This window comes from Lolium perenne, chromosome 6, assembly GCF_019359855.2.
Source record: "Lolium perenne isolate Kyuss_39 chromosome 6, Kyuss_2.0, whole genome shotgun sequence".
Taxonomy (NCBI): domain Eukaryota; kingdom Viridiplantae; phylum Streptophyta; class Magnoliopsida; order Poales; family Poaceae; genus Lolium; species Lolium perenne.
This window is the reverse complement of record NC_067249.2, coordinates 260,460,242-260,532,330: the sequence shown is the minus strand read 5'-3', so window position 1 is coordinate 260,532,330 and position 72,089 is coordinate 260,460,242. Positions and strand designations below refer to the sequence as shown.

Below are 72,089 nucleotides of genomic sequence, written 5' to 3'. Positions count from 1 at the left end.
GCGCTGCACGGGTGCCCCGAGCCACCACGCCAAGATGGCGTTAGGCTCAGCTCAACCCGGCCAGAGCAGGAGCACCCTGCGCTCGGAGCCGAGGAGGACGGGCAAGGAGTGGGTGGGTGACCGCACCCAGGCGCCGGTGGCCAGAACGGTCGGGGGCCGCCTTCCCTGGATCGGGCCCGAACGGCCCAGATCTGGGCTCGCAGACCCACGCCGCCACGGCGCCAACTCGGATCGCCCAGCACCGTCGTCGTCAGCTCCGCGCCGTCGCCGTCATCATCAGTGCCGTCACCGCCTTCCCTTGCGCCGTCGCCGTCGCTGGGCAGCCATGGAGCTCCTGCCGCCGCCGTCGGGTTTACCTGCGCCCCTACAGGCATGCGGTTGGTGGAGATGCCCGCCGCCGGCGGCACCGCGCGGACTTTGCCTGGCGGCTCCCGCCGCCGCCGGCGGAGGAGGGAGGAAGGGGTCTGGGACGGGGGAGTGGGTTAGGGTTTCACCCTGACTCGCCCGCGGGGACGAGCCAAGAGCGGGGGGGTCTTTTCAAAAAAACCCCAACCATTGCACTATTTCGAGTACTGGCACGCTGAGATTTGATTAACCATTTTATCTTTTGGTTTCAAACCAGTTTAACCATTTTATGTAAGATTAAGGATAATATAGGTTAACCATTAGCTTACCATGGTAGAAATGGTTAACCATTAATGGGTATATATTAAGGTTTGAACCACTTTTGACATTGTGCAACACTGCAACAGTAAATAACACAAATCGTTAGTAGATGAGAATATATATTATAGTACCGAGTTTTAATCGGCTCGCTACCTTGAAACCTCAATGGAAAAATACGCACAACTTCCAGTTCATTGTAAGACGTCTTACTATTTTTAGTTTTAACGCAGCAGCACCTAGCTCGCTATGCCAGATTGCTAGCACACGAATGCCTCCCAGCCCAGCTTTTCTAGCCACACACACACTAGCTAGCAGCAGCAGCGACAACAACGTATCAGCCGGCGAGCGCGGGGAACGGCGAGCTGGCCGAACGGGACATACACAGCGAGCCCCGCAAGCTGTTGATGCTGCCAAACATCTTGAGGCGGCGAGCTACACCTCCCAGCCTAGGTTTTGCAGCCACCCACAAGCAATTAGCAGCGACGCAACATTCCGCGAGGGCCTGCCGGCGAGCACAGCGACCTGCTGCTGCCTATATTTGGCGGCCGCAAGCAGGTAGGTGTAATCGAGCGGGCGAACGTGCAGGCGCAAATAGCTGGATTACAGTTGGGTTATAGCGGACTATTCTATTTAGTCTTTTTTCAAAAATTTGAAATATTTTTGTCATATCTTACCAAAAGAAGAGGAAAACTATAACTTAAATATGTTTCGTGATACAACTTATTTAACTATTTAAGGGAAACAAGTATTCAGATATTCAACTCACAAGTTTTATCTAATTATACTGAATGCAAATTCGGAAAACAAGAAATAAAAAATAAAAGAGAAGATAAATTCAAAATACAGGAGGTTTAGCGGCTAAATTAGAGACTAAACTGGGGCTAAATTAGGCTATAGCCGGCTATTAGCGATTTTTTCTCATTTAACCTACAAAGGGTATAGCCGCAGCGGCAGGTCTCCTGAAAGGCCATAGCCGGGCTATAGCCAGGCTATAGCCGGCTATTTAAAACCATGCGGTGGACACATGGTCCGGGGGTACAACTTTGGCTGCAACGACGGTAGAGAGTAGAGACGAGCTTGTTCCTGCGGCGACGGCTTGTCTTTTTCTTTTACAATCAAGGTTTAAAATAGCATGCTATTTCTCCGCTAATAGCGCACTATTGCATATCTAAAGGGTTCACGCTAAATTTTAGTAATTTTTCTCGTTGTGACGCTATGTATGTATGATTCAGTAACTTTTGGACTATATATCCATTCGTTTATCGAACTTTTTTAAAAATAATACACTAATTATTATTAAATCCAGGAATAATACTCGTTTTTCATCTTTTCTAGGAATAATACACCGTCGGGGTGGTAGAACCCGAATCGAAAAAATCGGGGCAGAGGAACCCGAAACGAGGGGAATCTATCCCTGCCACACCGTTGATACGTCTCCAACGTATCTATAATCTCTTATGTTTCATGCTAGTTTTATGACAATACCTACATGTTTTATTCACACTTTATAATGTTTTTATGCATTTTCTGGGACTAACCTATTAACAAGATGCCACAGTGCCAGTTCCTGTTTTCTGCTGTTTTTGATTTCAGAAAAGTTGGTTTACAAATATTCTCGGAATTGGACGAAACAAAAGCCCACGGCCCTAATTTCCACGGAGTGTTCCAGAAGACCGTAGAAGAGTCAAGGAAGGCCAGCAGGGGGCCCGCACCATAGGGTGGCGCGGCAGTGGGGCCCCCCGCGCCGACATGTGGGGAGGGAGCCCCCTGGCTCCCCCGACGCTGCCCCTTCGCCTATTTATTCCTTCGTCTCCGAAAACCCTAGTACCGAGAGCCAAAATACGAGAACAGTTCCAGAGACGCTGCCGCCGTCAGCCACATCTCGGGGGGTTCAGAAGATCTCCTCCGGCACCCTGCCGAAGAGGGGAATCATCACCGGAGGGCTCTACATCGCCATGCCCGCCTCCGGACTGATGCGTGAGTAGTTCATCCTTGGACTATGGGTCCATAGCAGTAGCTATATGGTTGTCTTCTCCTATTATGCCATCATGTTTAGATCTTGTGAGCTTCATATCATGATCAAGATCATCTATTTGTAATGCTACATGTTGTGTTTGTTGGGATCCGATGAATATGGAATACTATGTCAAGTTGATTATTGATCTATCATATATGTTGTTTATGATCTTGCATGCTCTCCGTTGCTAGTAGAGGCTCTGGCCAAGTTGATACTTGTAACTCCAAGAGGGGATATTTATGCTAGATAGTGGGTTCATGTCTCCATTGAATCTGGGTGAGTGACAGCAACCCCTAAGGTTGTGGATGTGTTGTTGCCACTAGGGATAAAATATCAATGCTTTGTCTAAGGATATTTGTATTGTTTACGTTACGCACAGTACTTAATGCAATTGTATGTTGCTTGCAACTTAATACTGGAAGGGGTGCGGATGCTAACCCGAAGGTGGACTTTTTAGGCATAGATGCATGCTGGATGACGGTCTATGTTCTTTGTCGTAATGCCCTAAGTAAATCTCATAGTAGTCATCATGATATGTATGTTCATTGTTATGCCCTCTCTATTTGTCAATTGCCCAACTGTAATTTGTTTACCCAACATGTTATTTATCTTATTGGAGAGACACCACTAGTGAACTGTGGACCCCGGTCCATTCTTTTACATCTGACATACAACCTACTGCAATCATTGTTCTCTTTTGTTTTCTGCAAGCAAACATAATTTTCCACACCATACATTTAATCCTTTGTTTTCAGCAAGCCGGTGAGATTGACAACCTCACAGTTAAGTTTGGGAAAAGTAGTTTGATTGTGTTGTGCAGGTTCCACGTTGGCGGCGGAATCCCTAGTGTTGCGCCGCACTACACTCCTTCACCAACAACCTTCACGTGATCTTCATCTCCTACTGGTTCGATAACCTTGGTTTCTTACTGAGGGAAAACTCGCTGCTGTACTCATCATACCTTCCTCTTGGGGTTCCCAACGGACGTGTGCTTTACCGTCACAAGCAACCGTGTCGGGGTCAAGGAACCCGAGTCGCTTTATTCTGGCGACGGAATCCCGAGAAACGGAGCTGGCCTGCTAACGGAGCTGTTTCGCACGCTTCAAGGGTAAACCCTAATCCATGATATTATATGGTATAATTATGCATGGTGTGTTTGTTGGCTTGCTGGATTAGTTACAGATATGTAGTTGGTCGTCGTTGGTATTTTATTTATTTATGAGTGTAGGTGCTAGATTTTTTTGACGAGTCTGTAATTTATATAGGTGAAAAGATATGTCAGATAGAGTAAAATTCGTTGTTTACTTCGGTCACGGCATGGTCCGAACAACTCCGATGGGAGCTGATCTGAGCAAGTTTCAGTATAAGGAGTTGCATTTGTCAAACCCAAAAACATGGCGAGTTAGTCAGTTGAAGGAGTGGTTGAACGTAATTTCGGGCTTAATCCCGAAGCATACACTGTTGGTGTACATGCTTTATGGAGTAACTCAAGTACCCAAATTTTCTGGTGGTTGAAACCGATTGAGCGGACCTCTCAGTGGGTGCACTGGTTAGAAGCGTGCAAGCGCAGGGGAACTCACCCCATCGCCTAATGCTTCCCGAGCAGCACAGCGGCCACCTCGTCCCTCTTTGCAGTGCATCAGCTGAGGCACGGCCCACGCCCACGCATGGAGGCACCGCCGAGCCCAAGGACACAATCTCCTAACCAGACAGGAGGTTCTGGTTGGCAAAACCAGCAACAACAGGAGCCTACTTCCGAGTACTGGCAGCATGCAGGTTTCGGCATGGAGCAGCAAACTCCCATGCCTAACTTTGGATGGCGTCCTCGTATGGACTCGCCACAGGGTATGAAATTCCTCACTATCCACATTAATTCTACACCATGTCTGAATTTCCTCGGGACTAACGGTTTTTACATCTAATCATATGCACTGTTCAAAAACTAGGCCGATTCAACGATTACTAGGCCAATTAATCGCTACTAGGGGTCTGACCGTGTCGATTACCATTAATCGCTTGTGTTAATCCTTTAACCCGATTAATCATACTGACATAGGCATCCCCAATGGGCCTGCCAAAGATGGTACCCGGGGTTTAATGAAGGCCCACAAGTCGAAGAATATGAAGTTCGGGAGCCCAATTAGTATTAAGGAAAGATAGAGTTGTATTAGGAAATGTGGAGACTTGTAACTTTACGGGTTGAACTCAGAGAGTCTCCCGAAATTTGTAATCTTGTGTAACACGGTACCCTCGGCTCCACCTCCTATATAAGGGGGAGTCGAGGGACAAAGAGAGGGTCGAATCCATTGTCAGCACAACCCTAGTTTCTTAATCGTCGAGTACTTTTCGGCTGAAACCTTCGAGATCTACTTGCCCTCTACTTCCAACTAAACCCTAGTCTACAATACGTAGGCATTGATAAGTTAATCTCTTGTCAATTGGCACCGTCTGTGGGAATTAGAGGCGACAAGGAGCTGATCTCGATGGCACGTTCAAGATCGTTGACTTCGTCGGTAGCAAGCAACGCGATGGATAGAGGTAAACAGATCGAAACTGATCTAGTCGATTTTTTTCCTCACCCACCTTCCCGTTTGGATGCATATGCGTATCTGGAGGAGTCTATGGAGATCATGTTTGGAAAGTTCCACTTCCGCGTCGAGCAGGAAGGATCGTATCGTCTCGAGGTTCCGATCTCGTAGGGATTATCAGCGGTCGATCCCGACTTTTCGGACTCAACGTCATCAATCGAATCAGGCGACGAGGAGATCTCGCCACCACACTCCATCAACACTATGGCAAGCGAAAAGCTCGCCAAGATCTTTGGCGACATGTCCTTCGAGTCGTCTGCGGACTCTGATATAAGCAGCGACTCAGACAGCATCGACGGTTTCAACTTCATCGACAGATCCATTGCTGTTGGGGAGGTCTTCGCCGATCTATATGACGGTGTCACCAATCCTGACAAATATCAAAGTTCAAAATTTCACCAAATCTACGCAATTGGAGATACAAGTCGTCCACAATAGGAGACATCAGAGAACTTCGACAACGCGGGAAATCCGTACGTTGACCCCGAAGATCTCACGCGAGGTTTGGGGACCAAATATATTGGACCTAGAACACAAGAGATGGTGCATTTTCCGCAGGTAGTATGGGATAGAGTTGCAAGAGCCATTGATGGCACAGAGCCAATGACTGTAACGGCGACACCTGAAGAGTTACAAGCATACCAATATAGACTTGCTCGTACCATACGGGAGCTCGAAAAACAAAAAATTGAGCTAGATAGGAGGCAAGCCGCGGCTTCCGCATCAAGCAGGCGAAGGGCGGAGTTGAGCCGACAATCGGGTACTTCGGGAGATAGTCACAAAGCAGCTCGAAACAGAGCAAGATCTCGGCTGCAAAACACACATGAGGCTGACAGAGAGAATTTAGTTCAAAACCTCGACATGTCTTTTATGTCAATCGACACGAGGGGGGATATTATCCCCAAAACACCAGAAGCTGGATACATGGCGACGCAAGCTTTCATCCTCGCATCCAGGCCACCTCCTGAAGATTCAAGAGAAGCGTTGTATAACATGGCCATGGCAGGAGTTGGAGCCATGGGAACAACATTCGCAACTACACCTCCCCAAGGATCTGCAAGGCAAAAGAGTCCGCGACCTACTGCAGTAGTACAGGATCCCGCAAGAGCGAGTGGGGCAAGAGATGCAGCGACTCAGGCAAGGGTAGATAGAGCACGACAGGACAGAAGGGAACGTCAGCATTCACCAGAAGTTGATGAAGAAGATATGTGTGGACTCCCGTGCTTTACGAGACGAGTCCAAAAAACTCGGGTCCCGTCAGGATTTAAGCTACCCGGCAATTTCAAAAAATTCAATGGTTTACAAGACCCTGAGGATTTGCTAGTTGATTATCTCGAGACGGTGAAGCTGATAGGTGGAACTAGAGCAAAAGCCATGCAGATCATCCAAGTACACTTGAGTGGAGCCGCACGATCATGGATAAAGAAGCTGCCTCCGGGGTCCATCGATAGTTGGGATAGTTTCGAGGACATTTTTGTGAAGAATTTCCGATCCACATGCAAAAAACCCGCATCATTAGAAGAGTTGAGGGCTTGCAGGTAGAAGTATGATGAATCAATGAGAAAATACATCCAGAGGTGGAATATTATCAAAAACTCGGCAGAGAACACATATGACGAGAGAGCAATAGATGCTTTTGTGGCAGGAATTCGACGGAGAGATTTTGTCGAAGATTTGGGGAGGGAGAACCAACCCAAAGACAATATCAGCATTAATGGAAATAGCGAATAGGTGGGCGGATGGAGAAGATGTTCACAACAAGCGACATAGGTCGCCCGAGGAGGACCGCAGTCAAAACTTTCAAAATAGACGACGATTTCCTCGATAGTTCTCGAGTTATGATGCTCCTGGCCAGATATCGGCTGGATTTCGAGGAAACACTGGAGGAAACAATCGAGATGATTATCAAAGGAGTAGCGAGCAGCGAGACGATAATAGAGATGACTCCCGTAATAGTAGACAAAATAATGGACCAAGGTTCCAGAGACCATATATATCTCCCGAGGATATGATGAACGGACCGTGTCAGATGCATTTTTATCTCGACAATAATGGGAAGAGGCTGTCAGGACATCTGCAGAAGGATTGTCGAAATTTTCAAGCAATGCTGAGATTTGCAGGGCAAGCCAACACGCAAGCAATGAACAGAAACCCCCAGGGGCCAAGGAGTGAGATCCACCTTCCGCCTCCTCCCGCAATTACGGATGCAAATCGACATCAGCTGCAAATAGCGGCAGCTCCAAATCCACCTCCTTATATTGACACCAACGGTGCGGTCTCGATGATTCAGAAAGCTAGGCCATCTAACAGGGCTCAGAAAGTAATCTCGCGTCAAGTGTTCATGACAGAGAAGATGCCTCCACCAACAATTGAGTACCTGAATTGGTCGGGATAGGACATTGGCTTCACAATAGCAGATTGATAACCCACAAGTATAGGGGATCGCAACAGTCTTCGCGGGAAGTAAAACCCAATTTATTGATTCGACACAAGGGGAGACAAAGAATACTTGAAAGCCTTAACAGCGGAGTTGTCAATTCAGCTGCACCTGGAAACAGACTTGCTCGCAAGAGTTTATCAGTAGTAACAGTTTTATAGCGGTAGTGAGTGAAATATCAGCAGCAGTGTAACAAAGACAGCAGTAGTGATTATAGTAAACAGCAGGATTAAAATACTGTAGGCACATGGATGGATGAACGGGCGTTGCATGGATGAGAGAAACTCATGTAACAATCAAAGCAGGGCATTGCAGATAGTAATAAAATGATATCCAAGTACTAAACAATCCATAGGCATGTGTTCCATATTTAGCCGTGCGTGCTCGCAATGAGAAACTTGCACAACATCTTTTATCCTACCAGCCGGTGGCAGCCGGGCCTCTAGGGAATCTACTGGAAATTAAGGTACTCCTTTTAATAGAGCACCGGAGCAAAGCATTAACACTCCGTGAACACATGTGATCCTCACATCACCGCCTTCCCCTCCGGTTGTCCCAATTTCTGTCACTTTGGGGCCTCGGGTTCCGGACAGCGACATGTGTATACAACTTGCAGGTAAGATCATAAAACAATGCATATCATCATGAAACAATAACATGTTCAGATTTGAGATCATGGCACTCAGGCCCTAGTGACAAGCATTAAGCATAACAAGTTGCAACAATATCATCAAAGTACCAATTACGGACACTAGGCACTATGCCCTAACAATCTTATGCTATTACATGACCAATCTCATCCAATCCCTACCATCCCCTTCAGCCTACAGCGGGGGAATTACTCACACATGGATGGGGGAAACATGGCTGGTCGATGGAGAGGCGTCGGTGATGATGATGGCGATGATCTCCTCCAATTCCCCGTCCCGGCGGCGTGCCAGAACGGAATTTCTGGTCCCGAGACGGAGTTTCGCGATGGTGGCGGCGTTCTGGATGGTTTCTGGCGACTTCGACTTCCCGTCTCACATTTTTAGATCGAAACCCTTAAATAGTCCAGAGGGGGGTGTCAGAGGCTGGCCGAGGCGGCCTGATACGCGTACAGCACGCGTCCGTTGGGAACCCCAAGAGGAAGGTGTGATGCGTACAGCGGCAAGTTTTCCCTCAGTAAGAAACCAAGGTTTAATCGAACCAGTAGGAGCCAAGAAGCGCGTTGAAAGTTGATGGCGGCGAGATGTAGTGCGGCGCAACACCAGGGATTCCGGCGCCAACGTGGAACCTGCACAACACAAACCAAGTACTTTGCCCCAACGAAACAGTGAGGTTGTCAATCTCACCGGCTTGCTGTAACAAAGGATTAGATGTATAGTGTGGATGATGATTGTTTGCAGAGAACAGTAAAACAAGTATTGCAGTAGATTGTATTTTAGTATAGAGAATTGGACCGGGGTCCACAGTTCACTAGAGGTGTCTCTCCCATAAGATAAACAGCATGTTGGGTGAACAAATTACAGTTGGGCAATTGACAAATAGAGAGGGCATGACCATGCACATACATATTATGATGAGTATTGTGAGATTTAATTGGGCATTATGACAAAGTACATAGACCGCTATCCAGCATGCATCTATGCCTAAAAAGTCCACCTTCAGGTTATCATCCGAACCCTCTCCAGTATTAAGTTGCTAACAACAGACAATTGCATTAAGTATTGCGCGTAATGTAATCAATAACTACATCCTCGGACATAGCATCAATGTTTTATCCCTAGTGGCAACAGCACATCCATAACCTTAGAGGTTCTTGTCACTCCTCCAGATTCACGGAGACATGAACCCACTATCGAGCATAAATACTCCCTCTTGGAGTTACTAGCATCAACTTGGCCAGAGCCTCTACTAATAACGGAGAGCATGCAAGATCATAAACAACACATAGATATAAATTGATAATCAACATAACATGGTATTCTCTATTCATCGGATCCCAACAAACACAACATATAGAATTACAGATAGATGATCTTGAACATATTCGGTAGCTCATAAGACCCGACAATTAAGCACAATGGGGAGAAGACAACCATCTAGCTACTGCTATGGACCCATAGTCCAGGGGTAAACTACTCACACATCACTCCGGAGGCGACCATGGCGGCGTAGAGTCCTCCGGGAGATGATTCCCCTCTCCGGCAGGGTGCCGGAGGCGATCTCCTGAATCCCCCGAGATGGGATTGGCGGCGGCGGCGTCTCTGGAAGGTTTTCCGTATCGTGGCTCTCGGTACTGGGGGTTTCGCGACGAAGGCTATTTGTAGGCGGAAGGGTAGGTCAGGGGGCATCGCGAGGGGCCCAGGAGACAGGTCGGGGCGGCCAGGGCTTGGGCCGCGCCGCCCTACCTCCTGGCCACCTCGTGGCCCCACTTCGTTGACTCTTCGGTCTTCTGGAAGCTTCGTGGCAAAATAGGCCCCTGGGCGTTGATTTCGTCCAATTCCGAGAATATTTCCTTACTAGGATTTCTGAAACCAAAAACAACAACTGGCTCTTCGGCATCTTGTTAATAGGTTAGTTCCAGAAAATGCATAAATATGACATAAAGTATGCATAAAACATGCAGATATCATCAATAATGTGGCATGGAACATAAGAAATTATCGATACGTTGGAGACGTATCAGCATCCCCAAGCTTAGTTCCTGCTCGTCCCGAGCAGGTAAACGATAAACAAAGATAATTTCTGGAGTGACATGCCATCATAACCTTGATCATACTATTGTAAGCATATGTAATGAATGCAGCGATCAAAGCAATGTAAATGACATGAGTAAACAAATGAATCATATAGCAAAGACTTTTCATGAATAGTACTTCAAGACAAGCATCAATAAGTCTTGCATAAGAGTTAACTCATAAAGCAATAATTCAAAGTAAAGGTATTGAAGCAACACAAAGGAAGATGAAGTTTCAGCGGTTGCTTTCAACTTATAACATGTATATCTCATGGATATTGTCAACATAGAGTTATATAACAAGTGCAATATGCAAGTATGTAGGAATCAATGCACAGTTCACACAAGTGTTTGCTTCTTGAGGTGGAGAGAGATAGGTGAACTGACTCAACAATAAAAGTAAAAGAATGGTCCTTCAAAGAGGAAAGCATCGATTGCTATATTTGTGCTAGAGCTTTGATTTTGAAAACAAGAAACAATTTTGTCAACGGTAGTAATAAAGCATATGTGTTATGTAAATTATATCTTACAAGTTGCAAGCCTCATGCATAATATACTAATAGTGCTCGCACCTTGTCCTAATTAGCTTGGATTACCGGGATTATCGCAATGCACATGTTTTAACCAAGTGTCACAAAGGGGTACCTCTATGCCGCCTGTACAAAGGTCTAAGGAGAAAGCTCGCATTGGATTTCTCGCTATTGATTATTCTCAACTTAGACATCCATACCGGGACAACATAGACAACAGATAATGGACTCCTCTTTTATGCATAAGCATGTAGCAACAATTAATTTTCTCATATGAGATTGAGGATATTTGTCCAAAACTGAAACTTCCACCATGGATCATGGCTTTAGTTAGCGGCCCAATGTTCTTCTCTAACAACATGCATGCTCTAACCATTAGGTGGTAAATCGCCCTTACTTCAGACAAGACGAACATGCATAGCAACTCACATGATATTCAACAAGGAGTAGTTGATGGCGTCCCCAGGAACATGGTTATCGCACAACAAGCAACTTAATAAGAGATAAAGTGCATAAGTACATATTCAATACCACAATAGTTTTTAGGCTATTTGTCCCATGAGCTATATATTGCAAAGATGAAGAATAGAAATTTAAAGGTAGCACTCAAGCAATTTACTTTGGAATGGCGTAGAAATACCATGTAGTAGGTAGGTATGGTGGACACAAATGGCATAGTGGTTGGCTCAAGTATTTTGGATGCATGAGAAGTATTCCCTCTCGATACAAGGTTTAGGCTAGCAAGGTTTATTTGAAACAAACACAAGGATGAAGCGGTGCAGCAAAACTCACATAAAAGACATATTGTAAACATTATAAGACTCTACACCGTCTTCCTTGTTGTTCAAACTCAATACTAGAAATTATCTAGACCTTAGAGAGACCAAATATGCAAACCAAATTTTAGCATGCTCTATGTATTTCTTCATTAATAGGTGCAAAGTATATGATGCAAGAGCTTAAACATGAGCACAACAATTGCCAAGTATCACATTATCCAAGACATTTTAGCAAATTACTACATGTATCATTTTCTTTTATTAGAAAAGCATGTCCAAGGAGGTTTGATAAATATGAATATGTTCCATCTATTGGTGCATCTGGAGGACTGCTAATCATTTGGAACAGTTCAGTTTTTAAGGGACAAGTAATGCATAAGGAGCAATTTGCCATCAGTATACAATTCTCATCAGCTCATCTTAATAAAACCTGGACACTGACAAATATATACGGGCCATGTAGTGGACCAGAAAGGCAGCTTTTTGTTGAATGGTTTGAGTCACTAGAGATTCCATTGGATAGCCTCTGGTTATTTCTAGGCGACTTCAACTTCATGCGATCATCTGAGAATAGAAACCTACCAGGAGGAAACTATAATGATATGATGAGATTCAATGAAATGATCAGTGGACAGTCTCTTATGGAACTACCTCTAAAGGGACGACAGTATACGTGGAGTAATATGTAGGAAGTGCCATTATTACAGCAACTCGATTGGTTTTTTACTACTGCCGAATGGACCTCAGCGTTTCCAAATACAATGGTAAAACCTCTATCTAAACCGGTGTCAGACCATGTCCCATGTGTAGTTTCCATTGAGACAACGATCCCCAGAAGTAAGCTTTTTCGATTTGAGAACTATTGGCCCCTTCATCCTGGCTTTAAGGAAACTGTCAAAAGATGTTGGGACACCCCTGTCAGAGCTAGTAATAGTGCTACCACTATATCTGCTAAGTTGAAAAATGTAAGGAGAGGCTTAAAAAAATGGAGTAAATCCATTTCTAAGCTCAATCTTATTCTTGAGAATTGCAACAAAGTTCTTTTGGAGCTGGACAATTTAGAGGAGAAAAGACCACTCTTTATTCAGGAATGGAATTTTAGAATTATACTCAAGAAGCATCTAAACAGATTGCTTGATTACAAGAATAAGTATTGGAAGAAAAGGTGCACATATAGATGGGCTCAACTGGGGGATGAAAATACAAAGTATTTCCACGCACGAGCAACTGAAAGGTACAGACAAAATTCCATCGTTTCAGTTACTATGTCAGATGGCCGAATAGTGGACAGTCATGAGGAGAAGGCCGCGGCTTTTTTATGTGAATTCAAAAATAGAATGGGTGTATCCCACACACCAAACGTCTGTTTTCAGCTCGACAACATAATTCCTAGAGTGGATGGCCTAGAAGCTTTGTCTGTTCCATTTAGTAAAGAGGAGATTGATAAGGTAATTCAGATGATACCTTCTGATAAGGCCCCAGGCCCCGATGGATTTAATGGCATGTTCTTGAAAGTTTGTTGGGATATTATAGCTGATGATTTTTATAAGCTCTGTGATGATTTCTGGGCGGGAAATATAAGCCTACAATGCCTGAACAATTCCCTAATCACTCTTATTCCAAAGAAGCTCTCCCCTGAAACTGTGAATGACTACAGACCTATCTCTCTTCTTAATTGTGTACTGAAAGTTCTCACCAAGTTACTAGCCGAGAGATTACAAAAGTGGATTCTTAAAGTGGTGCACAGAAACCAATACGGGTTTATCAAGGGAAGGAATATTCAAGATTGTTTGGCTTGGTCCTTTGAATACCTTCACCAATGTAAAGCTTCTGGAAGAGAAATTGTGGTTTTAAAGTTGGACTTTGAAAAGGCATTTGACACTGTTGAGCACTCCACAATTTTGGAAATTCTTCACCATATGGGTTTTGATGAGAGATGGACCAACTGGATTAAATTAATTCTTGAATCAGGGTCTTCTTCTATTTTAGTCAATGGAGTTCAGTGCGATTTCAAATGTAAGAGAGGGGTGAGACAAGGAGATCCCTTGTCACCTCTTCTCTTCGTATCCATGGCCGAACTACTACAAGTAGTGATCAATGTGGCATGTTCTGAAGGAGTGCTTCATCTACCTATTGACCAGCCAGCCTCAGAGGATTTCCCAGTGGTGCAATATGCCGACGATACCATTATCATTTTACAAGCAGATAGAGATCAACTTGCCAGCTTGCACTCTTTACTAGATGCATATTCTCAATCCACTGGCCTGAAAATAAACTTTCACAAGTCCCAAATGATTCCTATAAATATTACAAATGAAAAAGCTCAGGAGCTTGCTTCGGTTCTTGGTTGCCAGGTGGGTCAGATGCCATTCACCTATCTCGGGCTACCATTAGGTACTACCAGACCAACAGTTGCTGAGCTAATGCCTCTAGTGGATAGAGTGGAAAGAAGACTCACTAGCACCGCCATTTGGTTAACCTATGGGGGCAGGGTGACTTTTATTAATTCAGCTTAATCTCCCCTATTAATCTATGCTCTATGTGTACTGAAAATACCCCTACAGATTATTGAATTTGTTGATAGGGCACGAAGACATTGTCTATGGAGAAAATCTGAAGATAGGGAGGAAAAAACCTATTCCCTTGCTGCTTGGGACTTAGTATGCCGACCTAAGTAAAAAGGAGGATTAGGTATCATGGATTTAAAGGTTCAGAATCAGGGGCTGCTGCTAAAATACCTCCACAAATTTTATCACAAGATGGATGTGCCGTGGGTGATGCTTATCTGGTACAAGTATTATGGTGACAAGGTCCCTCATGCAACGACAAAAATTGGTTCCTTTTGGTGGAGGGACGTTTTTAGCCTCTCAGATATATACAGGGGAATCACAACATGTACTGTAAATGCAGGGGATTCAGTTTTGCTGTGGAAAGACCTTTGGTTTGAGGATGCGCTTATGAAAGAAAGACTGCCTCATCTGTTTTCATTCACTCTGAAAGAAGATTGTTCCATGCTCCAGTTTTTAGAAAATGATACTCCCAGCTCTGATTTTTTTCTTCCGCTCTCCATGGAGGCAAGTTCAGAGTTGGATTGGCTAAATGACACAATCCGAAATATTCAGAGGGAACCATATATGCCAGACCGATGGATTTATGTTTGGGGCCAGGAAGAATATAAAGTACAAAAATTCTATAAGTTTTACTTTCAAGAAGTGGTTCCGTTAAGTTGCTTGCTGGCTATTTGGAAGACAAAGTGTACCATGAAACACAAGATTTTTGCTTGGCTTCTATTCATGGATAGGTTGAACACTCGTGACATGCTGGTTCGTAGACAATGTCCTATTCCTGACAATAAGTGTGTGTTGTGTAACACTCAGACCGGAAACAAGAGAACATTTGTTCTTTGAGTGTCAAATCAGCAGACAGTGCTGGGATGTGTTGAACATGCAGTGGGACACCAACTTAGCGATCAGTGATATGATCGCTGTTGCATCAACACAATGGAGACGCCCTCTCTTCTTGGAATATGCTATTCTTGGTGCATGGAACATATGGAAGATCAGAAACAGAAAACATTTTGATGGAATCATCCCCACCACTCAAACATGGCTGCAACAACTTCTTGCTGATCTAGATCTGCTAGGTTCTAGATTAAAACCTGAGCTTCGAGATAAACTTGTAACCTTTTCTGCTTCGTTGAGGGTTTGATTTTTTGAGGACTCCATGGAGTCCTAGGCCTTTTGTGGCTGAATGTAAATATGTAAAATTTATCCTTTTTAATATATTTCAGCAGTAGGAGACTCTCCTGCTGTAAGTTTTCAAAAAAAACAATTTAACGAAGAAGAAACTTCGCCATGAATACTATGAGTAAAGCCTAAGGACATACTTGTCCATATGCAACAGTGGAGCGTGTCTCTCTCCCACACAATGAATGCTAGGATCCATTTTATTCAAACAAAACAAAAACAAAAACAAACCGACGCTCCAAGCAAAGCACATAAGATGTGATGGAATAAAAATATAGTTTCAGGGGAGGAACCTGATAATGTTGTCGATGAAGAAGGGGATGCCTTGGGCATCCCCAAGCTTAGACGCTTGATTCTTCTTGATATATGCAGGGGTGAACTACCGGGGCATCCCCAAGCTTAGAGCTTTCACTCTCCTTGATCATGTTGTATCATCTCCCTCTCTTGATCCTTGAAAACTTCCTCCACACCAAACTCAAAACAACTCATTAGAGGGTTAGTGCACAATCAAAATATACATGTTCAGAGGTGAAATAATCATTCTTAACACTTCTGGATATTGCACAAAGTTACTGAAAGTCAATGGAATCGAAATATCCATCGAACATATCAAAACAGGCAATGCGAAATAAAAGGCAGAATCTGTCAAAAACAGAACAGTTCGTAATGACGAATTTTATTGAGGCACCAGACTTGCTCAAATGAAAATTGTCAAATTGAATGAAAGTTGCATACATATCTGAGGATCACTCACGTAAATTGGCATAATTTTCTGAGTTACCTACAGAGAATTTTGCCCAGATTCGTGACAGCAAAGAAATCTGTTTCTGCGCAGTAATCCAAATCTAGTATGAACCTTACTATCAACGACTTTACTTGGCACAACAAAACACTAAACTAAGATAAGGAGAGGTTGCTACAGTAGTAAACAACTTCCAAGACTCAAAATAAAAACAAAGTACTATAGTAAAAACATGGATTGTCTCCCATAAGCGCTTTTCTTTAACGCCTTTCAGCTAGGCGCAGAAAGTGTGTATCAAGTATTATCAAAAGATGGTGCATCTACAGCGGGGTTTGGAGTTTTCTCAACTATGCATTTTATCTTTTCTATGTGAGTTTCAGAGGCTCCCTTTTCATTAGTCTTAGGTTTGCTACTCTCATCAAACAAATCTTCAGGAACAATCCAATCAAAATTCTTTTCTAGTGCCTCGCACATTCCCAAGAGCTGTCAAGGTATTGATGTTTTAATATCCCCCTCATAATTAACTTCATTAGTGTACTTTTGTCTATCTTTTTCCATCTTCTCAAGGGTACTGGCAAAGTTGGTATAAGAGCCTAGCATATTATATTTAGTGAAGACTTTTCTAGCTTCTCTTGCTATTCCCCCAAATTCTTTAAGAAGGGTTTCTAATACAAAATCTTTCTTTTCTCCTTCTTCCATTACTACGGGAAAAACTTTCTTTGCCGTGCAACTATTTGCACGGCAAAGGGCCTTATATGCACGGCAAAGGCTTTGCCGTGCGTTGCCGCACGGCAAAGACCGCACGGTAAAGCAATCGACGGCAAAGGCTTCTTTGCCGTGCGCTTCGCCAATGTTGCACGGCAAAGGTCTTTGCCTAGCGACGCCGCACGGCAAAGGTTGCTTCTTTGTCGTGTGCTAAATATGGTTTATCTAAAAAAAAAGCTCCAAACTGATCGGTCTGGGATTCGAACCTCGAACGCAGAGTAGAGAAAGCGTGCAACCTTACCACTGAGCTAAGCGTTCGTTTGTTGATAACTATACCACGCCACACCTTTTAAGCTGAGAAGAAATCCAGTTTTTACATCTTTGCCGTGCGCTTACACTAGGCAAAGGCTTGCTTTGCCGTGTGTTTGTTAAAAACACTAGGCAAAGACTTGCTTTGCCGTGCATTTGTTAAAAACACTAGGCAAAGGCGTGCACGGTGATGCCTTTTGTGCTTTGCCGTGTGCCAGCGTCTTTGCCGTGTAGCATATCTTTGCCGTGCGCTATGTTGGTCCTTTGCCGTGCAACTTTCTTTGCCGTGCGCTCTCTTCCGTCGTTGCCGTGAATCAAATCTTTGCCGTGCGCTCGTGTCTGTGTTTGCCGTGGCCAAAATCTTTGCTGTGCGTTTTTCTACGTGCGCACGGCAAAGAAATCTTTGCCGTGCGGAAACACACGACAAAGATGCAATGCACGGCAACTGCAGTTTTTCCCGTAGTGCATATCACTGAGTGTAAGAAACATATGTTGAATCACAGGGTTAAGATTAACAAATCTAGCTTCTAACGTGTGTACTAAAGAAGCAACAGCAATTTCATAAGTAGGAGCAAGTTCTACCAACTGTCTATCTTCAAAATCTTCAACCGTACTAATATGAGTGAAAAAATCTTCTATATTATCTTTCCCAAGGATAGACCCTCGGCCTACCGGTACATCTTTAAGAACAAACTTAGGAGGAAACATGATGAAATAAGTAAAGTAAATGCAAGTAATTAATTTTTTTTGTGTTTTTGATATAGCAAACAAGATAGTAAATAAAGTAAAACTAGCAACTAATTTTTTTGTATTTTGATTTAGTGCAGCAAACAAAGTAGTAGATAAAATAAAGCAAGACAAAAACAAAGTAAAGAGATTGGGATGTGGAGACTCCCCTTGCAGCGTGTCTTGATCTCCCCGGCAATGGCGCCAGAAAAAGAGCTTGATACGCGTACAGCACGCGTCCGTTGGGAACCCCAAGAGGAAGGTGTGATGCGTATAGCGGCACGTTTTCCCTCAGTAAGAAACCAAGGTTTAATCGAACCAGTAGGAGCCAAGAAGCACGCTGAAGGTTGATGGCGGCGAGATGTAGTGCGGCGCAACACCAGGGATTCCGGCGTCAACGTGGAACCTGCACAACACAAACCAAGTACTTTGCCCCAACGAAACAGTGAGGTTGTCAATCTCACCGGCTTGCTGTAACAAAGGATTAGATGTATAGTGTGGATGATGATTGTTTGCAGAGAACAGTAAAACAAGTATTGCAGTAGATTGTATTTTAGTATAGAGAATTGGACCGGGGTCCACAGTTCACTAGAGGTGTCTCTCCCATAAGATAAACAGCATGTTGGGTGAACAAATTACAGTTGGGCAATTGACAAATAGAGAGGGCATGACCATGCACATACATATTATGATGAGTATTGTGAGATTTAATTGGGCATTACGACAAAGTACATAGACCGCTATCCAGCATGCATCTATGCCTAAAAAGTCCACCTTCGGGTTATCATCCGAACCCCCTCCAGTATTAAGTTGCTAACAACAGACAATTGCATTAAGTATTGCGCGTAATGTAATCAATAACTACATCCTCGGACATAGCATCAATGTTTTATCCCTAGTGGCAACAGCACATCCATAACCTTAGAGGTTCTTGTCACTCCTCCAGATTCACGGAGACATGAACCCACTATCGAGCATAAATACTCCCTCTTGAAGTTACTAGCATCAACTTGGCCAGAGCCTCTACTAATAACGGAGAGCATGCAAGATCATAAACAACACATAGATATAAATTGATAATCAACATAACATGGTATTCTCTATTCATCGGATCCCAACAAACACAACATATAGAATTACAGATAGATGATCTTGATCATGTTCGGCAGCTCACAAGACCCGACAATTAAGCACAATGGGGAGAAGACAACCATCTAGCTACTGCTATGGACCCATAGTCCAGGGGTAAACTACTCACACATCACTCCGGAGGCGACCATGGCGGCGTAGAGTCCTCCGGGAGATGATTCCCCTCTCCGGCAGGGTGCCGGAGGCGATCTCCTGAATCCCCCGAGATGGGATTGGCGGCGGCGGCGTCTCTGGAAGGTTTTCCGTATCGTGGCTCTCGGTACTGGGGGTTTCGCGACGAAGGCTATTTGTAGGCGGAAGGGTAGGTCAGGGGGCGTCGCGAGGGGCCCAGGAGACAGGTCGGCGCGGCCAGGGCTTGGGCCGCGCCGCCCTACCTCCTGGCCACCTCGTGGCCCCACTTCGTTGACTCTTCGGTCTTCTGGAAGCTTCGTGGCAAAATAGGCCCCTGGGCGTTGATTTCGTCCAATTCCGAGAATATTTCCTTACTAGGATTTCTGAAACCAAAAATAGCAGAAAACAGCAACTGGCTCTTCGGCATCTTGTTAATAGGTTAGTTCCAGAAAATGCATAAATATGACATAAAGTATGCATAAAACATGCAGATATCATCAATAATGTGGCATGGAACATAAGAAATTATCGATACGTCGGAGACGTATCACGGCCTCACAGTAGGCCGGCGCGCCCCCCTCCTAGGCCGCGCCGGCCTAGTGTGTGGAGGCCCTGGGCCTCCCCCAGGCATGCCCTTCTGGCTCCGTGAATCTTCTGGAAAAATAAGCCCTTTGACATTAATTCCGGGGATTTTCCTGAAAGTTGAATTTCTGCACAAAAACGAGACACCAGAGCAATTCTGCTGAAAACAGCGTTAGTCCGTGTTAGTTGTATCCAAAATACACAAATTAGAGGCAAAACAATAGCGAAAGTGTTCGGGAAAGTAGATACGTTTTGGACGTATCAACTCCCCCCAAGCTTAGCTTATTGCTTGTCCTCAAGCAATTCAGTTAACAACTGAGTGCGATAAGAGAACTTTCACGAACACATTTGTTCATATGATGTAAATATTCTCATGATATGGACAAGTAGTTAGGCAATTCATAATAAGATACATGCAAATGAAATCATCTAATAGCTATGTTAATCATGGAAATGGTACCAACAAATTAATAATAAGCATCATGAATCATGTCTATCAGCAGGATTGCAATGTTCATAAAAGGATATGATAAAGTGGTATCTCGCTTGCCCGTATTTGTATAGCCAAACATAAATACTCGGGCACCTTTGAAGTTCATGGAAAGACTAGAAATAGAGATTGTCAAAGATAAAAGCATCAAATTTATACCATAGTTAATCACATTTTGGGACAAGCATATTATACTAAGAATGACATTTGTGCTCTCAAGAAAGTGCTCAAAGAAAGGATGGTGACACAACATGAAAGTAAAAGATTGACCCTTCGCAGAGGGAAGCAGGGATTAACATGCGCTAGAGCTTTTCATTTTTAAAACAGGAGTAAAATTATTTTGAGAGGTGTTTGTTGTTGTCAACGAATGGTAATGGGTACTCCAACTACCTCGTCAACCAGACTTTCAAGAGCGGCTCCCATGAAAGACGTTATTTCTACCAGCAAGGTAAATCATCCCTCTTCTCTTTTGTTTACACATGTACTTTAGTTTTATTATGGGTGACACTCCCCCAACCTTTGCTTACACAAGCCATGGCTAACCGAATCCTTGGGTGCCTTCCAATAAATCTCATACCATGGAGGAGTGTCTATTTGCAAAATTAAGTTGCTTACTGATGAATCAGGGCAAAACATGTGAAGAGAATTAAGTTTGATTAATTGAGGCTGGGAACCCCGTTGCCAGCTCTTATTATGAAAGTCTGTCAAAAGTAAATGACAAGGTTGAAAGATAAACACCACATACTTCCTCATGATCTATAAAATATTGACACAAATTGAGAAGCATTTTGAAGGTTTAAAGGTAGCGCATGAGAATTTACTTGGAATGGTTTGAAATGCCATACATAGGTATTTATGGTGGACACTTTGGAATAACTTGGTTTTCAGGGGTTTGGAAGCACGAGCCGCGTTCCCGCTCGGTACAAGTGAAGGCTAGCAATAGACTGGGGAGCGACAATCAAGAGAGCAGTAACCGTCATAATCATGCTTGCGGCAAAATAAATTAACGGAGGCATAAAAGTGATACAAGAACTCTGAGGCAAAGTAAATCACCGAGGCTTAATTGACTTTTGTTCAGTCATATGCATGCGTGAGCATGTTCCAAGTCGATTCAAATGAATTATTCATAGGAGGATACCACAATGTCATACCTATTTATGAATAAAACAATGCAAGCAAATATCTATGACATGCTACTCATATTAATAAACTGGAGCTAAACATGAGAGATCATGAACTACTAGACTTTCTTAAATGACATATACCTCACATGAACCAACCAAGCATGCTCACATGGATGAGTATATGTACAAAAATGAAAACAAATAGAGTTCATACCAGCCTCTCACCACAAGCCTCTCACCACAGTCGAATTGTCGTAGATCGTCATTATTGCCTTTCACTTGTGTAGCTTGAATAATATGGAATGAAAACCATGCTCCAGCCACCGAAGACCATTGAACTCCATAATGAACTTTACAAAACCAAAGAAGAACAGCAAATAGTTTTAGTGTTTTTGAATTGGGAAACAAGAACAAAAGGAAACAAGCAAACAAAGCAAAATCTTTTTGGATTTTCTTATAGGAAACCAACGATAGCAAATAAAGCAAAATAAAAGCAAGAAACCAAAATAAGAAAATGCTAAAGAGAAACAACAGAAATATTTTTGGTCTTTTTGTGTTTTAGGAAGGAAACAAAGCAAAAACAAGAAAATGAAAACTAGAAGAGTCACATAAACACAAAGCAGCAGGAATTCGTCAAACTTGACAGCAGTACAGTAATCGATTTGTAAGAAAATCTTCCGCTGCTCAGCTCGAAAAGTGTTCAACTAATGAAAGTTAGATAACAACCTGGGGAACATGCACAAAAATTGGCTTCGCAAAATAACGTTCTGGCTGTTTTTGAGAAATTTTTTGGTATCAGTCCAGAATCTGTTTTCAGGCAGCACTTCCCCAAATATCATCTCCCTCTTATTAGAAAACCACTTTAAGAAACTAAACAAGTATGTACAAGTATCCAGCAACTATAATATGCAAAGAATGAGTGATGCCGGTATACCTCCCCCCAAGCTTAGGCTTTTGGCCTAAGTGGAGTTCAACCCCAGCGAGGGTCAGGGTTCCACGCCGGTGGATCATACATGGCGTAGTCATAATAAGGTCCCGGTGCAGAAGAAAAGGGTGAAGGCTCCTCATGCCCGAAATGTTGATGCGAAGAACTTGCTGCATCGGATGATGAGTCGAGGTGTTCCTCGGCCTCCTCCGTGCCGTCTCTTGCATGATGGCCATCTCCCTCTATGTATGCATTCAGTTCACCTTCCGTGACTGACCAATCCTTCCTGGAATCAAGGTTAAATAGAACAGGTGCAGGCAATCCTACTAGTCTTTCAGTTTTCTTAGTTGTTCTCCAAGTTTTCTTGTAAAATGTTATCTTGTAAGGCAGGTTACTCAAATTAGACAAATCAGAAACAAATTCATGTTTAATCATGGAGACTATGTCAAGTTTCTCTATGGAAAGCTGAATATAAGATGGTGAGGTTCTACACCATGCATAGCTAATAAACGAGAGGCGATGAGACCTCCACAAATTCCGCCCTTCTCACGGTTAGTAGCAAGTCTATAGGCTATCAAAGCACCCAAATTATAAGTCCTATCACCTTACAATGCAGCAGCTAGAAAAGCTAAATCCTGGATAGATTACTTACTTGCATTCTTTCTAGCAAGAACGCACTTGGTGATGAAATAAGCAAAGTAGCGAATAGCTGGGAGTTGAATACTACTGATTTTACCACTATCATCTGAGAAGCTTCTTCCTTGACAAATCATCTTGTATAGGTTTAAGAGCTCCTGCGGTAGTCCCCTTATCTTCTCGCATGATCCCCATTGTGGCACTCTAATTGCTGCACAAAAATCATCGAATGGCAAGTTGACCGTTTTATTATAAATTTTGTATCGAACCATGGGGTTAGTTGATACGTCTCCGACGTATCGATAATTTCTTATGTTCCATGCCACATTATTGATGATATCTACATGTTTTATGCATACTTTATGTCATATTTATGCATTTTCCGGCACTAACCTATTAACGAGATGCCGAAGAGCCAGTTGCTGTTTTCTGCTGTTTTTGGTTTCAGAAATCCTAGTAAGGAAATATTCTCGGAATTTGACGAAATCAACGCCCAGGGGCCTATTTTGCCACGAAGCTTCCAGAAGTCCGAGGGAGAGACGAAGTGGGGCCACGGGGCGCCGCCACACTAGGGCGGCGCGGCCCAGGGGGCCCGCGCGGCCCTAGCGTGTGGGGCCCCCGTGACGCCTCCTGACCTGCCCTTCCGCCTACTTAAGGTCTTCGTTGCGAAACCCCCAGTACCGAGAGCCACGATACGGAAAACCTTCCAGAGACGCCGCCGCCGCCAATCCCATCTCGGGGGATTCAGGAGATCGCCTCCGGCACCCTGCCGGAGAGGGGAATCATCTCCCGGAGGACTCTTCACCGCCATGGTCGCCTCCGGAGTGATGAGTGAGTAGTTCACCCCTGGACTATGGGTCCATAGCAGTAGCTAGATGGTCGTCTTCTCCTAATTGTGCTTCATTATCGGGTCTTGTGAGCTGCCTAACATGATCAAGATCATCTATCTGTAATGCTATATGTTGTGTTTGTTGGGATCCGATGGATAGAGAATACTATGCTATGTTGATTATCAATCTATTACCTATGTGTTGTTTATGATCTTGCATGCTCTCCGTTATTAGTAGAGGCTCTGGCCAAGTTTTTGCTAGTAACTCCAAGAGGGAGTATTTATGCTCGATAGTGGGTTCATGCCTCCATTAAATCTGGGACAGTGACAGAAAGTTCTAAGGTTGTGGATGTGCTGTTGCCACTAGGGATAAAACATCGATGCTATGTCTAAGGATGTAGTTGTTGATTACATTACGCACCATACTTAATGCAATTGTCTGTTGTTTGCAACTTAATACTGGAAGGGGTTCGGATGATAACCTGAAGGTGGACTTTTTAGGCATAGATGCATGCTGGATAGCGGTCTATGTACTTTGTCGTAATGCCCAATTAAATCTCACAATACTCATCATATCATGTATGTGCATGGTCATACCCTCTTTGTTTATCAATTGCCCAACTGTAATTTGTTCACCCAACATGCTATTTCTTATGGGAGAGACACCACTAGTGAACTGTGGACCCCGGTCCATTCTTTTAATCGAATACAATCTACTGCAATACTTGTTCTACTATTTTCTGCAAACAATCATCATCCACACTATACATCTAATCCTTTGTTACAGCAAGCCGGTGAGATTGACAACCTCACTGTTACGTTGGGACAAAGTACTTTGGTTGTGTTGTGCAGGTTCCACGTTGGCGCCGGAATCCCTGGTGTTGCGCCGCACTACACTTCGCCGCCATCAACCTTCAACGTGCTTCTTGGCTCCTACTGGTTCGATAAACCTTGGTTTCTTACTGAGGGAAAACTTGCCGCTGTACGCATCACACCTTCCTCTTGGGGTTCCCAACGGTCGCGTGCTGTACGCGTATCATTAGTCTGGGACCAATTGAATTCAAAATCCTGTACCACTGACATGGTCAGTTTTGCATATTGGTTAGGTTCACCAACAACAAAACCATCCAACCCTGCATTGGAAATCAGATTTTGAACATCTCGCAAGATTCCTGCACTCCTCATAAAAATCAGGTACTGCACGGGTAGTAAGAGGGGTATACTCCCTCTTCGCGGTGAACTCTCATAACTTGTTGCACCTCCAATTCTTGTTGGTTTAGTTGATGCCTATTCCACTCCATTTTCTGAAATTTTTCAACAAACATTATAAAATTTGATTTGGTGACATATAGTTGAGGGAAACTACTATAGGAACTTGCTAGAGTACTAAGCATGCATCAAAACTAATTCTTACAACTTAGAACAAGCATGTGATGACCCACAAGTATAGGGGATCGCAACAGTCTTCGAGGGAAGTAAAACCCAATTTATTGATTCGACACAAGGGGAGACAAAGAACACTTGGAAGCCTTAACAACGGAGTTGTCAATTCAGCTGCACCTGGAAACAGACTTGCTCGCAAGAGTTTATCAGTAGTAACAGTTTTATAGCAGTAGCAGTAGTGAAATAACAGCAGCAGAGTAACAAAGACAGCAGTAGTGATTTTAGTAAACAGCAGGATTAAAATACTGTAGGCACGGGGACGGATGAACGGGCGTTGCATGGATGAGAGAAACTCATGTAACAATCATAGCAGGGCATTTGCAGATAATAATAAAACGGTGTCCAAGTACAAAGCAATCAATAGGCATGTGTTCCAATTATAGTCGTACGTGCTCGCAATGAGAAACTTGCACAACATCTTTTGTCCTACCAGCCGGTGGCAGCCGGGCCTCAAGGGAAACTACTGGATATTAAGGTACTCCTTTTAATAGAGTACCGGAGCAAAGCATTAACACTCCGTGAACACATGTGATCCTCACATCACTACCATTCCCTCCGGTTGTCCCGATTTCTGTCACTTCGGGGCCATCGGTTCCGGACAGCGACATGTGTATACAACTTGCAGGTAAGATCAATAAACAATGAATATCATGATGAAACAATAACATGTTCAGATCTGAGATCATGGCACTCGGGCCCTAGTGACAAGCATTAAGCATAACAAGTTGCAACAATATCATCAAAGTACCAATTACGGACACTAGGCACTATGCCCTAACAATCTTATGCTATTACATGACCAATCTCATCCAATCCCTACCATCCCCTTCGGCCTACAGCGGGGGAATTACTCACACATGGATGGGGGAAGCATGGCTGGTTGATGGAGAGGTGTTGGCGGTGATGATGGCGATGATCTCCTCCAATTCCCCGTCCCGGCGGAGTGCCAGAACGGAGACACGGCTCCCGCGACGGAGTTTCGCGATGTGGCGGCGTTCTGGAGGCTTTCTGGCGACTTCGACTTCTCTCCGTGCGTTTTTAGGTCGAGGCCAATAAGTAGTCCGAAGGAGGGCGTCGGAGGCCGGCCGAGGGGGCCACACCATAGGGCCGCGCGGCCCCCCCTAGGCCGCGCCGCCTTATGGTGTGGGGCCCTCGGGCCTCCACCTTACTTGTCCTTCTGGCTCCGTCAGTATTCTGGGAAAATAGGGCCTTCTGCATAAATTCCGAGGATTTTCCCGAAAGTTGGATTTCTGCACAAAAATGAGACACCAGAACAGTTCTGCTGAAAACAGCGTTAGTCCGTGTTAGTTGCATCCAAAATACACAAATTAGAGGCAAAACAATAGCAAAAGTGTTCGGGAAAGTAGATACGTTTTGGACGTATCAACTCCCCCCAAGCTTAGCTTATTGCTTGTCCTCAAGCAATTCAGTTAACAACTGAGCGATAAAAGAACTTTCACGAACACATTTGCTCATATGATGTATATATTCTCATGCTATGGCTAATACTTAAGCAGTTCATAATGAGATACATGCAAATAAGATCATCTAACAGCTATGTCAATCATGGAGAGGTACCAACAATTAATAATAAGCATCATGAATCATGTATATAAGCAGGATTGCAATGTTCATAAGAGAGTATGATAAAGTGGTATCTCGCTTGCCCGTATTTGATCGGCAAAACATAAATGCCAAGGCACCTCTGGAGTTCATAGAAAGACTAGAAGTAGTGATTGTCAAAGATAAAAGCATCAAAATTATACCACAATCAATCATATTTTGAGACAAGCATATTATACTAAGAATGACAGTTGTGATCTCAAGATAGTGCTCAAAGAAAGAATGGAGACACAACATAAAAGTAAAAGATTGACCCTTCGCAGAGGGAAGCAGGGATTAACATGCGCTAGAGCTTTTCATTTCTAAAATAGGAGTAAAATTATTTTGAGAGGTGTTTGTTGTTGTCAACGAATGGTAATGGGTACACCAACTACCTCGCCAACCGGACTTCCAAGAGCAGCTCCCATGAATTATTTTTATGTTTATGCGGCACTGCTTCCAACCTTTCTTTCACAAACCATGGCTAACCGAATCCTCGGGTGCCTGCCAACAATCTCATACCATGAAGGAGTGCCTTTTTATTTTAGTTTTATTATGATGATAACACTCCCCCCAACCTTTGCTTACACAAGCCATGGCTAACCGAATCCTTCGGGTGCCTTCCAACAATCACATACCATGGAGGAGTGTCTATTTAAGTTAATTAATTCGGGACTGGGAATCCCATTGCTAGCTCTTTTTGCAAAATTATTGGATAAGCGGATGTGCCACTAGTCCATATGAGAGTACGTCAAAAGTAAATGACAAGGTTGAAAGCTAAACACCACATACTTCCTCATGAGCTATGAAACATAAACACAAATTGAGAAGCATTTTGAAGGTTTTAAAGGTAGCGCATGAGAATTTACTTGGAATGGTTTGAAATGCCATGCATAGGTATTTATGGTGGACACTCTGGAATAACTTGGTTTTCATGTGTTTGGAAGCACGAGCAGCGTTCCCGCTCAGTACAAGCGAAGGCTAGCAAAAGACTAGGGAGCGACAAATCAAGAGAGCAGTAACTGTCATAATCATGCTTGCGGCAAAATAACTTAACGGAGGCATAAAAGTGATACAAGAACTCTGAAGCAATATAAATCATCGAGGCTTAATTGACTTTGGTTCAGTCATATGCATGCGTGAGCATGTGCCAAGTCGATATAAATGATTTATTCAGAGGAGGATACCACAATGCCATACTTACTTATGAATAAAACAATGCAACAAACATCCATGACATGCTACTCATATTAATAAATTGGAGCTAAACATGAGAGATCATAAACTACTAGACTTTCTCAAATGACATATACCTCACATGAACCAACCAAGCATGCTCACATGGATGAGTATATGTACAAAAATGAAAACAAATAGAGTTCATACCAGCCTCTCACCACAATCAGATTGTCGTAGATCGTCATTATTGCCTTTTCACTTGTATAGCTTGGATAATATGAAATGAAAACCACGCTCCAGCCACCGAAGACCATTGAACTCATAAAGAACTTTACAAAACCAAAGAAGAACAGCAAATATTTTTGGTGTTTTCGAATTTGAGAACAAGAACAAAAGGAAACAAACAAACAAAGCAAAATCTTTTTGGGTTTTCTTATAGCAAACTGGAAATAGCAAATAAAGCGAAACAAATGCAAGAAACCAAGATAAACAAATGGTGAAGAGAAACAGCAGAAATATTTTTGGTCTTTTTGTGTTTTAGGAAAGAAACAAAGCAAGAACAAGAAAATGAAAACTAAAAGAAACACAGAAAAGCGAGATGGCAGAAATCTGCCAAAACCTGACAGCAGTACAGAAATCGATTTTTACAAAAACCTTACGTTGCTCAGCTCGAAAAGTGTTCAACTAATGAAAGTTAGATAACAACCTGGGGAACCTGCAAAAAAATTGGCAGCTCAAAATAACGTCCTGGCTGTGCGCACGAATTTTTCTAGTAACAGTCCAGAATCTGTTTTCAGGCAGCACTTCCCCAAATATCATCTCCCTCTCATTAGAAAACCACTCAAAGAGACTAAACAAGTATATACAAGTATCCAGCAATCATAATATGCAAAGAATGAGTGATGCCGGTATACCTCCCCCCAAGCTTAGGCTTTTGGCCTAAGTGGAGTTCAATCCCATCGAGACCATGAGGTAGTATCTCCGTAGTACGACGAAGATGGATCATATTCCGGGCATGTGCTAGAAGAAGCACCCGGATACGTGACGGTGTAGTCGTAGGAGGGCTCGGCGTCCTCGGAGTCATGCTGCTGGTGGAAGTCTTGTATCTTCATATGTTCATCCACCTCCTCCTTAGTGCACGACCATGATTGCCTGTCAATACTGAACAAACCTGGTTGGGGAAGAGGGATTTCCTTCTCATCCCCGTCAGCAAACAACATTCTATAGACCATATTATCTAAAGTAGAATCAGCGGTAACAAAATGATGACTCTTCATAGCAGCAATATCGAGTCTCCTAGGGGTCAATAGCACATCATTAGGATCAAGAGGAAGTCTTAAATATGTTAAAATGCGCAGTGCAATAGTTCCTCCAAAAATAGGCCCCCTATTAGACAGGCGGCGAGCAATAAGAGAACCAAGGTGATAAGATGTCCGACCAGTAAGTGCAATATTCAAGAAAGCAAGATGGTAACTAGAAATATTGCTAGTGTTCTCCCTACCAAGAATGCTAGTAGCAATGTAATATGCAAAATACTTAATGGCGGGGAGTTGAATGTTCCTTATCTTGCCACGCTGAATGGTGCGACAATCATCATCGGTGATCCCTCGATAGAGCTCCAACAAGTCCCGGGGGTTGTCATCAATCCTCCTTGTTGTACCTACAGGGGCAATATCCAATGCACGACAAAAATCTTCCAATTCCATAGTAACAGGATTACCATAGATCTTAAATGCAACTGTCGGCTCGTATTGCGTGTTGTTGAACCTGAAGCTCTCGATGAAAATTTTGGTGAGCATATAGTATTGCTCCCTTTCGTCTTCCACGTAGGTGGTTAAGCCCGCCCTATTGACAAGGGTGAAGAAATCATCCAATATCCCTGCATTTCTCAGAAAATCATAGCATGGAAAAGACGAAGCATTAGGAGCCCCGTTGTCCTCTTCGGGCGCGAAGCTAGGCGCGATGATATCCTCATTGTACGATCGCCTAAGCCGGGTGGCGGCCCTAGAAGGCCTCTCGGTGCTGGTTGTTCCTCTCTTGAACAACTCTCCAAAGTTGAACTTCTTCATCTTTCTTTTCTGAAATTTTTCAACAAGTGATATAAAACTTGATTTGGTGACATATAATCAAGGGGAACTACTATAGGAACTTGCTAGAGTACTAATCATGCATCAAAACTAGTTTATACAACTTAGAACAAGCATGCAAGCTCACTAAACATGTTACCTACAGCAGCAAAATATTCAAGATATACTCAACCAAACAAAATTCTACTTGGATAGGCGGAGGAGTCACATACCGGAGAGCAAATGTGCCAAATTTCAGACAGAAATCTGGGCTGAGCAAAGAGATCGAAAAATCCTGAGCTCTTGAGCAAAAACGCGAGTGAGAGAAAGCTGGTTCGAGTTTTTTCGGGAGAGAGAAGATGCTGGGAGAAAGAGATGAGATAGTGGGGCAAGGAGGGGCCCATACCACAGGGTGGCGCGCCCCCCTCCTTGGCCGCGTCGGCCTGTGGTGTGGCACCCTGGGGTGCCCCACAGGTCATCCTCTGGTGCTCCCAGGTGCCTCGTCGAAAAATAGGACCAACGGTATAATTTTTGTGAATTTTTGAAAACTTTGAAAAATGCACATTTCTGGGTATTAAGTTTATTATTACTGGCCAGGAAAAATTTTGAAATCTCCAATTAACTAAGGAACTTTGCAAATTAAAAGTGCTACAGCAACTAGAGCAAATGGAGTGAGAAAGAGATGTTGTTTACCTCCTCTATGCATATAAAAAGTATTCGTTAACAAGGTTGATCAAGTCTTGCCACCAAATAAATTTTACATAGCATAAGAAGAAATAAACCTCAAATCAATCATGTTACCTTGAATTGTATTGATATGGATCCAATCACGAGAGTTTGATATTCTTCTTTAGGCTCATATATAGGACAATCAATAGTTCCCACTTTGATAGTTCTCACATTAGAAATAGTATTGACTCCACATACTTTATCAATCTTCTTGGGGAAATAGACGGTATGCTCCTTATCATCAACATTGAAGGTAACCTTTCCTTTATTGCAATCAATAACAGCCCCTGCGGTGTTAAGAAAAGGTCTCCCAAGAATAATACACATATTATCATCTTCAGGCATTTCCAACACAACAAAATCAGTTAATATCAAGCAGTTAGTAGTAACTTGAACAGGAACATCCTCACATATACCAACAGGAATAGCAGTAGATTTATCAGCCATTTGCAAAGATATATCAGTAGGTATCAACTTATCTAGATAAAGTCTCTTATAAAGAGAAAAAGGCATAACACTAACACCGGCTCCCAAATCACATAGAGCAGTTTTAACATAATTATTCTTAATAGAACAGGGAATAGTAGGTATACCTGGGTCGCCCAACTTCTTCGGAACTTTGCCATTGAAAGAGTAATTAGCAAGCATAGTGGAAATTTCCTCATTGGGGATTTTCCTTTTGTTAGTAACAATATCTTTCATATACTTTGAATAAGGAGGCAATTTAATAGCATCAGTCAAAGGGATTTGCAAGAATAAAGGTTTCATCCAATCACAAAATTTATTATAGTGTTCTTCTTCCTTTGATTTTAGTTTCTTAGCAGGAAAAGGCATTTGCTTTTGCACCCAAGGTTCTCTTTCATTACCATGTTTCTTAGCAATAAAATCTTCTTTAGTATACTTTTTATTTTTATCATGCTTTTCAGGTTCATCTTCTACTTCTTCTTTATCAGAAGCATCATTCTTATCATTATCATTATCATTATCATGTTCATTACCACTTTCAGTTTCAGCATCGGAAATAGAAATACTATTAGGATCATTAATAGGTTCAGAGGATTCTACAACATTTTTATGTTTCTTCTTCTTTTTCTTCTTAGCAAGAGCACTAGGTTCAATGCGTTGCGAATCTTGTTCAATTCTTTTGGGGTGCCCTCCAGGATATAGAGGATCCTGGGTAGAGACACCACCTCTAGTTGTTACTTCATAAGCATGTTTTTCTTTAGAATTATTCCCTAACAAGTCATTTTGCACTTTAGTGAGTTGATCAATTTGAGTTTGAACCATATGAAAATGTTTAACAAGCATCTTAACATCATTGGAGGTTCTCTCTACAATATCATGCAATTCACTAATAGCTCAAGAATTTTCCATTAAATGATTCTCTACTCTCATATTAAAATTTTCTTGCTTAACAATATAATTATCAAACTCATCTAAGCATTGTGCAGGAGGTTTCGAATACGGAATATCTTCCCTAGTAAAGCATTGAAGGGAGTTTACCTCAATCATGGATGAAGGGGGAATTATCTCACATATATCTTCTATGGGAGGAAGATTCTTCATATCTTCAGATTTAATACCTTTCTCCTTGAGAGACTTCTTGGCTTCCCTCATATCTTCATCATTTAATTTAACATACCCCTCTTCTTCAGTATCGGTGTCGGGGTTGGTTCAGGTGTAGACCAATCATCATGATTTCGGCCTATTTTAGCCAATAATTCTTTAGCATCGTCTGGAGTTCTTTTCCTGAAAACACAACCAGCACAACTATCCAGGTATGCCCTAGACTCAATGGTTAGTCCATTATAAAATATATCAAGTAAATCATGCTTTTCCAAATCATGATCAGGCCGAGCTCTAATAAGAGAGCAAAATCTCGCCCAAGCCTCAGGCAATTTCTCTCCATCTCCCTGGTCAAAATTATAGATTCTCTGCAAAGCAATATGTTGAGCACTAGCAGGAAAGTATTTACGGAAGAAAACATCAAGCAATTCTTTTGGACTTTTAATAGAATTAGGTGGCAAACTATTATACCAAGTTTTAGCGTCATCCTTTAATGAGAATGGAAAGATTTTAGCAACAAAGTAAGTACGCTTCTTAACATCATCAGAAAACAAGCTACTCAGAGTAGATAGCTCAATCATGTGTTCAACAGCACTTTCTTTTTCAGTACCACAAAAGGGTGTTTTCTCAACAATAGCTATATGAGATAAATCAAGAGAAAAATCATAATCTTTATCCTTAATGTTTATAGGAGATGTGGCAAACTTAGGATCAGGAGACAGTTTATATCTAACAGCATGTTCTGCAAGCAACTTTTTAATTTTTCTTGCATCAGTAGTAGCATTGCATTTTTCAATAAAATCATCATTAAGCTCCACATAATCTTCATCAGGATCATCACTAGAATAATCAAGTTTAGGTGAATTAACAGGTGTAGTAGCATTAGGAGTTTCAGTATTTTCAATTTGTCTAGACCTAGCAATCGTAGCATCTAGAAAGGATCCCAATGAACCATTATCATCAAGCACAGCAGAAGCATCATCAATATTATAAGAATTTTCAGATTCAGCAGAAGTACCCGCATGTGAAGCATGTGGCGGTGAAACAAGTTTATCAATCACAGATGGTGAATCAAGAGCAGCAGAGGTACTCAGAGTTGTACCTTTTCTTGTAGTGGATGGTAATATGGCGACCTTAGTATCGCGAGGTTTACCCATGATGGAGAATTTGCAGCGAACAATATCAATCCAAGTGAACTTCCAAATAAAGCTATGCTCCCCGGCAACGGCGCCAGAAAATAGTCTTGATGACCCACAAGTATAGGGGATCGCAATGGGTCTTCGAGGGAAGTAAAACCCAATTTTTTGATTCGACACAAGGGGATACAAAGAACACTTGGAAGCCTTAACAGCTGAGTTGTCAATTCAGCTGCACCTGGAAACAGACTTGCTCGCAAGAGTTTATCAGTAGTAACAGTTTTATAGCAGTAGCAGTAGTGAAATAACAGCGGCAGAGTAACAAAGACAGCAGTAGTGATTTTAGTAAACAGCAGGATTAAAATACTGTAGGCACGGGGACGGATGAACGGGCGTTGCATGGATGAGAGAAACTCATGTAACAATCATAGCAGGGCATTTGCAGATAATAATAAAACGGTGTCCAAGTACAAAGCAATCAATAGGCATGTGTTCTAATTATAGTCGTACGTGCTCGCAATGAGAAACTTGCACAACATCTTTTGTCCTACCAGCCGGTGGCAGCCGGGCCTCAAGGGAAACTACTGGATATTAAGGTACTCCTTTTAATAGAGTACCGGAGCAAAGCATTAACACTCCGTGAACACATGTGATCCTCACATCACTACCATTCCCTCCGGTTGTCCCGATTTCTGTCACTTCGGGGCCATCGGTTCCGGACAGCGACATGTGTATACAACTTGCAGGTAAGATCAATAAACAATGAATATCATGATGAAACAATAACATGTTCAGATCTGAGATCATGGCACTCGGGCCCTAGTGACAAGCATTAAGCATAACAAGTTGCAACAATATCATCAAAGTACCAATTACGGACACTAGGCACTATGCCCTAACAATCTTATGCTATTACATGACCAATCTCATCCAATCCCTACCATCCCCTTTGGCCTACAGCGGGGGAATTACTCACACATGGATGGGGGAAGCATGGCTGGTTGATGGAGAGGCGTTGGCGGTGATGATGGCGATGATCTCCTCCAATTCCCCGTCCCGGCGGAGTGCCAGAACGGAGACTTCTGGCTCCCGCGACGGAGTTTCGCGATGTGGCGGCGTTCTGGAGGCTTTCTGGCGACTTCGACTTCTCTCCGTGCGTTTTTAGGTCGAGGCCAATAAGTAGTCCGAAGGAGGGCGTCAGAGGCCGGCCGAGGGGGCCACACCATAGGGCCACGCGGGCCCCCCCTAGGCCGCGCCGCCTTATGGTGTGGGGCCCTCGGGCCTCCACCTTACTTGTCCTTCTGGCTCCGTCAGTATTCTGGGAAAATAGGGCCTTCTGCATAAATTCCGAGGATTTTCCCGAAAGTTGGATTTCTGCACAAAAACGAGACACCAGAACAGTTCTGCTGAAAACAGCGTTAGTCCGTGTTAGTTGCATCCAAAATACACAAATTAGAGGCAAAACAATAGCAAAAGTGTTCGGGAAAGTAGATACGTTTTGGACGTATCAGCATGCAAGCTCACTAAACATGTTACCTATAACAGCAAAATATTCAAGATATACTCAACCAAACAAAATTCTACTTGGATAATCGGAGGAGTCACATACCGGAGAGAAAATGTGCCAAATTTCAGACAGAAATCTGGGCTGAGCAAAGAGATCGAGAAATCTTGAGCTCTTGAGCAGAAACGCGAGTGAGAGAAATCTGGTGCGAGTTTTTTTGGGAGAGAGAATGAGATGGGAGGAAGAGATGAAGTGGTGGAGCAAGGAGGGCCCCACACAACAGGGTGGCGCGCCCCCCTTGCTGGCCGCGCCGGCTGGTGGGGTGCCACCCTGGGGTGTCCCACTGATCATCCCCAGGTGCTCCCAGGTGCCTCTTCGAAAAATAAGACCAATGGTATAATTTTTGTAAATTTTTGAAAACTTTGAAAAATGCACATTTCTGGGTATTAAATTTATTATTACTGGGCAGAAAAAGATTTTGAAATCTCTATACAACTAAAGAACTTTGCAAAACAAAAAGTGCTACAGCAAGTAGAACAAGTGGAGGAGGAAAGAGATGTTGTTTAGTTCCTCTATGCATATAAAATGAATTTTCTAACAAGGTTGATCAAGTCTTGCCACCAAATAAATTTTACATAGCATAAGAAGAAATAAACCTCAAATCAATCATGTTACCTTGAATTGTATTGATATGGATCCAATCAAAATATTTTGATATCCTTCTTTAGGCTCATATATAGGACAATCAGTAACTCCGACTTTGATAGTTCTCACATTAGAAATTGTATTAACTCCACATACTTTATCAATCTTCTTGGGGAAATAGACGGTATGTTCCTTATCATCGACATTGAAAGTAACTTTTCCTTTATTGCAATCAATAACAGCCCCTGCGGTGTTAAGAAAAGGTCTCCCAAGAATAATAGACATATTATCATCTTCAGGCATTTCCAACACAACAAAATCCGTTAATATCAAGCAGTTATTAGTAACTTGAACATGAACATCCTCACATATACCAACATGAATAGCAGTAGATTTATCAGCCATTTGCAAAGATATATCAGTCGGTATCAACTTATCTAAATAAAGTCTCCTGTAAAGAGAAAAAGGCATAACACTAACACCTGCTCCCAAATCACATAGAGCAGTTCTAACATAATTATTCTTAATAGAACAAGGAATAGTCGGTATACCTGGGTCGCCCAACTTCTTTGGAACTTTGCCATTGAAAGAGTAATTAGCAAGCATAGTGGAAATCTCCTCATTAGGAATTTTCCTTTTGTTAGAGACAATATCTTTCATATACTTTGAATAAGGAGGCAATTTAACAGCATCAGTCAAAGGGATTTGCAAGAATAAAGGTTTCATCCAATCGCAAAATTTATTATAGTGTTCTTCTTCCTTTGATTTTAGTTTCTTAGCAGGAAAAGACATTTGCTTTTGAACCCACGGTTCTCTTTCATTACCATATTTCTTAGTAGTAAAATCTTCTCTAGTATACTTTTTATTTTTAGCATGCTTTTCAGGTTCATCTTCAACCTCTTCTTTATCAGAAGCATCATTCTTATCATTATCTTTATCGTTCATTACCACTTTCAGTTTCAGCATCAGAAATAGAAATACTATTAGGATCATTAACATGTTCAGAGGATTCTACAACATTTTTATGTTTCTTTTTCTTTTTCTTAGAAGGAGCACTAGTTTCAATTCGTTGAGAATCTTGTTCAACTCTCTTGGGATGCCCCTCAGGATATAGAGGATCCTGAGTGGAAACACCGCCTCTAGTTGTTACTTCATAAGCATGTTTTTCTTTAGAACTATTTTTTAACAAGTCATTTTGCACTTTAGTGAGTTGATCAATTTGAGTTTGAATCATATGAAAATGTTTAACAAGCATCTTAACATCATTGGAGGTTCTCTCCACAATATCATGCAAATTACTAATAGCTTGAGAATTTTCCATTAAATGATTCTCTACTCTCATATTAAAATTTTCTTGCTTAACAATATAATTATCAAACTCATCTAAGCATTGAGCAGGAGGTTTTGAATACGGAATATCTTCCCTAGTAAAGCGTTGAAAAGAGTTTACCTCAATCATGGATGAAGGGGGAATTATCTTGCATAAATCTTCTATGGGAGGTAAATTCTTCACATCTTCAGATTTAATACCTTTCTCCTTAAGAGATTTCTTGGCTTCCCTCATATCTTCATCATTTAATTTAATCAAACCCCTCTTCTTCAATATCGGCGTCAGGGCTGGTTCAGGTGTAGTCCAATCATCATGATTCCGGCCTATTTTAGCCAATAATTCTTCAGCTTCGTCTGGAGTTCTTTTCCTGAAAACACAACCAGCACAACTATCCAAATATGCTCTAGACTCAATGGTTAGTCCACTATAAAATATATCAATTAAATCATGCTTTTCCAGATCATGTCCAAGTCGAGCTCTGATAAGAGAACAAAATCTTGCCCATGCTTCAGGCAATTTCTCTCCATCTTCCTGGTCAAAACTATAAATTTTCTGCAAAGCAATATGTTGAGCACTAGCAGGGAAGTATTTCCGAAAGAAAACATCAAGCAAACCACTTGGACTATCAATAGAACCAGGAGGCAAACTATTATACCAAGTTTTAGCATCATCCTTTAATGAGAAAGGAAAAAATTTAGCAACAAAATAAGTACGCATCTTAACATCATCAGAAAACAAGCTACTCAAAGTAGAAAGTTCATTCATGTGTTCTACAACACTTTCTTTTTCAGTACCACAAAAGGGTGTTTTCTCAACAATAGCTATATGAGATAGATCAAGAGAAAAATCATAATCCTTATCCTTAATGTTTATAGGAGATGTGGCAAATTTAGGATCAGGAGACAGTTTATATCTAACAATATGTTGTGCAAGAAGCTTTTTAATTTTCCTTGCATCAGTAGTAGCATTGCATTTATCAATAAAATCACCATCAAGTTCCACATAATCTTTATCAGGATCATCACTAGAGTATTCAACAGACTCGGGTGAATTAACAGGTGTAGCAGTATTTTCATTAGGAGTTTCAGTATTTTCAATTTGTCTAGACCTAGCAATTGTAGCATCTAGAAAAGATCCCAATGAACCACTATCATCAAGCACAGCAGAAGCATCATCAATATTATAAGAGTTTTCACATTCAGCAGAAGTACCAGCATGTGAAGCTTGTGGTGGTGAAACAAGTTGACTTATCACAGATGGCGAATCAAGAGCAGCAGAGGTACTCAGAGTTGTACCTTTTCTTGTAGTGGATGGTAATATGGCGACTTTAGGATCGCGAGATTTACCCATGATGGAGAATTTGCAGCGAACAATATCAATCCAAGTGAACTTCCAAATAAAGCTATGCTCACTGCAAGAACGGCGCGTAAAATAGTCTTGATAACCCACAAGTATAGGGGATCGCAACAGTCTTCGCGGGAAGTAAAACCCAATTTATTGATTCGACACAAGGGGAGACAAAGAATACTTGAAAGCCTTAACATCGGAGTTGTCAATTCAGCTGCACCTGGAAACAGACTTCCTCGCAAGAGTTTATCGGTAGTAACAGTTTTATAGCAGCAGCAGTAGTGAAATATCAGCAGCAGTGTAACAAAGACAACAGTAGTGATTATAGTAAACAGCATGATTAAAATATTGTAGGCACGGGGATTGATGAATGGGTGTTGCATGGATGAGAGAAACTCATGTAACAATCAAAACAGGGCATTGCAGATAGTAATAAAACGGTATCCAAGTACTAAACAATCCATAGGCATGTGTTCCATATTTAGTCGTGCGTGCTCGCAATGAGAAACTTGCACAACATCTTTTGTCCTACCAGCCGGTGGCAGCCGGGCCTCTAGGGAATCTACTGGAAATTAAGGCACTCCTTTCAATAGAGCACCGGAGCAAAGCATTAACACTCCGTGAACACATGTGATCCTCACATCACCGCCTTCCCCTCCGGTTGTCCCAATTTCTGCCACTTTGGGGCCTCGGGTTCCGGACAGCGACATGTGTATACAACTTGCAGGTAAGATCATAGAACAATGCATATCATCATGAAACAATAACATGTTCAGATCTGAGATCATGGCACTCGGTCCCTAGTGACAAGCATTAAGCATAACAAGTTGCAAAAATATCATCAAAGTACCAATTACGGACACTAGGCACTATGCCCTAACAATTTTATGCTATTACATGACCAATATCATCCAATCCCTACCATCCCCTTCAGCCTACAGCAGGGGAATTACTCACACATGGATGGTGGAAACATGGCTAGTCGATGGAGAGGCGTCGGTGGTGATGATGGCGATGATCTCCTCCAATTCCCCGTCCCGGCGGAGTGCCAGAATGGAGTTTTTGGTCCTGAGACGGAGTTTCGCGATGGTGGTGGCGTTCTGGATGGTTTCTGGTGACTTCGACTTCCCCTCTCGCGTTTTTAGATCGAAACCCTTAAATAGTCCAGAGGGGGGCGTCAGAGGCTGGCCGAGGCGGCCTCACAGTAGGGCGGCGCGCCCCCCTCCTAGGCCACGCCGGCCTAGTGTGTGGAGGCCCTAGGCCTCCCCCAGGCCTGCCCTTCTGGCTCCGTGAATCTTCTGAAAAAATAAGCCCTTTGACATTAAGTCCGGGGATTTTCCTGAAAGTTGAATTTCTGCACAAAAACGAGACACCAGAGCAATTCTGCTGAAAACAGCGTTAGTCCGTGTTAGTTGTATCCAAAATACACAAATTAGAGGCAAAACAATAGCGAAAGTGTTCGGGAAAGTAGATACGTTTTGGACGTATCACGGATCACCCGCAGCAAGTTCCTCGACCAGGGCAATCAGCACTTATTTTACCAGCGGTGATCGCAGGATTCGACGTTTCTCGAGTATTCATAGATGGAGGCAGCAGTCTAAACCTTATGTATGCAGATATTGTCCCCGATTACTAGATATGTTCCCGATTAACTACTACACTTAGTAAAAAAAATTACAAAATTTTCAATGCATATTGCGAAGATCCCGCTTGAATTCAGCCTCCAGCGGCTCGATTTCCATTGTCGCCTACTAGTTCCTTGCCCTCCCACACCAGTTACTCGCAGTTGCCCAGACCTTAGATACAGGAGCTTGACCACCATGAGGAGCTCGTCCAGGAGCTCGAGGATGCCTTCAATAGGTTAGGTGGTTGAGGTGTAAGAGGGGTCGTACCCTAGGTAGGTGGTGGGAGAAGATAAACTTTAGAGGAGAGAGGAGAAGAACTGGAAGCAAGGAACACGACTTTAGCTAGTGGATCATGATTCGCTCGTGACCTTGAAGATTAGGCCACGGAGGAGAAGCGTACATGTTTTTCTGGAATTTTAGTCTCTAGAGTAGGGCCAGACATATAGAAGCTCATATACTATTATTTTTATTATATAAACTGTTTTTAAATGCTAATTCGTGTAGGTTGCACCGATTAATAGCCGACCGATTAAATCAGTTAATCGTCTGAATTCCGATTAATCACTACTCCCAAGCCGACTGAGCAGTTAACGATTACCGATTTTCTTACCATTGATCATAGGTGAGGCATATATGTCGTCTATGTCCGGATCACGATCCTTCTGGTCCAGTGCTCATGATCAGGACGAAACACAGCAGATGTACCAAGACTGGGTGTCCAGTCAACATCAAACTCCACCTCCAGATCCCACACAGTCCACGCAGGACAGTCAACACGAGCAAGGGTACATGCTTCCTCCCCGACAGTGGCAGCCACCTGTCCGTATGTACTCGCCATCACCTTTTCAGGCTGGACCACCACCGAGGCGTCGAGGGAGGGGTCGTGGACAGTGAGATGACATTCAGTGAGTCATCTGTATGGATGAGACTTATTGGTAGTACTATTTCCTTCATCTAGTGTATGAGTACTATTTGTATGCACCTTGTATGACTACTATTTGTATGAACCATGTATCACTACTATTCCTGCGACTAATTATATGTGCGAGATACATGTTATTATTATTTGGTGTTCAACAAACATTTCATATTCAACTTCAAGCGATAATTAAGATACAACTTACTACTGCAACATACCTCTCTGCTAACAAATTAAACGGTACACCAACGCTACAACATATTGCAAGATCCATGACTACTGATAACTACTACACTAAGAACGTAGCACATCCTTTTCCTTGCCCTTCGACGATGCACCTTTCATGGCCTTGGTGCTAGGCTCGAAGTCGTCGTCCGAGTCGACGACTGGTGGTGCAACACTCTTTACCTTCGAGGACTTGGCACTCTTCTTACCCTTCGATGATGCAGCCTTCTTCGCCTTGGTGCTAGGCTCGAAGTCGTTATCCGAGTCGACGACCGGCGGTGCAGCACTCTTTCCCTTCGAGGACTTCGCACTCTTGCCCTTCGACGATGCAGCTGTCTTCGCCTTGCTGCTAGGCTCAAAGATATCATCGTCATCCTCACTCTCAACCGCCCACCGTGTTGGATATTTCAAATCACTTTCCCTATCTTCTTCATCCTTCCATGTTAGTGACTTCCACTTCTCACAACCTGATAAGCTCACACCTTATTTCCCATGGGCTGCGAGCAGGCATCTTCTTGACTGGCCATCCATAAGACCAAGTCTCAAATTCCCTACCCACCTTACGGAGCAAGGCGTCGCTACTGATGAACTCCTCGAATGTCTCTACCTTACTCTCCCTCATCACTTTGCGGGCCTCGTGTAAAAGAGGTTTGGCCATGAATTCATTGAAAAGATGGGGGGATTCTTATATGGGGGATCCATCTTGTTGAGAGAATACATTGAAACACAAAGAAACGGTGGGGGGTTTTATAGGCTAGAAGGGATGACTTTCGGCGGGAAGATGTGAGCGGAAAAAATTGGGCGGGACAAAGTGGCGGCAGATTTGGGCGGGAATATATGGCGGGAAGATTGAGCGGGAAAAATTGGGCGGGAAAAAGTGGCAGGAAACAATTGAGCCAAAATTTCTGACACAACATTTTTGCGGCAAATTCATTTCACATTAATACTAAAACTGAAATTAAGATACATTGCAGCTGAAATTAAAATACGGCTTAGCACTACAACGAAATTTAAGATACAACGAACAAAATAAAACTGAAATTAAGATACATAGCCAGTACGACACATCACTCTACTTTTCCTGCGTCCACCGTGGCCATTTTCCAGACTTGTCGACGCGTTCTCCTGCCGCTTGCGCCTCAGCAGCTCTTTCCCTTAGTCTCTTCATCTCCGTTTCACGAGCCTCCCTGCGCACCTCTTGCTCTGCAAACCTACGTGCAGCCTCATCATCCATCCTCTTCTGATTCACCTCGCGATTACGAGCTTGTTCCGCCCTTAGTTTCTGTATCTACCTCTCTCTCTGATTTTTCATTAGCACGAACCTTTTTCCAACGCTCCTCCTCAAAGAACGTTGCCCATGCACACCGGTGTTTCTCCTCAACCTCCTGGCGCGCCCAATCCGGCTGCTCCGTGTCTATCCAGTGAAACCATTTGCATAGGGGCGGGGGAGACTGCAACACAAACAGTAACATTAAATCACATTCATAAATAAATTTATGCCTACATGGATTTATGTCAAAACATACCGGGTGGATGACGAAGCTGGGGTGGATCATAAATTTATGTCAAAGCATGTTCTCGTGAGGAGTTGACATGCTTATTAGCATGTCATTAACTAAGAATATATCATGGTCTAATAACATATATGTTGATTATAACACGAGTCTTTGTCAAGACAACAACGATGCAACAATAGGAGGTTAGTCGAATTGATTTTATTTTGAATGCCATGCACCAAATAATCCGTATTTCTGCCCAATTAGATCTCACTATGTTTTCAATCATATTTCCCTAGTAAAAAAATATGTTATGTTCATATGTTGTATGATGTACATTTACAAAACTTGATGCTAAAATATATCCAGTTGTCCAACAAAATAATTATATGATCATATAAAATGGAGCCTGGAGTCCATGATGCCAATCATGTGAGTTAAAGTTTGAAACACAAGATGAGCACAATAAATAAAACATGTTACTTTAACATATATGTTAGAATTTATTTTATAGAAAGCATCATGCAAATCAGATTTCGATTTCACGAATTAAATGGTTGCAACTATTAGATGCCCGAAATCACGATTCAAACGCTGCATGTTAGCATTTCACGTCACACATATCAAACATGCATATGTTATTTGATATCGGTAAATGGAAACTATAAATTCTCACTCTATGTTATCATTATATATTGTTGGTTGTTGAGTGTCTTTTATTTTTTATTCATTTTTTGCATCCATTCTGCTATGTTCATTTATTCAAAACATTGTTTGTCAAGAAATTAAGGCAAATACTATTATTAATATTTATACTAAAATTTTATATTTAACATTATTTAAACTACATTATTAAGTAGCATAATTTCTATTATTTAGTTATCATAATTAACACGTATTGATACTCCAATTATTAGTAATTGTCTTTTTGTTACATGATCTATTGAGTATTATTAAAAACACATTAGCATTATCAATAGTTCTTGTAAATAAAATGATAGTTACTATTGTTCCTTCTTTATACATCAAGTTTTATAAAGATCTTGAAATGTGAGAACAGAATACAAAAACACATGCCTCCGCGGATTCATAAATGACTATGTACATATATTTATGTATTTACATTCTGGTATATTTTAATATCATAAAATATCTTGACACATATATCTGATGTGTGTGGTCAAACAAAACATGTTGACATCGATTTCTTCTTCATGATTAGGTATTAAGAAAAAAAAATGGAGTACAGTTAACACATTTAGATAGAAATTTCTATTATTTCATTGATGTGAGATAATAAAATTTACTTGTTATTGTAGAAATGGGTTTGTGGATTGATGCTTTTTCTGTGTTCAAAGTTTATACTTAGTCATATTACAACACAACAATTGATGCATGTAAGAAGATAATACTATGGTTTTGGTGCGAGGTTGGCATGTTGAGGACCCGCAACATGGATGAGGATCCTACATGTCAGACGGTTATCCATGGATACAAAATCCTTGGAGAAAATATCTGATAGAAGAAATCAGATTTTTTTTCTTAAAATAGGAAAAATCCAACCTCTGCATCGATTGATGCACACGACCATTTATCAAAAATCAGAAGGGCATTCTCTCGAATTAACTATGGATCATATTATTCTGAACTTAGAGAGTAGGAGGCAGAATAACCAGCTAAAAAAAGGAATAGGCATAGCCTGCATGTCAACTGTCAACCCATCACCCTGTTCTATTATACTCTGACGATAAAACGCACGCATTTTGGTGAAATTAGGTTCTAAACCCGCGCCTATAAAACCATCACTCCCAAACCAAACCTCGTTTCGTGTCCTCCAATTCCTCCTCTTCGTTAATTTCCCTCCATTTTGATCATCTCGCGCTGCAGTGCGCACCCATCAAACCCTCCTGCCGGCCGACGGGATGACGTCCTCCGCCGCTGTGGTTTCGGCCCTCGGCGCAGCCGCCCTTGCCGAGTGCTGCGCGGGCCTCCTCCGCCCCGGCGGCGGCGGCGGCGACGCCGAGGCCGCGCGCTTGGCGCTCGACGCGCTGTACGCCGCCGGAGGGGAGGCGGTGCGGCCCCATGCGGACGAGCTCACGCCGCTCGTCGTTGGGCGGCTCGGGGACGGCGACGCGGCCGTGCGGGAGGCCGCCAGGAGGTTCCTCGTGCTGCTCATGGAGGTATTATTGGCATACTCGGGTTTCGATTCTCTTCCATTTTCGTTCGGAGTTCAGCGCATATAATCATCTTACGAGTACTAGCATTGTGCGTTAGCAGCGGTTGCCGGTTGGGTCTTAAGCTAGTTAATCATTTGCAATTAGCCCCAGAGTAAAAGTGCTAATAATGTATATGCAAATTGTGAAAACAAGTATTTAAAAGAAATACGATATGCAATCTTTTGAGAATGTGCATAACCATTCACATGGCTTTGGCATAAGTGATACTAGAACAAAAGCAATTAGCACATGTCGTTATACTACAGAATTGCCAAATTTCTAGGTAAGTTTTGGATAAATTGCAGTATGAAAAAACTCTTCTGGAACAAAAAATCCGACTAGTTGGCATTGTGATGTTTCAGATGAAGGAGATGAATGCAAGATTGGAAAATGTACAAACAGGTTCAAGCATATCAGATGTCCATCACAATATTTGTAGGACAACAGAAACTGAATCTCCTGATACCAATGAAGTAAGGAAAATGATCAAACAAAAGATCGGCACAAGAGATATGTCACTTCTAGCAGGTATGCTGGACTTTATTTCGCACGAGACACTCAGTTAATCAGTTTTAGATGTGTAAACGATGTCATATGATTACTCTGTGATTATCAAACCAGAATGTTTCATAGAAAACACAGTAAAAATACTAAAATAGGCTTATCTGTGCTAAATATTATATCTACTTTATGGCTTTCTGGTAGTACTTGAAATGAATGGGAACTATGCATGTTAAAAAAAAAACTTCTTAGTATAATACTATTGGCACTAACTGACAAAAAAGCTCATGATTGCATAGTTGCATCAAAGCATTGACTTTCATTGAAGTGATGTGAACAGTCTAGTTTATGCAATTAAACACATACTAATTCTTGAATAATACTAACCATAAACATACAAGTTAGAAATTAGAAAGCTACTGTTGCAGTTTCAAACAAAATGATCTATGTTGAAGTTTAATATTAAGGCCGGTTGGCTATTGGTCTGTTCATACTAGTCCTATTCTCGGAAGTTTTGGAAGGTTCTTACTGGCCAGTACACAGATCAGTTTTCATAGTGAGTCGACCTGATTACGAAAGCAACAAATAACATCAATTATTTAGTACTTAGTAGCAAGCCAAGAACAAACCATGTTGGTATTAGAACATAGGATGGTTGATGGTTTATTGTTCGTGAATTCCGAACGTCTGCCTGCTTCTGCTATGCTTTGTTTACAATATTTAGCTATTTATGATTATTGGACTGCAATCTGTTCATCTATATTTTATACAGGGGAAGGAGATATTACAAGAAAATCAGTTGAACCTATAAAGGTCTTCTCTGAGAAAGATCTGATAAAGGAAATAGGAAAAGCAACATCTACTTTACAGCCAGATAATGATTGGTCAATCCGGATAACTGCAATGCAAAGAGTGGAAGGCATAGTTCTTGGAGGTTGTCAATACCTTCTTGTTTATGTTGACTTCACTATGCACATTATTTATATATTTAAACTTAACACTTTGGTAAGAGAAAGAGCTTTTCTGAGGGCATTTTATTTTTTCTGTATTACAGGTGCTGCGGATTATTCAGCTTTTCCGGTGCTCCTAAGGCAACTTGTGACCCCTCTTATAAATCAGCTTCTGGACAGGAGATCGACTGTTGTAAAACAGGTTTGCCTGTTTCCCTTTGTATGTATGTAGTAATGATACTTGCTACTATTTTGGAATTTTTTTTTTGATTGCTGCATGTATGTACTGCAAATCACCATATAGTTGCCACAAAAGTAACCAACCAAAGTAGCATGTCCCAAAAACACATATTACGTGTAATAATCGACGTGTCTATATGACATTTCGTGCCATTTATTTGTGCACCCATTGAAGTGTCACTTTCTACTCATTTTTTGGATCTTTGTAGGCATGTCATCTACTAATTTTCCTATCAAAGGAGCTGTTGCGCGACTTTGAACCATGTGCTGAGTTGCTTATTCCGGTATGTTGTTGATTTCCTTTATATATCCATCCTATTTTTTTTCTTAGTACCTCTCTAACTATATCTGAACAGACGAATTTACCATCTCATATCTGCAGGCCCTTCTTAAGAATGTTGTGATCACGGTTCTTGTAATTGCTGAGTCTGCTGATAACTGTATAAAAGAGGTGCATACTGAAATGCTTTCTTTGGCCATTTGATTTTATCGTACTTGATGCACAATGTTTGTCTGTACAGATGCTACGAAACTGCAAAGTAGCTCGCATTCTGCCAAAAATTATTGAATTCGCAAAGAATGACAGAAGTGCAGTTCTTCGTGGCAGGTATGAGAAAAGCACCAGGTCGGCAGTACAAATTGCTCTTTGATGAATGCTTAAAAATGTGCCTCTGTTTAGGTGCTGTGAGTATGCAATACTGATGCTAGAGTATTGGGTTGATACTCCGGAACTACAGAAATCAGCTAATCTGTATGAAGACCTCATAAAGTGTTGCATAGCAGATGCAACTAGTGAGGTACTTACTTGTCTCCGCTAATTCTTTGTGTCTTTGATGAGTATGAAGGCATAATTATATTCCTTTGCCAATTTTTGGGAGTGATTACAAGTTTGACATTTGATTACAAACTCATCTATTGCTAGTATTGGCGATTCTTTTTAGATAATGAAAATGTCCATGCCATTAACATCTTTTGTTCTGAAGCAATTGCCCGTAGTACATTTGTATCATTATGCACTGGGCTGAAATGAAAAAACAGGGAATGCACTCTAAGCTATGTTCTTGTTGCAGATGTCCTTTTCGAAAATGTTCGGTTTTCTGATTAGTTTTTCTTCAAAAAAAAATCTGTTTTTTATTTGGTCATAGCCTTTAAGCAGTTTTCTCAATGTGAAGGTACGATCGGGTGCTAGAGCATGCTACAGGATATTCTCCAGGATTTGGCCTGAACGTTCTCATCAACTCTTCTCATCATTTGAACCATCGAGGCAGAAAGTATATACTCAATCTATCTGACATTTTCCTAATTGATCATATAATTTTACCTTATTTGTGAATTTTTGTAGATGATAAATGATGATGATGCTGAGACAAATCAAAAACAGCTTTCCCCAGTAGAAAGGATTTCAACTGCAATGGACATAGTTGTCAAGGTTGATTCGACTTCATTTTCTTCTGAAGACCTGCAATCAGCACTGATAAAGTTATCTCTTCAGCATGATGATATGACCTCTGAAAGTCCAGCTCAAGAAAGTAAAGAAGGAACTTTAGCTATTGGAAGTTCATTTGAAGATACAAGCACGCCCGGAAAAGAAATAATTCTAGATCGAGACCCTGATAAATGTGATTCAGGTATATGTCATGGGAAATTACATTTCTATTTCTTTGTATTTCTCAGTGGGGAATAGTTGGCTTTATTGGTCAACTTACTGAATTTAGCCATAATGCAGGTATCAGTTCATCATCCTGTTACTTGCCCTCTGACTCTGCATTTGAACCAACTCCAGACATTTTACTGTCAGAAACAACTGCTGAAACAACTTTCCAAGACAAAGCTGAGTACAGGCCAAATGTTGAACAGATATCTTCTCAACAAGCTGAAGTATCAGGAGATCCTTCTCACCTGCTTAGCATGTCTCCTTCCGTCAGTTTGGAATATTCAGAAAACTTGCTAAACCAAAGCCCTGTTAAAGCAAGCTCAGGTGGAAAGTTAAGGACTCAGCAATTGGAGAGGCACCTTGTTAGTACTCCTCGCAAGGGTGTAGTTCATAAGGAGCCAAAGAATAACCACACTCCTAACTTCCGGCGACCTCTCTTGGGTAAGCAGATCACAAACTGGTTTTATGCCAGTACAAGAGGTGATCTAGATAGTAAACAGCCCATTTTGGGTGAAATGGTCAATAGCATGGATGTTCCCTCCTCTCTCACAGGGGCACTTTCTTTGGGTCTTAACCCAAAGTCAGACTGGATGATGAGGGTATATGCATTCAATTTCTTACAGCAGTCTCTGCTAGAACAAGCACCAAAAGGCATTCAGGAAGTTGCACAGAATTTTGAGAAGGTTATGAGGTTTGTTAGTCGTTACTTGGATGATCCGCATCATAAAGTAGCTCATGCTGCTCTCTCATCACTTGCTGAGATCATGCCATTCTTCAAGAAGCCATTCGAGCAGTATCTGGACCAGACGCTGCCCCATGTTTTCTCTCGGTTAAATGATCCGAAGGAATCAATCAAGCTGCAGTGCTTAGCAATTCTGACACTTGCAGGTGAGAGTTATTCCATTGATTCTCTCTTACCTGCTCTACTTCGTTCACTAGATGAGCAGAAATCTCCCAGGTCAAGACTGGCAGTTCTTGAGTTTGCAAAATCCTCTTTTGCAAAATGCTCAGTCAATTCTGATATCTATTCCAGCAGCAGTTTTCTTAAGCTATGGTTTGGAAAACTAACCCTTTTGTTTAAGGATAAAAACAGCAAGGTAAAGGAGGCTGCAGTGATTGGTTTATCTTCAATCTATTCTCACTATGATCCTGCATCCATGTTAAGCTTTTTAGTTAGCTTGTCAATGGATGAACAAAAGAGACTTACACGGGCAATGAAGCAGTTAATCCCTATGATAGGGAGCGACTTGGAAGAGTTCTTGCAACAAAAGAGACAGAGACAGAAGGCGCCATATTTTGATCGCTTTGCTGCTACAGATCCTCATCCCAGAAGTTATGCTGGAAAGAAAAATAAATCCCAGCAGCATGATGCATATCAATCTAACTATGTTAAAGCTGATGATGTATTCAGCTCAGCATGCCAGTATGTCCCAAATTCTCCTTTGGTAGCCCAGGTTCGCCGTGCTGAGAAGATTGAACATGAATCTTATGGACGCAGAGCTGAAATGGTTAACAAAAGGTCTATTACTACAAGGCTTAGCAGTGGTATCCCTCGGAGATCCGATTATAGTATGCTATCAGAGAGCACAGTTGAGAGTCAAAGCATTCCCCAGATGTATTATCAGGTTTATAAGTACTTAACTGGCCTGCTTCTTGTTATCTTTGATCATTATTTTTTTTAGCTTGTTGCTCTTTTCCCATTTTGGCCAGTCTAATTGTACAGTGTACTTGTAGTGTCTTTTGAGGACTCTTATAGGTAGGCAGCTAGATAACAGATATCATGTTTCTGTAAACAGGACGTGGCGAGTCTTCCTGAGATGAATGGTCACCCGGTGTCAATCAAGGTTTGGCTGATCTATTTGCATTCTCCTTATATATTTTTTAATCTTTAAGGGATATTATACTCCTTCGTTTATGTTTTTGGTAGTGATGCCACCTTATACTTGTTCCTCTTTCAGAATTTACATCAGATGTCATCTTCTCTACTTGAAATGCTTGATGATCCAAATGAATCCACCAGAGAGCTTGCGCTTTCTCTATTGGTTGGAATTCTTGAAAAGCAAGTAAGAGTTTTGTTTTGGTGGAGATATAGTCATTTCTAAAACTACTTAACAGAGAGTACTGTGCCATTATTTAACCTCACCTTCCATGGAAATGACCTCTGCTCTGCCCATATATTCCAGGAAAAAGCATTGGAGAACTGTATCGAGACTCTCGTAGTTAAACTGCTGCATGCAACCAAAGATGCTTCCTTGAAGGTACTAATGCAGTGTGAGCGTTCTTTTTTTGGGTTGCATTGGCTGACAACCTATAAAGTTACCATCTCAAGCCTTTATGTCATCGTCATTGCAGGTTGTAAATCAGGCCCATGTCTGCCTGACAAGCGTGGTTACTCAATTTGATCCATTGAGATGTTTCCGGGTAAAAGTTCTTTCACATGTTTTTTATGTTTATGGGTTCTACTAGGACTGTAAAATTCAGTAAATTCCTTGGACAACTTGTTGCTGTTCCTTTTCACTGTTGTTGGTATCTTATGTTTCTCATTTAATTATACAGGCAATTGCTTCGCAGTTGGTCTCCCATGATGAGAAAATTCTTATTGTCAGCATCAATAGTTTGAGCAAGGTAAAATCCCTCCAAGTTTTACAGTTAATTTATGCAAATGTTATGTGTGGACACATGGGCCGATTTTGGTGTTGGCATCAGAAAAAAAACTTTAGATAATGGAAGAGTACATCTCCCAGCCTCTGCCTAGCTGTACCGTTTATGCCATCAGATTATATTGTGGATGAGCTCATGTTTAATCTATCCCAGTATTCATGACTAGTTAGGCGTGTCATACAGTTAACTTTCTATTTCCTTACTGCAAAAATTTCTGTCTTTGATTTTGCAGCTTGTGATCCGATTGTCACAGAACGAACTGATGACTCATCTGTCAACATTTCTTCCGGCACTTTTGGATGCCTTAGAAAACCAGAGCCCATATGTTCGCAAGGTTCATTCATTCCCACTTACTTCTGTATATTGTGCATAATATCATTTTCTATTTTCTGGGAAAAGAATGCCTGAATCCTGAAAGCAAAAGGTCATGAAACCAGCCAGTATAGGCTGAAATGTTAACAAGATATCCCAGTTTGTCATGCAGCTGTCCAGGCCCTGTGTGCACGAATCACAACGTCTAAACATTGTCCTACAATGTGAACATGTCCGAAACTCATAATCTGTTCTGAACCTCATCTGTTCAGGGAAATTTTAAAAATGGCAATGTTGAGGCATCCATCGTGTACCAGCTGCGCAACTCAACTTGCTGAGGAACTCATTCAGTAACATTTCATAGATATGCACACTTGTGCTGCCACCCTTTGAGTCAATGATCTGGCCATGGTCACGAGCCCCTTGATTGGATCCACCAGAAATCAAAGCCGTCTCTGTACTCCAAACCATGTGTCTATCCTGAACCTTGGACCTGCACCACCTATAGACTATACTCTGCATGCTATTCAGCACACAAGTTGTCAAACCGATGAAATCACCCAGTAGAAACTGCAACATTCAATTTCCTTTTATCCTTCTTATTAAAAGGACAAGAAGGTTCAAAGACCGTTAATACTCCTGCAGCCGTGGTCCTCTCCGAATAATACCCACGCTGACGAGTTCCCCATGAATTAATCCTGTGCTGCACCGCATTGCATCGCATTGTACGGCACGCTATTTTTTTTTTGACCTGGTACAGCACGCTATTTTGCCGTTCCTGCATTATATCACAGGCTGTATTGTGCTGTGCTTGCACTATATTGCAGGATATAATCTGGACCATAGTTTTGCTTGCGTAGCAACCAGTACCTAGGATGTCGAGGGGTCGAGCAACAGCTCACAACTCAACTTGTTCATTAATCCATTCAATACCATCTCATTGAAACATACATACAATTGTGCTTTGATGTTGTCCTTTGAGTCCATAGTCTGGCCATGTTCATGCACGAGTACCTTCAACTGGATCCACTGGGCATCAAAGCTCTGTCAGTGCCCACTCTACTCACGGTATCTTGCCTCGGTACGCCGGCCGTACATACATAAACCTTGTCTGTACCACTCCCTCTCTCTCTATCCATGTCTCTTACCCTGAATCACCCTGACCTGAGACACACAAATGAGATGAATTCACCCAATAGAAAACAACAACATTCATTTCCCTTTTGCTGAAGGAAAAAACAAGAACATTCAGAGGCCATAAACACTCCTGCAGCAGCACGTTCTTTCTGAATCACATTCATGCCGACCAAGCACGAATTAAACCTGCTTAATAATTAACCATGTGCTGCATTGCATCGCCCTGATCTGCGATGCATATGAGTATCAATAAACGCACACGTACACCTTTTCTGTACCACACCCCATGTGTCCATCCTGAACCCTGACCCGACCCTACCCTGCATCTTCTATGCCTGGCTCGTTGCTCGTCAGTCAGCACACAAAATGATCAAACAAACAGATGAATTCGCACAGTAGAATTCAAGCACATTCATTTCCTTCTTCTTAGAGAAGAAACAAGAAAATTGAAAGACCTTAAAAACTCCTGCAGGCTGCAGCAGCAGCAAGTCCTCTCCGACGACGAACTAACTAATCACCATGTGCTGCATTTCATATGTTGCAGGCTATCTTGCTGTGCGTGGTGGACGTGTATGTGAAGCTGGGTCCGGCGCTGCTGCCGCACCTGGAAGAGCGGCTAGACGGCGCGCAGCTGCAGCTGGTCGTCACCACGGCCCACTCCAGGAGGCGTGCCATCGCCGCCGGCAAGGACTAGTAGCGGCAGGGAAGAAGGTGGATGCCGATGGTTGGTTCAAGACGATCGATGCCGGAGGCAAGGGCACCATTCATGCATACACTAACCTGTATTTATGCCCATGTGTGCGCGGGCAGGGCAAATCTTAATTATGAGACGAGTTGATGAGGAGAGATCGTGTGGTGCACTGCAGTGATCACCGCTAATGGTAGTACAATACTGCGATCAACGACGATGTATGTAGACAGCCAGGCAGGCGGTGCAGGGTACTGGATCCAGTGTACATATAGTACGTCTGTGTGTACCTTGCTTGCTTAGTGTTAGACTATGTATTGTACAAATCCCCTCCTTGGCAACCGATCGCTCGAGCGAGCGATTCTTGTCGGCGCGGAGCGCTCGCGCGGCAGCGCGAAGGCAATTCCCTTTTCGCCGCGTCACGCGTGTCACGCTTGTTTCTATTTTTGGTAACCGACCGACTTTCCCTTTTCGGCCCGTCGTTTTCGAATTATTTCGAATCGATTTGGTGTTCCCCTCCTTCCGCCCGTTATCCTCTCTCCCCTGTTCTCGTCCCATTCAGCCCTGACGGAGAGGGCGACGGCGACGGCGGAGTCGACGCTCCGATTCCTCGTGGCTAGTGCGCGACCTAGATTTCTCCTGCCGTCGCTTCACTAGCAAGGTCCAGTCGATTTCGGCGCTGTAAGGTTAGTATTCCAACTGGATCTAGTGGGGAGATCTGGGTCTCGCCGGCCGGTTTGTTTTCCACCGTGGATTTATTTTCTGATGGGTTTTTTGTTTGTCTGGCGATGGATTTGTTCCGGCGAGGGTTTGTCTTTTTGGGTGGATTTTGTTCTCCGCCTAGGTTCCCGATCCGTCTCTCGGTTCACAAACCTCTGTTATCTGGGTCTCGCCGGCCGGTATTGTTTTGTGCGGCGAGGGATTGTTCCACCTTGGATTATTTTTCTGATGGGATTTTTGTTTTTGTCCGGCGAGGGATTGTTCCGGCGAGGGTTTGTTTTTTGGGTGTATTTTGTTCTTCGCCTAGGTTCCTGCTTCGTACCTCGTTTTCACAAATCTCTGTTATGGGATCGGCTGTAAATTGCGTTTTCACTATTTCAATGTTCATTGTAGTCCGATTTTTGGCCTGTTGCACTGCTTTTTGTCCACAATTTCTATGGTAATTGTAGCAGGAGAAAGCAGAGATCATGGGACTTGTTTTCTAGGGGTTCACAAATCCCTGTTATGGGGTTTGTTTTATCAACCCACTTATTCACTTTTCATCAACAAGTATCTCAACGTTTAACCAATATATACATTCTGAAGTTACCCACCTCTTTTTTTCCCTGTGTTTAGGGAATGATGAACTCATTTTTTGTACTCCTGCATATGTTTTTTGTTTTGATGCTGATTTCTTCCTTTTTACAGTGGTGATTCTTGGTTGGGCTTGATATATCAACCAAGGCATTGTTATTTTGATTTCACTAAGAGTTTTTCTCATTATCATGGCATCTGTTTTTGTATTGCAGCGTTGTTGTTTCCATGGCGGGCAGCAAGAAACAAGGTGGTGATCATCTAGGTGTTCGCAAAATGCCCAATGCTAGTGAGCGTGCTAGGAATCGGGCCTCTACTTTTCCTGTTGTCAGGTTATATGAACATCTAAGTTCTGATCAGAAGAACTCGATTGGGGATATGGATCTTGGTTCAATGCTTGACATCAAGTGCCATGTTCTTCACAATCCATTGATAAGCTGGCTCGCTCCTTTGTATGATAGTCATTCTCGAGAGTTTGTCATTCAAGGGCGTGGTAGAATCCCTCTCAATGCTGATTCCATTTACCGCACACTCGGTCTTCCGCGGGGGGATATTCCTGTTGTGTATGCAATGGATTCTGTCATAGAGGCTCGTCTAGGTCCTTTGTTATTTCCTGGCCATAGCAGCACGCCGAAGATTACTGGTGTGTTCACAATGCTGTCAGAGATGACTCAGTATGATGACATTTTCAAGCAAGTTTGGATGATGTATCTTGTTTGTACTTTGCTTGCACCAACAACGTCTAACAAAGTCAGCAACAGATGTTATCCTATACTGGTATATGTGTTATCCTCTAGTTTTTTAAAAAATCATTCATTTTTTTTATCAATATATGTGAACAATCATTTTTTACGCGGTGTTTACATTATTTTTTTGTAGGACAACATTAGCAATGTCAGGAACATGAACCTTTGTCAGTTTGTGTGCGACAGATTGCATGATGAGCTTTGTACTGGGAAGCCTTCTGGAGGCTGCCTGTTCCATATTCAGTTACTGTATGTGGACTCTTTGGATATTAGCTCTCTTAACCTTGACCTTCCAGATGGTAGATTTGTTGCTAATATATGGTCAAAGAAAGATGTTGATACTGTGCTTGATGCTGACTTGAAAAGGGATGGATCTGGTTATGGGAATCTCGAGGTTAGTTAATCTTTTTGTGTTTCTCATGTTATGACATGAACTTTTGTGGTCGATTTTGTGCAAGCTGATGCATTTTTTGTTTTTGTTTTGTCACTAATATCAGTTGAAGCCACACCTTGCTATAAATTTCAACTTGTTTGGAGGTGCAGCTAGCTTTGAAAGATGGGTTGAAACCAATACTGCACCTAACTGCCCGAAAAATGTATGATACAGTGATAAGTTTTTAATTTTAGTTTTTTGTTTTTCAATTTTGTATGGTACCATTACATTTTTTTAGTATATCTCTTTTTTTAAATGATTTTTCCCTTTTTCATTTTTTGTGTGTTGTTTTTTGATGTAGCGTAAAGACAAGGTTGCTAGATTAATGGGTGAGTTTGCTTCTGGTCTCACTGGTCTAATGAGTAAGCTTGTGCAAGGTTTGACTGAAGTTGATGATGATGAAGTTGTGTATACTGCAAAATCTGATAAGACATTACGCTCTCAAATCGTTGCCTCTCGTTCATCGCATGATGGAGGTGCTGCAAACACAACCTCTCCTATTGCGCAATCAACTTATGATCGTCCTGCTAAGATTGTAGGGAAATCACCAATACGCCGTCTGAAGAATGTGCCTTGCAACCAAAGTGCTGATGCTACAGATGTTGGGGGGGATGTGCCTTGCAAGCAGATTGCTGATGTTACAGATGTCGGAGGGGATGTCCTTTGCAACCAGAGTGCTGATGCTACAGATGTCGGAGGGGCTATTACTGCTGATCCATTGAATATTGTTGATTCCGTTTCATCACCTGTCTCTGAGCAAACTAATGTTCTGGCCGAGGCCCGTGTTGTTGAGCAAACTCGTGTTACCAGGTCTGCTGCAAAAGCAGCTTGTGGTGCCAAAGCGCCATGTCAAACTGATAAGGTACCTGTTGTCAACTTCAGTGACAATATGTCTGATGGCGATAGTTATCATTCTGGCAATGACAGTGATTATGTTGATGAAGCCGTTGCTGCTCGCTTTGTTATTCAAAGCAGACGTCATGTGGATGGAGGTGAGCATGGTGATACCGTGTTGTCGGAATGTGCAGCAGTGCTGCCAAGCGGACAACTCTTTCTCGTGTTGCGACAGCTTGTTCCTGGTGTTTCTCTGAACTGGTTTCCAGCAGTGTACCCATGGATATTGATTGTGCTGTTGTGGAACCATCTGATGCTGATGCTCTAGTACGTTTTATGGAAACTGATATCACTGTTGCATCAGCAGATAATAGGATTGTGTTTCAGGGTCTTGAAAATCTTGCAGAAACTGCTGCTATGCATATTGATGGTGTTGTTGATGAGCGAGATTTAGATATTGGGAAGCAAGTTTTATCTGAAACAAATGAAGCTGATCTTCTTTGTGCCAAAGATGCCCAGTGCTGATGGTGCTGTCATTTCTGTCGGTACGAAGTCAGGCGAAGTTCTGAGTTCTAGCCTTGAGGTTGCTGTAATGAATGAAGGCAATGGGAAAGGATTATCTGATGGTTATGATGTTGTCAGTGAGACAATCAACGACGTTGTGAATGATTTGAAAAGGAGTAGGTCTGCTCTCGATGCTTCTGAAGCGAAACGTAGTTGTGTTGTACGCGAGGATCGTTCTGTTAATCCTGTACAGAATGAACCATCATCTGCTCCTAAGAAGAAGCCCAATGTGAGAGGCAGAAGGTATTTTTTGATCGACCCCGTTTGAAGTTACTCACCAATGTATTTCATGTGTAGCTATCAACATTTCTGTCGTTGCATTTTCTTACATTTTTTTCGCTGTAAATGTATTCATGTTTTTTCTTTTTTGCTCTTTTTGTTTTTCGTGTAATTTTACCAAATACCATCTCATGAACTTACCAATGCTTTTTTCTGGTAGTTATCAAACGCTGGTTGGTTTGCATGACATAGTATGTTTTATACTTCATTGTTTTGGAGTTTTTTCTAATAATTTTAAGTTTTTTGCTTTTTCACAGGCAAGCTGTTTATAAAAGTCAGGTTGCTACAAGATCTTCACCACGACGACCTCCTAGAGGTACTTCTTCAGGTGTTGCTGATAACGTTGCAGTTAAATCAAAAGTGTATACTTTGAAAGACCGTCTTGAAGGCTCAACAAAAATTCACGCCTTTGGAACATCTACCGTAGTTGAAACTGGTAGTCAGATTTCAGCAGAGGTTGTTTCTGACGGGGTTGTTTTTAAGGATGCTGTTTTCTCTTCCAAGTCTACAAGTGAAACTGTTCCAACAGGAAAAGAATCTGCACATGAGGATCCAGTTCAAGTTAGCTTTGCAACTGGTAGCCAGATTTCAGCAGTTGGTGGTTCTGATGTGGTTGTCCCTTCTAAGTCTACAAGTGAAATTGTTCCAACAGAAAAAGAATCTGCACACGAGGAACCACTTGAAGTTAGCTTTGCAACTGGTACCCAGGTTTCAGCAGAGGGTGGTTCTGATGTGGTTGTTCCTTCTAAGTCTACAATTGAAATTGTCCCAACAGGACAAGAATCTGCACATGAGGAACCAGTTGAAGTTAGCTTTGCACCTCAAGATTCTGGTACCAGTGTTACAAATCAGATGGCTGATCCTGTTGGCGATGTTGACCATCATGCATCTGCTTCTACTGGAACAACTGTTGTTGTTGCTCGTGATGCTGAACAAAATGCAACAGCTTCTCCACAAGGTATTTGCTCTCTCTTTTTTTCGTTGTATCGGTTTATGTTTTTTGTATTCATTGTTTTTTCATTCTTTTATTTGTTTGTTTGACTTAGTATGAAACATTTTTTTAATCAGATCAAATTGTTACTGTTGTTAAGAGAGCTAAATTTGTTGCTGCTGATGGCAAACTGAGTCTCACTCCTGGCATCCCTATAGATCTGTCTGCTTATCATGTGTCTGTTGTAAATACATCTGCGTCTGATAAAAGTGCTTCTCCATCTGGTAATATGATTTTTTGTTTTGTGCTCTTTTTGATTTCTTTTTTTTAATTTGTTTTGTTTGTCATGCTGCTGCTCACAATATCATTGTTTTTGCGCAGAGGCATTAGGAAATGCTGATGGTCATGATTCTACCATTTCTGCTGATGTTGTTAAAGAATCAGAAACTGCAAATGTGTCATCTATCCCTCCTACTGGTTAGATCACTTTTTCTATCTTTTTGTGTTTTATTTTTACAGTTTTTACTTTCTTTTATTTTCATTTTCTTTCTGTTTTTCACTCAACCTTTTTTTACTTATTACATGTTTTCTGTGCATGTCTTGTTCCATCAATTCATCTACGCCCGTTCCGCATATTATCTCCCACTTGTAATCTATATATGCAGAATGCATACCATCATGGCAAGTAAATGCACGTATTCGTAATACGTTTTCAAGGAACAAGAGAGGGAGGAAGAAGAAGAATTAATTGTTATTTTACAAAACCTGCTTTTTTTATGGATCATTGGGTGTGGCGAAGTGATGGTGCTGTTGAGTTGGTCGATGTATTAACTTTTTATTTTTATTTTATATGGGTGAACAATATCCTGTATGAACGCTATGTAATTTTATCCCTGTTTATATGTAATGGATGATTTTACCTTTTTGTTATGAATAATTTCGCTCTGTGTGAGTGAGTACTGTTTGTTTTTCTTTCCTCTCCCTTTTGTTTTTTTTGGACTTTTTTTTTTCTTTTTATACCTTCATTTTTGTTTTTTATTTGTGGCTACATGTGCGGTGATGTTTATATTTGTCAATGAAGACGGAGGTGCAACTGACTTTCAAGAACATTGTTTTGATGACTCTGTAGATGGATTGCATCCTGTAATCGCCACCGAAATCAGTAACAATGAAGCTGGTATGTCCTACTCTATCTTAGTAGTTAAGTTATTTTTTTGTTTTCTTGTTTTTTCATATAGAATATCATGTCCTTGTTTTTTTTACAATTTGTTCACTTTCTAATTATCTTTTTTTATTCCTGTTTTGTTTTGTTTTTTTTTTATTTTCTCAGATGATTTGGAGGTCCTTTATATTACTCCAGCTTTGCCAGTGCCTGTTCAGAATTTACCTATTGCCAGTAGAACTCCAAGGACCAGGCTACGCATGGAAAGGGTCGTTCTTCCTTCGAAGTTCATGCTACATCCATACAACCGAGTAACTTGTACCGATGAGCAAGAATTATTGTACCAGCAAGTTATAAAGCACAACAGCGACTCTGAACACTCTAAAATAAAACAGTATGTCAGTTTTCTCATGTATACGCAATGGTGTTCTTTTTTAGATAATTCATTACTTTTTACCAACTTAGTTTTGTTCATGTATTCTTTTTTTTTGCAGATCAAGGTTCTTGATGATTGACCCTATGTGGGTTTCGACTGGTGACTTGGCTAGTAGCATTATGCCTTCTGGAGAACTGTCAACAACGGTTGCCGAAATTGGAATTGCTATTCTTCAGGTTGACTGTCCGAAGAAGAAGATCATTTTCCCATGGATAGTAACTATTTATTTGCTTGAAAGAAGATTTAATTCAAGAATACTGCAGAAACATTTCAGGATGGACGATAAGTATAAACTTAGTCACCAAAATCTGGTAAACTTTTTCTGTGTTTTTATGTTTTTCGATTTGTGTTACGTGTGAACATTTATTTTAATGTTTCTCTGACCCTTGTTTTTATCTTTTCTTTTTTTGTTTTTTTTTCAGTTGTGTTTTGGTGTCCTTCAGAATCTTGGAACAGAAAAGAAGCCATGTGGTCATTGGTATTCACTGTTCTTGAATTTTGAGAAAAAAAGGTTTGAAGTTCTTGATTTTGCGCGTGGTCCTGATGATGAATCGCTCATTAATCATTCTAGCGATCTAGTCGATGCTATCAAGTGCATGTATCGTATAAATTACTCCAGTTCATCAAAACAGATTGATGACTATGAGTTGGTTTTCATTGAAGCTCCTAAGCAAAATAACAAGTATGTTCTCTTCTTTTTATCTAACTTATGCTTTGTTTCACTGTTGGACATTTCTTTGTATTTGATAGCTCACAGATCTTTTTTCTATATCTTTTTTTTTGAAGCATTGATTGTGGTTATTTTATGCTCAAGTTCCTTGAACTTTGGAATGGCCGTGTTGTACCTGCTATCACTTATGATCAGATACCAGAACTTAGGAAGGTCCTAACATGGAATTGGTTAAACCACCCTCTGAACAAGTTGCAGAATTGGAGGTACCTGTTGGAAAGCAACGCTCTGTGAGGTATGAACTACCAGATGCAACTCAAATAAACTACCACTTACAGCATAAATAAGCTACTTCTCTTTTTTACTTGCAGTCTGATTTAATTAGCATTTTTTCTTATTCTTTTTGGCTTGGTAATTTGTAACATTAACCGTTGGTAAATATATGTTTTAGTGGTTGGTAAGGGGGGGGGGGCAGGTTGGTATTTTGTTACGAGCTAAAATGTAATTTTGTCTATTTTTTTTTGTTTGTAACTTAATTTATTGCTGTTCGTGGAATTATCAAAAGGCTGGTAAACAACATGCTCAGAGGTTGATAAACACATTGAATAGCGGTTGATAACTTTCAAGAATTCGACCTGTTCAGGGGTGTTTTTTTGGGGGATGGTGTTGATAAGTTCATGTTCTTTTCCACAGCTGTTTTTGATAGGCGACTGGGTTGATAATTTTTCATGTTTTTACATTTGATAAACAACTGCTTGGAGGGTTGATAAATAACTGGTCAGGGCGTTGATAAGTTCATTTTTCTTTTTGACAGACTACTGGGTTGATAATTATCAAGGATAGTTTTCATAATTTATGGAACGGAAAAATAATTATCCAAATTGTAGTATTACAAGTTCGAACGACAAACACAGCATGACCATTACACAAATGATTGTACTCCTTCTTTCATTGCATACTTCCATCCTGCTTTTCGCTCATCCTTCTTGCTTTGTCATGGGTTCCCTTCTTCTTTTTGGGAATCCATTCCTGGTATGCTCATGCCAACCTGTGTATTTTTTTTACATGGGATAAATTTAGTAAATGGTAATAACTTTTTTAATAGTTTCTTTTGTACTTCTGTGTATATTTTTCTGTAAGTCAGTACAGTACCTTGTCTCTGTCTGGGCATTTTGGTCTTTTGTGTCCAGGCAACCTGCAAAGTCCACACAATCTTGGTGCAGCCTTTTTCTTTAGTTTTGCAGCAGATTTCTCATGGAAATTCATAGGTCTTTCACCTAGGTTGAACCCTGGATTTCCTGACTGTGGTGGATCCTTATAAGGGCGATGCTCATCTTCATTTTTTTCTTCGTCACTTGAATTTTTCTCCTCATGGTGTATCTGTTCATTGTTGTGTCCATGATTGTTGTCTTCTCTATCTTCATGACGCATATTGTCAGTATCTTGTTGAATTGGGTCATCAACCTTTTTTCTCTTACGTGTGACTTTTTCTTTCGTCTGGAGGCGTTCAATTGCATCTTTGCATATAGCTTTCTTCAGCTCAGCAACTCCTTCAGCAAACAAGTCGTATGACCTATCATCCGTGCAGACAGTAGATAGTATGTGTGATGTTTTGCTCATTTCAATCGCGTGTCTAACAGCCAAGTGTGTATTCTGTGATGCTGTATTGCTTCTTCTCTCCGTCAATCGCGCTACCTCTATCCCAGCTGCAGTAGTCCATCTAGGGTTGATGAAACTGACAGGAAGTTCAGTCAAACCAATATGACTAGCCACCCTCATGACATGGCAGCACTGTATTCCATCGCGAGCCATCTTTGAGCACGAGCATTTGTACACATCGTCGTCATCAGAGGAAACACTAACCACATATATTAATCTGGGGAACTCTGCATTCCTATAGTTAGCCACCCTAATAACTCTGTACAATCTCTTCTCTTCCACAACTTCAACGTTGTAAGCAGTACCCTTCCTTAGCTCTTCAGCAAACTTGCCGTATATTGGGTCTGTGTAGATTTTCATTGCTTCCCTTTCAAGAGGATTGAATCCCCAATTCACAGACTCCTTGAACTCACTTTTCTCTCTTAGGCGATCTAGGTCGGACTGTTTTTTTTCTTGTATTATGATATACTCCTTGAAGAATGTTGCAATCGAGTCCTTCCTTTTTACATAGTGTTTGAATAAGGAGTTTGTGCTCTCACTTCTCCCCGTCGATGAAGTGAATGGGAAGAATCTCTCTTTGAAATATGCTGGGACCCACTGAGCTCTGATGTCATATATCCTGTCCAGGTGTGGCTCTCCCAAAGCATTATGACGCTCCAGTAGATCATGCCAGCTATTTTCGAATTCCTCTGGAGTAAATGAGTTCCTTATAACCGCTCTTAGTTCTTCCTTCAGAGTCCCTCTTACTGCGAAGAATAGGGACAACTTGTCATCCAGGTTCTTGCTGATGTGAAAGTTGCAGAAACGGTGCACTGTGTAAGGTAATGCTTTAGATATTGCAATCCTCATTGCAACGTCTTGGTCTGTTATTATAGTTTCTGGGTGCTTGTTGTCCATAGCAGCATGTGAATTCCTCAAACAGCCACTTGAAAGTGTCTGCTCTCTCATCCTCTAGCAGTCCTACTCCGAACACGACTGTTTTGCCATAGTTATCAACCCCTAATATTGGAGCAAATGGCATCCCATACTGGTTGGTTGAAAATGTTGTATCAAATGATACAAATTGACCAAACTTTGAGTAGTTTGCCCTCCCTATTTGGTCTGTCCAAAATATACTTTTCACTCTATTATCGCTGTCAACATCAAGTGAATGTCTGAATCCAGGCATCTTTTCACGTGCTTCCTTGAATAGTAGCAACAACTCTTCAATGTCCCTGTTCTTAATTTTCTTTCTTTCTTTTGCTAGCTCGTTCTCTAGGTTTTTTGTATCAAATGGAACTGCCCTGAAGCTTCCCCTTGTTTTCCTGAATATTTTCATTATGTTCCTGGGTGGAACTCTTGTTTCTTGTAGGATGTGGATTAGAGTCTTGTCTGATGCAGACATTGACCTGTGACACTTCATGAACCTTACTATCCACTCTGACGGAGCTAGGTTGTGGTTATGTTCTAGTCTTACGTTACTTATTGACCACTTTCCTCTGTATTCCTTCACAAACATTCTGACTTTGCATTTTGTCTGCACAATCCTGGAAGTCCGTCTCTGTCTGAGTGCACTGTCAACGTATGTATCGTCACGACATCTGTTGCATGCGAATGTCTGTCTTGTTATTTCATTGGTTTTTCTAGACTCGTAGGAGGTGTCCTTTTTTATTGCAAATCCAACCCTTCTTGCGTACACTGCAAAGAAGAAGAATGCATCATCTTTTGAATCGAATTCCATCCCAACTGTGGGAGTAGATGCCTCTGATATCTCTTGCATTGTTGGATACTTCTTGTTTGCAAACATTCTGTCCATTTCAAGCTCTTCAGCAGTCGGTTCCTCTGGATTCAGCACTGACTCAAGAGTTTCTTCATATTTTTCATCTTCTTTGTTCCCATGCTCATCACCATTTGAATAATCAGCATTGTCAGCTGGGCATGCATTCTCACCAGCAAATGATGCACCATCTGCATGCAATTCTGGGATGTTGCTATCAGCATATCCTTCGTTGTCTTCGTTCTCGAATTTGAGCACCTGGTTTTCACATAGATGCATCATGGTTTTTGGGGTATCAGCTATGGTGTTTTGTTAATGTCTCCCAAATAAACTCAATGTTTTTACTTTATTTTTGTTTGTAAATTATGTTACGTGAAGCAATTTGACATGTTACCTCATTTAAATCGAAGTCCTTGCATTTTTGTTTGCTCGCCCTTGTGATGTTTGATGACGTATGTCCTTCCGCTTCCGAGTTTTGCTTGTGCATGTAAAAACTTTCTTCAACTGCTTGTAGCTCTGCCAAGCTTTCGAGCTCAGCTCTCTCTTTCCTTCTCTGAAGAAATGCCTGTAATGTGTAACAAAGACTTTTATTAGTTTTTCTTTTTTGAGGATATGAACAAATCCCATCTCTATAGTCTGCAGAGGTTCATTACCTGTGCAAATTTATCTACCATCCTCCGGCACTGTATCGGTGTCTTCCCTGTCATAGATCCAAATATACTTTCTGCAGCAATTGTTCCATCCTCCTGTTGTGTTTTTCCTGACTCATTCGCTTTTGTTGTATCCATCTGCAAAAGAAATTATTGTTGTATCAGAGTTACTCTTTCTGTTTTACATTTGTTAGTCATAGTCACATGTTTATGTATATGAGTTTAAATCAATTTTTTTTTCATATCTGCCTTTTTCAGATAATGGAGGATTTAACTTTTTTGTGTGCAAGTCAATAAGAGTCTGTGGAGCTATGGACAAAGAATTATGGACAGATGATACACAGTGTTACCATTTTTGTTCTACGTGTGCTGTGTAACTTTTAGTACACAGGAGGATGTTAACAGAGTTTTTCTTAATTCTGTCTCTTTTTTTATTTTATTTTTCTCTTTGAGCTGTGTAAAGTGATCAATGTTCTGTAAGTTTCTCTATGTGATGTACATTGTATGTTTTTTCCCATGTAATATTCTACTATGCTGAACCTTTTCTATATTTTTCTATTATGGTAAATGAAGGTAATATACATATGATTTTCTAGGTTTTCTAGATGAAAAATGCATGTGCTAGTTGAATTAAGTACTAACCTTTCCTTTTTATACCGTATGCTGGTGGGTGAATTTCCTCTCTCAGATCAAGGACTCATCCCGTAAACCACTTGGATGATTTTGTCTATAACCTGAGCACCCTAAATCTCTCTCTCTAGAAGTTCTTCGTGAAATTTGTATTTTTTCGACCGTGGGGGGTAGAAGTTCTTCGTGGCTGGGTTTAAGAAAAGGATGATTCTCAGATTTCGTCCGTCTGGTCCACTTGCTCCATTGCTTTTTGATGTGCACCAGGCGGAAGCTTTTTTGCTTGGTTGAGGAGAGAGATGGTGGCGATGGTTGGTGGCGGAGGAGATGGATCTGTCCCCGATCAGATCCTGGGGAAGAAGGAGTTTATCTCCTTCTTTTTTTTCGGTTTTTACTGATGAGGTTTTGATTATTGTGTACGTGACCCTGTTTCTTATCTTCCTCTATCTTTCATTTCTATCCTTGTGTGTGTACATGTCCACCTGTTCCGTGGGTATTTTTTATACTTTATTTTTTCGAGGGGTTTTTTGTCAATAGGTAGATCCTACCTAACCCGACGGTCTCGTTTTGTCTGGAGTTCGAGCTGTCCCCTTTCCTCTTTCATTCTCTTTCCTCTCCCGACCATTCTCCATCAATCTCGTATATTTCCTCCAAGAAGGCGCTAGGCGTGTACGGAGGAGAAACCATGGGCAGATCCATCTAGGTCGTGTTTTCAGATCTGTTTTTTTTTGTCCTGCCCTTTGTTTCCTTTTCAATTTCTTCATACCTATACATTTCTTCCAGCTCGTACGATCGCTGGTTTTCGTACCTCTTTTTCTTTGGCTTTTTCATCTTTTTTGCAGATCCAATGATTTTTTGTTCCGCTTATCTTATGATGATTCGTCTATACTCCCCTGTACCTTTTTCCTGGATGATTTTTTGTTTTCCTCCAGGATTTTTGTTTGGTTTTCTGTTCATATTGCTCTTCTTCTCTCAGCATTTCTTTTATTCGAATGACTGAAATATCAATTGTGTTAATCAAGGTACATCAACTTCTTTGTTTTTGCAGGGTATGGAGATTAATCTTTCAAACTAGCAATCCTTCTTGTTATATTTTTTCTTCCATCTGCAAGCCATGGATGGGAATGATGCAGCAACGGTATAACATGATTTTGTTGTGTTTGTCTCTTTTTTCTTTTGTGTTTATCTGTTTTGTGTATGTTCCAAATTATATATGTTTTGCTTTTCTGGTTGATCATTTATTAAATTTTTGTGTGCCTAGATCATAGTTGATGTTCATCAACCTGTAACGACTATTCGATGCCATGTGTACAAGGTAGTGTGAAAGTGCTGTCATTTGATGGATTGTTTGTGTTCATTATACGGCGTTTTATCTGTGCGTAGAAGGTGTCGACATGAAGTGTACTGTCTCTTTGTCTCACTGGGGTAGTACTGGTTTTGTATTGAAGAATATCTTTTACGGATTGTTCACTATTTACTGGGTATATGCTTTTCATTTCTTTTTTTTAATTTTGTGTGTGCTTGTTCCTCTTTTATAGAAAAATAAAGCACACAACATCGAATACTACATGTTCACATTACATTGTTAATAGTTGTTGTGATCTACTTTTTTGGTATGTTAAGACTACATACTTGCTGTTCATCAACATGTACCGACTATTCGATTATTTATTTTTTTAATCATGTAATTTGCAATTATCAGGGCTTTAGGACCAAGCTCTCGCTTCCTAAGTTTCTTGGAGTGACTAGACGGTTGACAGCTACTCAGAAAAAGCTTGTTGCTGATATTGGTCTTGAGCAACTGCTCTATGTGACCTGTGATTACCTTCCTAGGAGTCTCATCGCTTACCTGGTAGCTAACTTCGATTCGCAGACTAGGTTGCTCTCTCTACCTAATGGTCCTCCTGTCAAATTCAGTGCCTATTGTATCAACAAAGTTCTCGGCACACCCATCGGAGGTTTGCTGATTGGTAGGAAAGTCGATCCTCATTTAAGGGCAGCTATTGGTGATTTGACCAACTGCAAAGGACATTACCCTACCATTTCCGAGCTGGATAAAATTTTGACAAGGGAATTGGATGGAGACACTTTCAAAATTGTTTTCACTTTGTATGCCATGACCGCTTTTCTCTGTCCTTCTAGCCATGACGCTGTGAGTCCTGATTACTTACACATCGTGGAGAATCCTTCTGTGATATCTTCGTTCGACTTCTCAAGTGCTGTACTCCAAAAGCTCGTTTCTTCCATCGAAGCTTATAATGGAGGTACAACTTCGGTCTTAGGAGGGAACCTGTTTTGCTTAATGGTACGTAATGTTCATACCATGGTAGAATTCTCCAAAAGGGGGAAAAAGTCTGTATTTTAACATCTTTTCTGCTTTTGTGTTGTCATAGGCTGTGTACTTTGAGTTTCTTGACACTGAGGTGATTCTGCCACACTCGAAGTGCAATGTTCCTCGAATATCAATATGGTCTTCTTCTTTGGTTTCGGAAATCGAGATGCTAGATTGTGTTTGCAAAGACAAAGCAATATTCGGTAGCTTGCCTGTATGTTTTCCTTTTTCCAGACTTAGTTTATTTCGTACAAATTTCATTTTTCTCACACAATTATCCTTCAAACATTGTTGTTTTCTTCTCTTATTCATTCAGACGAAAGATGTTGCAAGGACCCCTTTTGGAAATTTAATTAATGAAGGTCAAACCATTGAGAGTAATTCATATGAAGACCTTCTACAATTTGTCTTGTCAACAACACCTTTGGAGTCGCATGAAGAGGTATGTATGCTTCTAAGATAATTATAATTCTGTGATAGCACCAACTGCTTTTGAAGAATTCTACCCTGGTCGGGGGGGTGGGGGGTCTTTTTTTTGGGAGGATGGTGTTTTTCTGCGAGGGAGTTGACATGTTCACGTTTTTTTACAGTTTTGGTACGCGACTGGGTTGATAATTTCACGTTTTTACATATGATAAATAACTTTTCGTGGGATTGATACATAACTGGTCAGGGGGTTGATAAATACACTTTTTTCACAAAGGTGCCATTGTGGTTGATAAATTGACGTTATTACACTTGATAAATAACTTATATGGCGTTTGATACATAATCGGGCAGGTGGTTCTTAAATACACTTTTTTTCACTGTGCAAAGCATCGGGGTTGATAAGTCCACCCTTTTACATTTGATAAATAACTGATCGTGGGGTTGATACATACCTGCTCAGGTGGTTGATAAATACACTTTATTTTTGCCAGGGTAGGCTACTGGGTTGATAAATTCACCTATCTACATTTGATAAATAACTGATCGATGGGTTGATACATAACTGGTCAAAGGGTTGATAAATACACTTTTTCTAAGTCTGTTGTTCAATAGTTCTTTTTTGTACTAGTTGCATTTTTTTTTATTAATGTGTCTTTTGTTTTTATTTTTGTTTTGTTCATAAAGGTTAAGGCACAAGTCCCTTTGTTTATAAGCAAAATGCAGAAAGACATTATGGACTCCATACAACCAGTAATTGTCAAGAATGTCATGAGTTTTCTTAGGATGACTTCAGTTAGTTCATCCTTGTTGAATACTGATGAGAAGCATAAATGTTAGAGTGGACCTGTGTGTTTCAAAGTACCTTCGCATGGTTCTATTGTTTGCCAAAGTCCATTAGTTCAGTCGGACACTATGTGTATTCTTGGGCAAGCAACATCATTAAAAAATTTTGATCCTCTGACTATGTCTGATGTGGACTGTGAAATAGAACATGTCTGCAATGATGGGTGCTTGTTACCAGTTCCTGACGATGATACGCTTGAGAGATTGAATAAAGAAGCTATGAAGGATGGTCAGGTTCCTGATATCGGCTCCATTGTCTCTGCTATGCAAACTCTTTGTAGCCCAAGCAGTCTAGGTGAACTCACCTGTAACTTTGAGTTGTTGGAGCAGATGAACCCGCCCAAGCCTGACTTCACCCAGTTTTATGATTCTGCATCAACAGGAGTTGACATGCTTCAGTATGTTATAGATCAAGCTGCAGAAGAGAGGAAACTTATGGATTCAAGGTAATTGCAGTCACAGCTGTTGTTTGAAAAAGTTCACTTCTCTGTCGATTTGGACAGTGTCAGCAGTTTCAGGAGACCCAATGGCGCAGGGTACTCTTGCAATGAAATATTATCCTCCAACAAAAGAAATGCAATGATTTCAAGCAATGATTTTGGTTCTGAATCTGCTTGCTTGATAAAGAGGCCAAGGATGTTTGGAATTAAAGAAGAAGCTGCAGTTCAGAGCATTGATCCTGGTGGTATAGATAATACAAAGGAAACTCGTTTTAATGATGGAGAGACATCCTTTATATCTCCCATCAACTGTACCATATCGCACAGACATGTTCAAGCTCCTGAGACCTCGTATTCATGGGATGAAAGTGAGTTTGACAGGGAGTTATTAAGAACAACACTTCAAGCAGAGGCTGAGCACGAATCGAAACTACGTTCGACGCAGTTTCCAAGTTATGAAAATCAAGCATTCAATGTTACAGAGATCAGCCCAAACAATGTCATATCAGAGTTCAATTCTACACTGGTTGAACAAGATGTTTTCAAGGACATTGTGCACAGAGTCCACAAAACTGCAAAAGCAAAGACGTAAGTTGATCTCCCATTGATCATTTTTTTATCGGCAGTACTTGTTTTTTATACTGTCCATCCTTTTTTATGTGTTTGTGTTCACTGTCTTTATTTTGTTTTTGTGTTTCGTTGTTTCTTTTTTGGCAGTGTCAATATTGTGCGAATGGGTAGTACTTGGGCCGAGCACCGTGTTTTTGCTCTTAGTATGCAAGTGTATGGTAATGTGAACAAATACGTTATCAACATGTTGGGGAAAGCTGTCATTGTTGAGGATACTGAGAAGCGTTCACTGAAACTTTTAGCTGAAGACCATTGGAAACGATATTTCATCCCTTTTGATGAATCTGTAAGCTTCTTTTCTTTTTCATCTCTCTCTCTCTATATATATATATATGCTTCTGATACATATAGGTTGGACTTTTTTTTGATAAACCTGTATTGATGTTTTCATTATCAATATGTAGGCTCTGTTTGCAAAACCTTATGAGAACCCTGGAACCCTGTCTAGACTCATATCACATGAAATGATTGGTTTTAAGCTCGATTCAATGGATCTGGTATGTTTTTTATAAACTTTTATATGTGTTCTGAAATAATGGCTTTATAACCCTCTTTTTATTTTGCCTTATTCTTTTTCAGCAGCTTTTGAAACTTTTTATCTATCAGATGTTGTATTTTATCTTCTCACACTTATTATTGTCCTTTCCTTGTTATGCCTTTTTTTATCGTAGGTGCATGTTTCGTTGATGACATCTGGGTTCTACTACCTTCTTCTTATCAACTTTAGGTTAAAGTTGTTTGAAGTGTTATACCCTAACACAAAATTCAATCTTGTGTCTGAGCACGTCGAGGTTGCAATTAAGAATTTTAAAATGGGATTCAATTTATCGTACAAGCACTCATTGATCAAAGTTGATGGCATGCAAATAATTTACAGGAGTGTATGTTCTTCTGACAAAGAGTATGTCACAAGTTTCCTATATCTGTTTTCACATGTTCTATATGTTTTTTATGGATATTTTTTTTGTGCTGTTTGTTTTTTCCGTTATGTATATAAGCAATCTTGAACCTTGCAGTTTTTTGTTTGTTTTATATATGTTTGTATTTTTTGATTAAAAGTTATCAGGGGTATTGTTATGTAGTTACCATTGGTTTTGATAGTATGTTACCAGGTCATTCATTATATAGTTACCAATGGGTGGGGGAGGGGTGGTGGTGCAAGTTATGATTCTGTATAGCTTTTCCCTTTTTTATAGGTTTTTTTTTCAGTGTTCTCAAATTATGTTGTTTTTAAGAAGGTGTCAGGCCATTTTTGATTGTGTCGTTACGAGGGCTTTTGTTTCCTTTTCTTTGATGTATCCTAATGCCATACAAGTTCTACTGTAACTTTTTATCCTTTCTTTTTTATGTATTTTTTAAGTTGTGACAGTGGTGTGTTCATCATGGAATTAATAAGAAATCAGAAGGGAGGAAACAAACTCTGTTTTGAACCAGTATGTTTTTCTCTTTTTTTTGTTAATTACTTATCATATGTGTTTTTTCATTTCCTTTTTCATTTCTTTTTTGTTACCGATGAATGAAATATATTTGTTAAAATGTTTATTTAATATATGTATTCTTTATTGTCTTTTTTAGAACCATACAAAACCATTGCGCGAAAGTCTTACTTACTATATGGTTGCTCATCCTTTCAATGAGAAGATGCCACTAGAAACAAAACAAATCCTTAGGAAGCATGTACGTTTTTTCACATTTTTGATTTATCTTTTTTCCTGAATTTTTTAATCTTTTTTATTGATCAATCTATTGATCAGTATTTATTTTTCTTTTTTTTGCCATGCATTTCATGATACAGGGAATCCCATTTGACCACCAGGTTTGTATTTCTTAAATCTAGTTTTTATATGGCTTTTTTTCCCATATCATTTTGTTTTGTGGTTTGTTTTTGCACACAATTGACTGTACTTCTTTTTTTTCAGACACCAGGTTACTATCCCTGGATGCACGAGCAAAACAAGCTTGTTAATGGTGAATATCACATAGTCCTTTTTGTCATATCTTCATTTTTTCTTTTCTGTTTTGTTCATATTTTTGCAATTAAATTTTTATTTATTTTTTGCATGTTTTGAGTTGGCTGTCTTTTTTTTTGAATGCAGATGAGACTGACTCCATTGAAGAAATGCTTATTTTCTGATCCTTTTCCATGTTATGAGTGTCCGATTTGCTGTGAAGAAGAGATGAGATGCGACCGATAAGATGTAGTGTAGACAATTTTTTTTTTTATCAATCATTTTATGTTTCTTCTTCTTTTTTAAATTAATTGACTAGTTATTCTTCTAGTTTTTGTGGAAGTGTAATGACTTTTAAATGTCGACATATCCATCCGGGGTTGGAATGTGAGTGAGAACCTTGTGTTTGTCAAATAATAATCGCAACTTATTCCTCTTATTT

The 72,089-nt window shown here is 41.2% G+C and overlaps 1 protein-coding gene across 2 annotated transcripts; it reads left to right on the top strand.

Moving 5' to 3' along the window:
- The first annotated feature begins 44,392 nt into the window (after positions 1 to 44,392).
- LOC127305363 (CLIP-associated protein) lies at positions 44,393 to 53,283 on the top strand. 2 transcript variants are annotated; one of them, XM_051335775.2, is made up of 19 exons: positions 44,393 to 44,805; positions 45,204 to 45,369; positions 46,115 to 46,276; positions 46,397 to 46,494; positions 46,742 to 46,816; positions 46,915 to 46,983; positions 47,054 to 47,139; positions 47,212 to 47,329; positions 47,705 to 47,803; positions 47,875 to 47,961; positions 48,025 to 48,160; positions 48,259 to 49,811; positions 49,983 to 50,030; positions 50,145 to 50,249; positions 50,370 to 50,444; positions 50,539 to 50,607; positions 50,743 to 50,811; positions 51,080 to 51,181; positions 52,841 to 53,283. In XM_051335775.2, the coding sequence occupies exons 1-19, from the start codon at positions 44,548 to 44,550 to the stop codon at positions 52,988 to 52,990; spliced, it is 3,525 nt and encodes a 1,174-aa protein (XP_051191735.1). In that variant the 5' UTR covers positions 44,393 to 44,547; the 3' UTR covers positions 52,991 to 53,283. The 2 variants fall into 2 exon arrangements, with proteins under 2 accessions (XP_051191735.1, XP_051191734.1); XM_051335774.2 differs by having other exon boundaries at positions 47,875 to 48,160.
- The last annotated feature ends 18,806 nt before the right edge of the window (positions 53,284 to 72,089 follow it).

What these genes read in the sequence shown, in the direction of transcription:
- LOC127305363 (XM_051335774.2), top strand. Translation starts at nt 44,548, where the DNA reads ATGACGTCCTCCGCCGCTGTGGTTTCGGCCCTCGGCGCAGCCGCCCTT. An exon ending in TAGCAGATGCAACTAGTGAG is followed by an intron (nt 47,330 to 47,704) that starts GTACTTACTTGT and finishes CTCAATGTGAAG; the next exon opens with GTACGATCGGGTGCTAGAGC. An exon ending in TTCCCCAGATGTATTATCAG is followed by an intron (nt 49,812 to 49,982) that starts GTTTATAAGTAC and finishes TTCTGTAAACAG; the next exon opens with GACGTGGCGAGTCTTCCTGA.